The following is a 72,089-nucleotide window of genomic DNA, read 5'->3' as shown; positions in this document are numbered from 1 at the left end:
AACTGCCTGGATACTTAAACAGGACCCTACATTTTGCTGCTTACAGGAAACACACCTCAGGGTCAAAGACAAACACTACCTTAGAGTAAAAGGCTGGAAGACAATTTTACAAGCAAATGGTCTCAGGAAATAAGCTGGAGTAGCCATTTTAATATCAGATAAAATTGACTTTCAACCCAAAGTCATTAAAAGAGACTCTGAGGGACACTTCTTGCTGGTCAAAGGAAAAATACAACAAGAAGAACGCTCAATCCTGAACATCTATGCTCCAAATACAAGGGCACCCTCTTTCGTAAAAGAAACTTTATTAAAGCTCAAAGCACACATTGCACCTAACACAATAATTGTGGGTGACTTCAACACTGCACTTTCCTCAATGGACCGATCAGGAAAGCAGAAACTAAACAGGGACACAGTGAAAGTAATTGAAGGTTTGGACCAATTAGATTTAACAGATATATATATAGAACATTCTATCCTAAAGCAAAAGAATATACCTTTTCTCAGAACCTCATGGTACCTTCTCCAAAATCAACCATATAATTGGTCACAAGACAGACCTCAACAAATATAAGAAGATCGAACTAATCCCATGCCTCTTATCAGATCACTATGGAGTAAAATTGGTCTTCAATAGCAACAAAAACAACAGAAAACTCACATACATGTGGAAACTGAACAATATTCTACTCAATGATACCTTGGTCAAGGAAGAAATAAAGAAAGAAATTAAAGACTTTTTAGAACACAATGAAAATGAAGATACAACATACCCAAATCTATGGGACACAATGAAAGCAGTGCTAAGAGGAAAACTCATAGCCCTGAGTGCCTCCAAAAAGAAAATGGAGAGAGCATACATTACCAGCTTAATGACACACCTGAAAGCCCTGGAACAAAAAGAAGCTATTTCACCCAGGAGGAGTAGAAGGCAGGAAATCATCAAACTCAGGGCCGAAATCAATCAAGTAGAAACAAAGAGAACCATACAAAGAATCAACAAAACCAGGAGCTGGTTCTTTGAGAAAATCCACAAGATAGATAAACCCTTAGCCAGACTGACCAAAGGGCACAGAGAAAGTATCCAAATTAACAAACTTAGAAATGAAAAGGGGGATATAACAATGGAAACTGAGGAAATCCAAAAAATCATCAGATCCTACTACAAGAGCCTGTACTCAACACAACTGGAGAATCTGGAGGAAATGGACAATTTCCTTGACAGATACCAAATACCAAAATTAAATCAAGACCAAATAGATCATCTAAACAGTCCCATAATGCCTAAAGAAATAGAAGGAGTCATAGAAAGTCTTCAAACCAAAAGAAGCACAGGACCAGATGGTTTCAGTGCAGAATTCTATCAGACTTTCAAAGAAGAGTTAACACCAATACTATTCAAACTATTCCACAAAATAGAAACAGAAGGAACACTACCCAATTCCTTCTACGAAGCCACAATTACGCTGATACCAAAACCACACAATGATCCAACAAAGAAAGAGAACTTCAGACCAATTTCCCTTATGAACATCGATGCAAAAATACTCAATAAAATTCTTGCCAACCGAATTCAAGAACACATCAAACCGATCATCCACCATGATCAAGTAGGATTTATCCCGGGAATGCAGGGTTGGTTCAATATACGGAAATCCATCAATGCAATCCACTACATAAACAAACTCAAAGAAAAAAAACCACATGGTCATTTCATTGGATGCTGAAAAAGCATTTGACAAAATTTAGCATCCTTTCATGCTTAAAGTCTTGGAGAGAACAGGAATTCAAGGCCCATACCTAAACATAGTAAAAGCAATATACAGCAAACCGGTAGCCAGCATCAAACTAAATGGAGAGAAACTTGAAGCAATCCCACTAAAATCAGGGACTAGACAGGGCTGCCCCCTTTCTCCTTATCTTTTCAATATTGTACTTGAGGTACTAGCTCGGGCAATTCGACAACATAAGGAGGTCAAAGGGATACAAATTGGAAAGGAAGAAGTCAAACTATCACTATTTGCAGATGACATGATAGTCTACCTAAGTGACCCTAAAAACTCCACTAGAGAACTCCTACAGCTGATAAACAACTTCAGCAAATTGGCAGGTTATAAAATCAACTCAAGCAAATCAGTGGCCTTCCTATACTCAAAGGATAAGCAGGCTGAGAAAGAAATTAGGGAAATGACCCCCTTCACAATAGCCACAAACAGTATAAAGTATCTTGGGGTGACTCTTACCAAACATGTGAAAGATCTATATGACAAGAACTTCAAGACTCTGAAGAAGGAAATGGAAGAAGACCTCAAAAAATGGGAAAACCTCCCTTGCTCATGGGACGTGGGAAGTGGTGGGTGGGAGAACAGAGGGAGGGAAGGGGGCTTATGTGACTTCGGGGAGTGGGGGACCAGAAAAGGGGAAATCATTTGAAATGTAAATAAAAAATATATTGAATAAAATAAAAAAAGAAAAAGAATATAATTGTGTGTGTACCCAACTGAGAAAGAATAAGATGGATTGAGCTTTCTAGGTTTTAACCAAGCCTTGTTTAAATGAACGCAAATGAACTAAGGAGGGAGATGTGAGTCTTGAAATGTAACAAGATCACATGCTATATGGATCGCTGAGATTTCTGAAAAACATTTAGAATCAAAGGATTGTCCTTGCTTCAGTGTAATGTGATTTATACTGAAGATGTAAGAGCATCACTGATTAAAAGTGTTTGCATTTCAAAATGAATCAACATCAACCCTGAGATACTAGAATCCTGTGTGCTTTGTTACTCTACAACACAGAAAAAACACGTTCTATGTTTTCAGCAAATTGTACTGAGCAGTGTCCTTGATATAATGGTAAAATCTATTGATTAATTAAATTTCAACCACTGAGTTCATGCCTTCTTAGTTTTGGTGGGCTGAAATAGAATGTACAGAAAAGACACCTTTGCTGTTTTTTAATAAGTTAAAATGACATCTCAATAAAAATCACTGAAATATATTTTTAAATGCATCCAAAATCTTTTGTTATAAAATATTTTTACTGAAAAATAGTCGAAGGGTTCTAATTCAGGTGTAAAGGAGATATTTCCTCAAAATGAAGGAACTCATCCTATCTCTTTGTAAAAGCAACTAATAACATTTATCACCCGTGATATGATTTGAGTAAAGATTTTCAGAATGCATTGAATGACCAGATTTTCCAGGTGACTAATGTGTAATGTTAAAAACCAAATATGGAAAATTATCTATCTGCTGTCCCACACAGAATATTGAGTTTTAATGTAACCGAGTGAGAAAACCATAATGAATATGATTTTAGTGTCTATATTAAAGCTATGTATAACAAAATGTTATAAGTTAAGCTTTGTACAATATCATATTCATACATGTGAATATATTTTATTCTTCCTGAGAAGAAAGGACTAGTTATATTATCTTTAAAGCTATATATGTGACCAGAAATTTTTATATACTTTAACCACAGCCATAAAGCAATAGATTGGAAAAAAATAAAGAGATGGAAATTTAGCATTCTTCTATTAATGTAGACCATATAGAAGTTACAAAAATATGAAACAGTAACTTGCTTTTTATTACACTTTACTTAAAAAAAAAAGTAGTTGTACCTATCTTTCTGCATGTATGCCAGCTTATGTGGATACCCAGAAGTAAGTGTTAAGTACTCTGGAGTTTGCATTACAAGCAGCTGGGAGAAGCTAGACCTCAGATAATCTGAGGACCTCCAGAAGAGCAATAAGTGCTATTAACCATTGATCCATTATTAAGCCAACCTTGGCCTCTTGGTTGTGGCACTATAGATTAGAATTCAAGCATTCACCAATGTGAAGCATACACTCCATCACTGCGCCAAGATCACCAGTAAAATTTCATTTATATTGTTCATTTCCACTAAAATATGTTTGTAAAGAATGGGTTTATTTTAATGTTTAAACATATTTTTTTTTACATTTTAAACATAATGTTTAAACATCTCAATATTTTCTCATTCAGTTTCTAGTATAGCGAATGATGAAGACACAAAGCATACAGAAGGCTCTCTCACCTCTGAATATGTTATGACAATGACAAGGTCCTTTAAGAGCAAAGTTTTAAGAAATCATGCCAGATAAGAGAGAGTAGCTATCAGAATTCAAGAGGGTTTTGAGAGCAAAGCTGGACAAAGTAATGGGAGATAATAGAGATATCTGTACTACATTAGAAAGAGCTGTACTGAAAAACTAAAACCCTCAAATGTGAAACCCTCCTCTTATTTCTTAAGACTACTACATGTACTTATGTTCATATGGAGCTTTTTATGACATTTATTAGAAATTTCCAGTATATCCCGGTTGTATTGTAAAAAAATATTAACTATTACCATGAGTGATTTAATTGTGTAATATTATTAAACATCACTAAAAATGAATTTGTAGGCTTAAAATTGTAGATACTTTTAATTAAAAAATGCTGCTCTTTAGATTGGAAACAGACCCTCAATAAATTCAAGTAAGTGCCATTTTGTGACGTCAACCCAATTCTGTACAAAATAAAAGCTGCTAATTATAAACAATATTTTAATACAGTGCTTAATTTTAACTATTCTTATACTTTTACAAGTAATTAAAATTTTATTTTTATTTTGTTATTAGAGGTATCACACCACAATTTTTCATAAGATAAGCAAGTGATTTACTACTGACCTACTTTCCAAACTCAAAGACTATAAAAGAAAAATCACTATCTTCAAGTTTTAAGGCTGCTATTGGTAGAAGAGAATGAGGAGGATGGAGATGACAAGCCTGGACCGAGATTGGGCGACTTGATGGTCAAGGCAGGTGCTGTTGAGTGTGCTTCAAAGGCAAGGTTCAGCCTCCTGAAAAATCATTTCAAAGTAAGTACAACCCGCAACCCTTCTAGTAGATAAGCTTCTTTCAAAATGAAAGGGTATCTACCAAACCTGGACCTACATCTGTCAGATAGCAGTGAATTGGGATCCAGCTGTTGCTACCTCTCCATGATTGTGCAGGAAGCACTTAGTACTCAGCCTGCCTATCCACTCTCCACTGTGCCTTCAACACATCAGCTTATGAGGCGCTATTCTTGCTCATATGGTCCTTGTGTAGGCATGCGAGACAACTACACTTGTGGTGTCAATGGAATCTCAGCATCTAAACTTGTGTGATGTTTGTATGTCTGGATATTTAGTTCTCTTCACATTCAAAATGTTAGAAATACATGGGTGTACATTTGTCTCCCTGTCTGTCTCTGTAATTATCTGTCTTTGCTCTCTGTCTCTCTCTATCTGTCTCTCTCTGTGCGTGTGTCTCTCTCTCTGTCTCTCTCTCTTTCTGTCTCTCTCTCTCTGTCTCATGTGTGTCTCTGTGTGTATGTGCGTGTGTGAGAGAGAGTGACAGAGAGGGAGAGAGAGAGAGGGAGAGAGAGAGAGAGAGAGAGAGAGAGAGAGAGAGAGAGAGAGAGAGAATAAAAGAGATGGATAGAATCAGGGCTATCTACATATGTTCTTATTACTGCCTTTGGTTTTCAATATTGCCCTCTACTCTCAGTACCCTGTGAAGACAGATTAAGCAACATAACAAAAATCGCCACTCTAAATCTATATGTTTTAGTCTAGATTTGTAGTGAAGCCAGAGGTGCTCCTGATTCCTGGAGAAATCTCTCAATGACCTCTTTTGCTGGCACAGATATATATTTAAAAGATAAATAAAGGGCAAATTCTCTACATTACAACCCCTTTGGCTTTAGAAACCTGTTTGCTTTTGCTGTTGCCAAAGGTTATTGGGACACAGCAGAATGACAGATGTCTGGACACAGTCAGCCTTCTTGAGGCCCAAGGCGGTCCAGGTGGCACCAGGGAATAGCCTTCCACAGACTGCCAGGCCTTGTGCTCTTTAATCAGGACTGCTAAATGATCCAGGTGGCAGGGAGCTTGCACACCTTGGTACAACACAGGGAAAATAAGTGACCATCTCTTTCCCAACTGTTCTATTGGCTCAGGATATCGTTGAATAGAGATGTTCTCCAGAAAAGAGGGGGACTATCTTTAAGGTGAGATCATATATCCTTTTTATTTGAGTGAAGAGAACTAAAAATTAAAAAAAACAAACAGCCAAAACATACATACACATACATGCGCATCAGAATTCAAAAAGGGCAGAAACAGCCTCAAGGTAAAAATTGTTCAGAAACTTTACAGAGAATGTAGAGTCTTAACAGTTTATTTTCCTGAGAAATTGTCTTCACTAAGGTGTTGGTCAAGTTCAGAACTAAAATTAAATATGCTCTGAATATTTGTCTCTTGGGGTGTAAATCAGTGACCTTGAAGTTTTCTGTAATCTCTATAGAATCCTATTGTTTTAGATTAACAATTCTCTAATAGTGAACCTCTATTCCTTTGGGGATCAAATAACTCCTACACAGGAGTCTCCTAAGACCACTGGAAAGCACAGATATTTACTTTATGATTCATAGATGTAAGAAAATTATAGTTATGTAGTATCAATGAAACAATTTTATGGTTTGGGGTCAGAACAAGATAAAGAATTGTATTAAAGTGTTGAAGCAGTGAGAAAATTCAGAACCAGTGTTTTAGATTAATTTGTGATTATTCTGTCTTTTAATTGTAACTGTTTTTTCTTATTAATGTTATACATTTCACTAGAAATGGACTTCATTTACTCAGTTATGTATCTTCTGACTAACCAAGTGGTATCACTTTTACATCTACTACAACTCATTTGTTATAGGGAATACAGCCATTAATGCATTGTCTTGGTTAGAGTTTTAATGCTGTGAACACATACCATGACCAAGGCAACTCTTTTAAGGACAATATTTAATTGGGGATGACTTATAGGTTCAGAGGTTCAGTAAATTATCATGGTAGTAACTTGGCAACATCTAGGTACGCATGGTACAGGAGAAGCTGAGAGTTCTACATCTTCATCTGAAGGCTGCTAGCAGAATACTGTCTTCCAGTCAGCTACAATGAGGGTCCTAAAACCTACACCCACAGTGACACACCTCTCCAACAAGGCCATATCTTCTTCTTTTTTTTTATTCGATGTATGTTTTATTTACATTTCAAATGATTTCCCCTTTTCTAGCCCCCCACTCCCCGAAAGTCCCGTAAGCCCCCTTTTCTCCCCCTATCCTCCCACCCACCCCTTACCACTTCCCCGTTCTGGTTTTGCCTTGTACTGCTACACTGAGTCTTTCCAGAACCAGGGGCCACTCCTCCGTTCTTCTTGTACCTCATTTGATGTGTCGATTATGTTTTGGGTATTCCAGTTTTCCAGGCTAATATCCACTTATTTGTGAGTGCATACCATGATTGATCTTTTGAGACTGGGTTACCTCACTTAGTATGATGTTCTCCAGCTCCATCCATTTGCCTAAGAATTTCATGAATTCATTATTTCTAATGGCTCCATTGTGTATATATACCACATTTTTTGCATCCATTCTTCTGGTGAGGGATACCTGGGTTCTTTCCAGCTTCTGGCTATTATAAATGGGGCTGTTATGAGCATAGTGGAGCATATATCCTTATTACATGCTGGGGAATCCTCTGGGTGTATGCCCAGGAGTGGTATAGCAGGATTTTTTGGAAGTGACATGCCCAGTTTTCTGAGGAACTGCCAGACTAATTTCCAGAGTGGTTGTACCAATTTGCAACCCCACCAGCAGTGGAGGAGTGTTCCTCTTTCTCCACATCCTTGCCAACACCTGCTGTCTCCTGAGTTTTTAATCTTAGCCATTCTGACTGGTGTAAGGTGAAATCTCAGGGTTGTTTTGATTTGCATTTCCTGATGACTAGTGAAGTTGAGCATTTTTAAAGATGTTTCTCCACCATCCAAAGTTCTTCAGGTGAGAATTCTTTGTTTAACTCTGTACCCCATTTTTAATAGGGTTAATTTGGTTTTCTGGAGTCTAACTTCTTGAATTCTTTGTATATATTGGATATTAGCCCTCTATCTGATGTAGGGTTGGTGAAGATCTTTTCCCAATTTGTTGGTTGCTGATTTGTCCTTTTGATGGTGTCCTTTACTTTACAGAAACTTTGTAATTTTATGAGGTCCCATTTGTCAATTCTTGATCTTAGAGCATACGCTATTGGTGTTCTGTTCAGGAACTTTCCCCCTGTACCGATGTCCTCAAGGGTCTTCCCCAGTTTCTTTTCTATTAGCTTCAGAATGTCTGGCTTTATGTGGAGGTCCTTGATCCATTTGGAGTTGAGCTTAGTACAAGAAGACAAGGATGGATCAATTCGAGAAACTAGAATCAAGAACTGAACTGGTTATTCAAAGAGAAGTCACTACAAATACTTGTGCTGCTTTGATGAACCCTAGCAAGTAGATCTTAGTGAGTATATAATAAGGAAACCATCTAATTTATCTTATTTATGGAATAACAGATGCAAAGGTGAATATTTAGTAATATATAGATAAAATGATGTTTGTGATTATGTTAAAAAATAGAGCTATCAAGTGAGGGCTATTGATTACTTATCTTTCTTGGAAGGTGGTGTAACAACTACTGACACTATGAGAGTTGGCACTCAGAAGGGAGGCTCCCAGTTCAGTCCCAGAATCATCTGTGTGAAGCATGTGATAGCTTGAGCAATACAGCATTACCTTGAAGTTCCCAGAATTACATAATATGTCTATTGCTTAGGGTTGTCCCTTTCCCACCCAAGTACTGACTTGAATGGATATTTCCCTTGTCTTACACTGGGATTTTAGCTAGGTAGCATGGGTATCTTAGGGAGAGAAACATCACCGCAAAATGACTAGCTTCATTTAATATATGTATATTTGTATGTGTATGTGTATATGTATGCATTTATGGGAAACATGTACAAATAAGGTTTCCTGTGACTTTTTAAAATATCCTTAGCATTTTGTATCCTTCCTTCCCCCTTTCCCAAAGAGCTGTTCTCCCTCTGTGAACTACTAGGTTCAGCACAGCACCACATCCCCTGGGGTACTTAGATTTTTGGGGTAACCAACAGCTTTCTAATTGGATTTAAATTCTAACTTTCCTTGCTTCTCCAATATAACAAAAATTATTTTCTGTTGCCCAGAGAAGGTTCACCTTCATTTGACCAAAATTATATCTTGTCTAATGACTCACTCCCAAAGGCAATGGGGGCATCATAATGTAATATCTTTTGTGGAGAATGGAGCTTAATTCCAGCAAGATACATTTTAGATGGAGTAAAAAGTAAGGTGGGTGTAATTATGTGATGATTAAACATCTTTAAGCATTGTTTCAAAGTTCACCAAAATAACACTTCTACTCATATCCCTGCCAAAATTAATTTAAGATTTAAGCAGTGAATCTCTGAAGAATTTAATTTACTCTGCTCATTAGAATATCTTCTCTAATGAAGTGATATTTTTGAGACAAACAAATGAATGATAGCCCCTTGCATGTGTAGTACTGGTCAGGACTCTCTAGATTCACAGAACGTATGGAATGTCTCAATATATTAAGGGAAATTATTCGAATGACTTACAGTCTACAGTTCAACTTATTCAAGAATCTAGGAGTTGCTCAGTCCCATGAAGCTAAGTGCTTCAAATGGTGTCCTGTATAAACTAGAATCCTGAAGAAGTAGGTTCTAACAGATGTGCTGGCAATGAAAAACAAGGTGACAAAGAATGAACACTTCTTTTTTTCCTTGTCCTTAGGCCTCCAGCAGAAGGTAAGGTCCAGATTAAAGGTATTGTTTTAGGAATTCTTATAGAAACATCATTAAGAATTAAGATAATCTATTTGTTTATATAACATTGGTAAAATACACTACATCTTCAATGTTCTGCAGAAATTCTCTCAAAAGGGGTGGCTAATACCTAGTGAACACGCACACACACATACACACACACACACACACATATACACACATACACACACACATACACATAAGAGTCTTTTCTTAAATGCTATCCCTTTGACCTTGTCTAAAAATGAGCATCAATCACGGCTTTACAGTAGACAGTGAAACCATCATGTGCTAGTGTTTAGCTTTTCCTAGATGGCTCCTGGCATGTGATCATTGTAGATTTGGTCATTAAGAATGTTGTTTTGTCTACACTGCCCATTATAACTATGATTACTTTGCTTATGGTGATTCAGTGCTGCCACTTGGCCCTTGCTACCTTGGGGGGGGGGCAATTAAATCCATTGCATTTAATCCAGTTGAGTAGCAGTATCTCCAACTTCAAGGTCTGGCACAAGGAAAAGGGCAACAACAAAACTCATTAAATGTGCTTGTGACGCCCCCCCCCACCATTTTGTGTCTTATAGGGTTCATTAAGAGTAGATCTCCTGAACCTTCCTATTGTGAAAGATACTAACATTGCAATTTCCCTGAGCTTTAAAATCCTATCATCAACATTAAGCCAAGGACTACCAGGCATCTCCAACTCCTTTTTAGTAGGTCATCTTTTGATAAACACTTCAGTCGACTATTCAAACGAACTTTTGACACTTTATTTTTAACTGTGTGAGCTTCCATATTAAATCTAGAATTGCCATTCAGAGGGCCCATATCAATAAACTCAGCCTAATCTAGTTTTATGTTCCTTCAACAATAATCCTGCACCCTTAAAATCTATTCCCACACATATTTCCCAGACTTCTGCTGGAATAAATTAGCATACTTATTAAGCTCCTTAGTAATGTAGTGCATTTCCTCATGGACTACACTTTCTACCTCCCCTCTAGAACCTGCTTTGCCATGGGTCTGGTGATAGGCCTTGAGGAACATCAGTATAGTCTTTCCTAGTATTTCTTCAGAGAAAGTCACTGCTGGTTTATCAGACATTGAAAGATTAATTTCCTCAAGTGAAAAGAGCAATATTTCAAAGGGTGGAGCTGAGGATACTACTTCCTCAAGTGAGATAAATGCTAGAGAATATGAGGATTCAAAATTCTCAGCTTCAATGGGGTCCTCATACACATCCCCATCCCAAGTTATAGCATCCCATTCTTTGTCAGTTCATGCCCTTACTTTAACTGCTGACCCCTTTTAAGGCTGAGACTCGAATTTTCACTATAATTCAGCAAATCTTATAAGGAGGGTCTCAGTTTGATTTTCTGTAGCTTGGGCTCTATGACTGCTGGAGAGAAGATTCACTTCACTCCTTAGGCACACTTAGAAACTTTTAGATTATTTATTTGCAACTGGAGCCAGTTAATTTTATCATGCAGCTCATTCCTTTCCTTTATCAATTTTTACAGAGATGCTAAGAGCAATGAGCCAGCAAAATAAGTTTTCCTCATTTTCCCTTAAACTTAAAAAAAAAATTCATGTACTGGGTCACATAATCCATTGCCAGTCACAATCGATGAATCAAGATACTCAAAGGCATTTACTTCTTTAAGTTTGAAATATATTTTCCACCATGGGCCTTCAATATTCTCCAAGCTCCCAGGACAGAGAATTTCTGGAGAGGTTTCAGTAGTTGAAGGTACTGACAAATTAGAAAGTGCTGGCAAATTATTAAGCCAATTCCATATACTTAAAAGATTCATCCTTATATTTCTGCTGCTCTAGAACTTCTCTGGGTACCAATTTCTGTCTTAGTTATGGTTTCCATTGCTGTGAGGAGACAGCATGACCATGGCACTCTTATAAAAGACAATCTTTGATTGGGGCTAGCTTACAGGTTCAGTTGTTCAGTCTATTATCATCAATGCGGGAAGTATGGCACCATCTAGGCAGAATTGCACTGGAGGAGCTGAGAGGCCTAGATCTTGTTTCAAAGGCAAATCAGAGAAGACTGAATTCTAGGCAAGTTGGAGGAGGGTCTTAAAGCCCACAGTGACACACTTCTTCCAAAAAAGCCACACCTACATCAGCGATGCAAAAATCTCCTAATAGCACCACTCTCTGGGCCAAGCATATTCAGACCACCACACTGGTACTTGAAAAAGTTGGTTTACAATGTTTTATGTTATGAGAAACGTGTCTTTCACTTTGTTAGAATTTATAAAAGAGTTGTAAATCTCTAATTTAATAACATGCTAATTCAGTATGGTTCTAATGTTATCCATTACAAAAGTCTGTGTCTTGTGGCATCATATCTTTTTCAGGCAACGTTTCAGTTAATGAAATATAACTGTTGTGCATCTATGAACATTAAATATAATTTGGATTACTCTTTGCATGATTATGTGACATTTATGGATGTTCTTAAAAAAGAAGAATGATCAGTACCTTCCGCCCTCAAATTCAATGTCTACAATTATCTTCATTTTTCTTAGTAACTTCGATATCAGTGCTCTGTTTACATAAAGATGTGAGAGTTAAGCTGGTCAAGCAACAGCGGCTAGTGGGCAGGGATCGCATTGAAGTAACACCTTTATCATAAACTGTGCAAACTAAGTAAATCACAGCTCCGGTGTTCTGACCTCTATGAAATGAGGCAGCTGCCCTGGTTATTCCTTTGCAATTCCATGACCTAAATTTCATTCCTGAAATAAGTGGTTCTAGTTCTTTGTGTATAAATGTTTAAGTACAATCAATTAGGACATATTTGTGCTCCTGTCTTTCTCACAAGTAAACAGTAGTTCTCTATGTTGTTATGTTTATTCTAACATATATATGACTCAGGATTTTTTTGAGGATGAAGGATGAGAAGAAGATCAATTTAGACCAAAGATCCCATCTCATCCCAGGAAAAATCCAGCTTTAATTACATACACACACACACACACACACACACACACACACACACACACACCATACATTCATAAATGCATCTGTAACAAAACCAAACACAACACTGCTTTCCATCTTTGTTAGAAGTTTAAAGTTATAAATAATATTTGCTTGTTCATTTTTTATTCGTGCTAATTACCTGGTTAAAAATAGTGGCGTGCTGATACTAAATAACATCTATATGCTACTGAGCCTTCAGTTATTACTGTGATGAAATCTTAATGATGCAAGTACTTCACAATAACAAGATTGAAGAGAGGAATTTCTATTAGTGAACAAAATGAATAATATATTTATTCTTAATTTTTTAAAAATAATTATATTCATGCAGTGTGTGTGTTTGTGAGTGGAGGGATATATATGTACATGAGGTGGCACAAGTATGTAGATCAGAGGACAACTTTCAGAGTGTATTTTCTCTTTCCACCATTTGGTTCAGGAATTTAACTCAAGACTTCAGGCTTGGGGGAAAATGCCTTTATTTGCTGAATATCTCATTAGCATAGTAGAAATTTTTGAAGTGAAGCTTTAGCTAATAGCTGTCTGGTATAAAGAAGGCTTATGTATATTGGTATTCATAATACAAGGGTGTTTAACAATAGATTTATTGTAAAGAGACAGAGACAGAGAGATAGACAGACAGACAGACAGACAGACAGAGAACATTCTTTTATCCAGAACTAAATGTTTCTGCATGAATTTCTTAGGGTTGTAACAAATTAGTAAAATCTAGTTGATTGTATTCAGCAGAATTCTTTTCTCAACATTCTAGAGGTGTGCTTCTCTACCTTTCTAATCCTGAGACCATTTAGTACCTTTCCTTTTGTTGTGGTGAACCCCCGACACAGACCCAAAAATTATTTCATTGATACTTCATAACTGTAATTTTACCATTTTTATGAATCATAATATGAATATCTGATATGTAGGATACATGATATATATCACCTGTTATCCACAGCTTGAGACCCACCATTCTAGATACTTCAAAATATGTCAGTTCTTTCTATTAGACTGTAGGGAAATACTTTATGGTTTCTTGAATCAGGTCTACTAGCATCAGAACATTCTGCATACAACTCCAATCAGGTCTTCGTCTTCACATGCCTTCCTGTGTGATTACCCCAGCCGCTGTCAAGCCTCCCTGTACCATTATAACATAATGAAATATAGGTCATTATTATTAAATTTAGGACACATATTTGAGAATTATATTCTCTTGAGATTGTTAATTACATTTGCAGACACCACCACACACAACAGAAATTAAACCAAAAGTTTGAGCAATGTAGTTATTTATGTTTGAATCACTATCATCCAAGTAATCTAAATTGTATATAAATGTGCTCTCTAAAACCATTTGTTTATTACTGTAAATGACACCTATGGCTGATGAGAGGAAGAGAAATATCCAAAGAGAAAGTGGCTAAAATATATATTTTTCTATGCCCAAGGTTAAGCCTGTTTTCTGACAGACACTTATTCACAACACAAATCTTCTCATTTAGGTGTTTTAATATCCACAACCTAAAAGGTGAATCTTCCTTTTTATTAAAAAGGGATTTTGGATGCCATCTGGCTCAAATGTTTTTCTTACTCATAACATGGAAGAGTGGAATGGTATCATGGTGCTGTGGGAAGTGCCATATTAAAGAGTCAAGTTTTCATTTTATTTTTGAAAGAATTTGGGAAATGAGGATGGTAAATCTCTAATATATGGTTACTGAAGGGCATGTTCAATATAAGTAACTCATTGGATTTAATTTATATAATAAAGCAGAATTTATAAAGATAATTGGCTTATAGAACCCCCCCCCCACACACACACACAGTGGTAGTCGAAAAATGTGACTATGGAGCTAGCAGCCGTGAATTTCAATATAAAAACCTAATGCCATCACACTTTCCTGCCTTAATATCTGTATTCTGAAGAGAAACATAGAGCAATATCATAAGGGGAATGCTTTTGCCCAAGTACTATGATGTAGTAGACATCTAGAAATTCAAATTATATGCTGTACATTATATGCTTACACTGTAAGTTATACACTGCATATTTGATACAGTGTTTTCACAAACTCTTCTAGGCAGTGCTACATATTTGCACACTTTTCAGTCTCTAGAATTAGATCTTTGTCATCTCCATCCACAATTCGTTTGTCAACATGTGGAAGCAGATAGTTGTGAAAATATCCCCAAATCTTTCCCTGTACTTAAATCGGCTCAAACTTGGAGAATCGGGAAAAGTAGACAGAGCCACAGGCAAAGGGTGCTAATTATGTCTAATGGGTTACCTACAAGAAGCTGAACTATAATACAGTAAGTAGAAATCTTTCACTTATGGTATGTGAAATTGACCAAAACAATATTCCTTTCAACAATATTTGAGTCTCCTTATGTGAGAAATATTACCTTCCAATTTAGCAGGCTCATTGAATTGTATTACTTCCTTTTGTTTTTATGTAAAATTCCACTTGTGGTACAGTTTGACACATACTAGTATTATGTTGAGCGAGATAGAAAGCACTAAGATTTGTTTTAATAAACCTTTGAATTCTCTGTCATTAACAGTAAAATGTATATGCCTTCCCCCACAAATCCTCTCCCCTTTCCTCATTCACGTGCTTTAAGTTCTAAAATAAAGCCAATGAATGCCTAACACAAACATAGGTGATGTTGATCTCATCTGTGAATTGTGCAGTATACCATTAGCCAATAGTGTCTGGGATAATAAAAATTTATTAGCTCCATCCAGAGTTATTGATTGGGAAGCTAAGTTATATCAGGCCATCAGTTCTAAGAAGCACTTCTGGGTGACGGCAAAGTGGGCTTGACTGCGATGGCCACTGGGAGAGTGTCTTCAAGAATAAGGAACTGTGGGAGGGAAGAATGGGAGGGGGTAAAGGCTAGAATGTAAATAAATAAAATAACAAAATAATGCCTTAAATAAATAAAAGAATATTCAGGCTGAACGATACTCTTCTGTCAGAGAATTCCTTCAAGTGTAGGAATATGAGCACTGCACATGGAGAAAAGGGATCAGTGTTTCCGATAGATTGCTAGCTTCTGTATATGGATATATACATCATTTGTATACATTGGTTTATACTCTCCTTCACAATATACAGATTTAAATTCTTTCTACTTTATTTGGTTTCTAAGGTATAGATTGTCCACTGATAAAGTTTTCTCTCTACATAGTTTTAACTATCTGTTCCCTCATGGCACTGTCTTTCAAAAGAAGAAAATTTTGTCAGAGACACTGGTAGATACAGTCTACCAGATTCTCTTAAACACACAATATCAGTGATACTTCATATCATTTCTTCCCTTTAACTATGAGTATTTTTATAGATATATTACAATACAACTTAAAATATAATAGTTAACTATCAAAAATATAGAGTTCTACAAATTTTAGTATATTGTTAATGAATAGCAATAATAAAAGCACAATTTTAACACTCCCACTGTATCAAAATTACCCCTTATAAACAGATCTCTATTCAGTTCCATATCCAAGAGCAGATGCCATAGTCTAATTTTCCTTCACAAGATATTTCATATAAATAGAAGCTTTTAATGAGGGATACTTTGTCTCTTCTTTTTCTTTCCATGTTTTTCAGTTCATCCATATATCTTAATTTGCCTAGTATCTTCTCTCCTCTTAGAGCTCTTCTTTCTCATTCTCATTTCTCATGGATAAAATTTTGGTATGTGTCTGTCTTTTCTTGTTGTTGTTTGTTTGCTTTTGTTTTTGTTGTTGTTGTTGTTTAGTATTTATAAAGTTTTCAAGCTTGGGTGATTACAAATTTTGTGCCTATTAGTACTAGCACATAATTCTATAGAAATATATGTTTTAATAATTTTTAGACAGAAATGAATGGAAATTTGATATCAAACATTTAAAAATGAAAATAAACCTTTTCCCACAGTATTCATACTGTTTTATATTTTCATCAGATTTATGAGATTTTAAATTTTCCATATTCTCCTCAGTACGTTTCATGACCTACATTATAATACATTCCTTTGGGGAGTAGAAATGATTATACATTGTGCTTTTACTTTGTCTTCTTCTAGTAACTAATGATATTAGTTATTAAATATCATTGAATATACAGCTGATTACATTTTAATATCCATGTATGCAGTATATTTAAAATGTATTATCAGTCATTTCATGGGTCTCTATAAGTTTTTATATATTCTGATTATCTATTAACAGTTAAAATTCTTATAAAATTTCACTAAGTTAATGATTTCAGTTTTTATATTTTTTCATTGATTTGATTTTGTCTTTAAAGCACAAATGTTTTGATATTTAATGAAATATAATTTTATTGTGACTTTTCTTTTAATATATGAAGTTTTATAAGAACTGTTGAGTTAGCCAAATCATAAAAACTTCAATATGTCTCTTTCCTAGATATGCTACAGTTTCAGCTCTTTTACTTTGACTAAATTTGATAAAATAAAAAAATAGATATTTTGATATATGCCTCTTTTATCTTTGTGGATAAAAGAATTAATTTTAATCTGACTAACCTTTTTACCTTCTTGAGTTGAAGCTTTAACATTTCAAACTATATTCATTAACAATTTTTACTCAGCTGCTTAAGATACACATTTTACTATAGCACATAATTTGAAATGTGTACTTTCTAGAATGGTGAAATTGAGCTTTTTATCACCTTCATTTCCAAATGTATTTACCATTTTTGTGATATGAGTTAAAATATAATGCATTATAAGCTTTGAATAAGTAACGTTATATAGACTGAGTAATTATATTTAGGAAAGATATAGATATGTATGCATGTATATACATAGATGTATATATATTATATATACACATATATAATGCAATGTAATACACATATATATGCATGTAATAGCAATTAGTGAAAAAAGGTTATTTTAATGAGAGCTGTAAGGGATTTATGGAAGGAATTTTGGGGAGGAAATGAAAGGGGGAAATACTGTAATTATATGATAATATCGATAGAAGAATATTTTTATTAGAGATAATTACTATTTTGGGTAACATATATGTAAATTATGTATCATCAAGATAATATCTCTTTATTCCCAATTCTCATCAGTATATTCTCAATTTTATGAGTTTAGTTGTGTTTAACTTTGACATATGAATAAAATCCTGTACATTTTGTCTTTCTGTGCCTGAATGTTTCATTTAATATTAAATGTCTTACAATACTACCCATGTCATCACAAGTGGCAGATGGTATCTTTTTATAGACTGAATAGTATTCCACCACTATCTCTTAATTGTTTAATTAATTATTTTAAATGAAAAATAGATTTTTATTAGCCTTCACTACTCCTCCAAATGCTGACTAATTATCTTTCATAATGAAACATAGATAAGAAATTAATATAATTCTCCAAGTATGAATTATATATCCCTTTAGAGAAATTAATTAAAATTGTTTTAGGAAGTATAAAAACTTCATATTCACTTTACTTCATGTTGTAACTGAGAGTAAATGGTCAGCTAAGAGAGGAAAAGGACATGGGATATTTATCCCCTCGCCATAATTAGTGTAGGAAAAGGAGCCTCAGAAAATGTTAGAACAAGGTCTTGTGAAGAACTAAATCAACATCGAAACTTAATTGGCATGAATAAATCATGTTGAAGTGGAAAAGTCAGATATTTGTTTTGGTTAGCTAAAAATGCTATACACATGAAAATAACTCCAGTTAAACACTTTGGGGAACTTTAAATATACAATTGGCAATGATACAAAACCTTTCTCTTGAAAATTCTGAAGATCTTTAACATGGACTTAATTTCTTAGCCATAGGAATTTCCTAGGAATGCTCAGAAACTAATGAACCCGAGAGTTACATAGTTTCATTGGCTGTTTCATTTTGACCAAGTGATGCATATTGTTTAGTTTACTTTTGATTATTTATTTATTTATTTATTTAGGTTTAAAGAGATTTTTTTCCTTTTGTTGTAATCGGATCTAACTTGTTATGGTCCTGTCACCAATTAACAGATCACCTGATGTTATTTCATCTATCATACATGAATATAATTTTTGTCTACATTCAGTTTGATCTCTCTCCTGTTATGTTTCACAAATGCCGAAGTGTTACTAGCAATATCAAACATCACACTTTTTGATAAATTCTAGTCCTTACACAAGTCTTTGAAAGCAATAATTTAAGATCAGACTATTGACAAATCTTCAAAACTTCTGACTGGCTATATTGCTGCTAATACTTGATACTTGCAGGTATCTCTAGCCCTAAATTGTGTTAAACAGGGCAATAGATGGACCTGTGGATGATGTGTAAACAGAATCAAGTATTCCAGTTTATTATTGAATAATGTAAGCTTTATTATCATAATAGAATACAGTGAGACATAAGATTAAAAGGTTTTGCTAAACGCCGTAAAGCGGGACATGCAGCTGCCATGAGCAATCTTGACTCAGTGTGGGTTTTATTGCCACTTCACTGCACTACAGTGCATAAACATTCAGTGTCATCTTAAAAAAAATTCCTGGGAGTCAACAGGAACGGTCCTCTATAAGAGTGTATCTTTATTTTTTTTCCAGGAAGACTTAACTAGTATTACATGATTTAGCAAAGCACTGCTGTAAAACTACATAGAATAATTTCTCTTTGATAGGTTTGCAATCAATTTACACAATAGAATATTACTCACATGTACTAACAAACTAAGAAATGATGGCAATACGATCATTGCAAGGCATTAAGCAGACTAATAAGAGATATTCACATCTAATGAGCGAAATACAGACAGAAACCTAGGCGTGAGGAGTTTGGAAGATAAAATACTTGCACTAAACATGTTAGGCTAACGCCGGAAAATAACAAGATAAACGGCAACACGGATGTTAGAGCCATAATTTATTTTATTTTCTATACATATCTATACATGAAATGTCCTTGGTTCAGCCAGTTTTTGGCATAGCTCGTGAAATTTAGCAGGACCAAATCAAACAATGAAGCACATTTAAGATGAAACCAGAGATTTGTCGTTTTAGGGAAACACAGGCAGTGTGTTTTCCAATATCATTGGATAGCAGCTTTTTTGAGAAAAACATTGCTCAAAACTCAGGTATGGATTCTAATTGTCTTATTTGGCAATTAGGCTAAAAGGCTTATGTCATGGCCTTATAAATGTGATTAGACCATGATATGTGGACTCTGAACTAATGTTAAACATCTGTGAAAATCTATCAGACAAAAGGAGACTTCAAAAATACCATCTTCATAAATATTTACTTCTAAAACATCTGGGCAGTAATGAAAGGCTATAATTTTTGATTAGGAATATTAATGGACCTCTTTTATTTAAAGCCCTTACATAGTATACCTACAAATATATTGCTGCAGTATAAATGAAATGTAATAATATTTCTCAATAAAAGCTAGTTCCTGTACATTCTTTCATGTATTTTATATTGGATGCTACATATGGTACAGCACTTATTGAAATAGTTGGTATCAGCAAATAGAGAAGTAATATACAGTTGGTTTTCTAGCTCCAACTACTCTTCGCTATTTTTTTCTCTTTATCACAATAGCCTAAAATAGGAAAATATGGTATGACATAATTCGAGCAGATAGCAACTGATCTACTATTGAACACTGGGCAATAGTGAAGTTATGAGAGTTCTCGGTATAATTGGATTTCATACTCAATATGTTTTAAGTGGCATCTGTCTCATACAGGCTGTTATGTTCTTAAATGCACACTCTAAATGTATTTCCATAGCATTTAACAACATTCTAACAGCTAAAAGTGGAGATCCCTCATGATATTTAAAGAATATAACTTAAAAAAATTAAATGTACAATCTCATGCTGAATATTTACATATATAATTTATATATTCTACTTTTTGTTGGCTAGTCATAAATTTCAGTCTAAAGCTTTTGATGTAGTTATATAAAAGAATACATTCAACAATTCTAAAGCTTGCAAAATAGATTTGCCCCTCTGAAAGCATCTTCATCATAAGAATAGAGAATTCTTGGGTGAATGGGCTATCTGGGAATAAGAGTAAAAAGGATAGTTTTTAAATTATTCAATTCATCTACTGATTTCAGCTTCTATCAAGTAAACATCTGTGTTAGGCTGGCTGATCTCTATAGAGTCTACTGGTAAAAGTTCAGATGACAGCAGTGTAGCCCATTGAAAGGGGATTTTCCCCCATTGGATTCAGAATGCTACAATGATAGCCCCACCTTACCCTATTTATTAGGCTTTCGTACATTCTAAAATAGCATTGAACAACAAAATATTACATAGTGAAATTTAAAAAGAGAAAGCCTAGGGACTTTTTAATTTCACAAACAAAACATTAAATCTATATATCAGCTTAAACATTGACAAATAAAAACATAAGCACACTTTGTAATTTGTGCAAGAAAGACATAGGTTTAAAGTTCATTAAACAGTTGTTATTTGCCCTTTTAAACACCTTCACACAAAAATATTTTTGACGTATATATTTTTTGAGAATATTTGGAAATATATATCTACAAATGACTCTGTGGTTATAGTTAAGCTCTTTTTTTTTCTACTTTTCCTTCTGTCTTTGGACCTTCTTATCCTCTCTCTCTCTCTTCCTCTTGTCTGTCTCCTTCTGACATGATTTTGCTTCCTGGCTTCCTCTCAGAATCCTGTCCCTGAGCTGAATACTCTGCTCTGCTCTGGACTGTCAGACAGGGGTCTCTTGTTCTTATATGAAATATGGAAATAAGGAAACCTTCGAATTCTTTAGGACAGAGGCAGTAAAGCAGATAGGAATCACTGCGTTGAGAACAGAAAGCGATTCTCGGTGCAGAGGACTGAACAACAGAATACGACTAAAAGAACCTATTGATGGGGTGTGGGGGCTTTTAGCTGAGGCTCTCTGTTTAAATACGTGGCCCAATAGACTAAGTTAAAGATTCCAAATAGCAGCGGGAAGGCTATTCTTGACAGTCGGTCGATTTTGCTGACACTGTTAAAGGTTTTCTTGGATTCTGGCGGTTTTGTCTCAGGCTTGACTTCTTTCGGTTCTATGGTCGCACTTTTAGCAATAGTTGCCAAGCCGGGGTCACCCCTGGCTAAGTTAGGGGTATAGCTGGTTGCCGTAGGAGCATATGTGTTGTTTTTCTTAATGAGAGGATCCTTCACTTTCTTTGGCTGGAGAAGAAAAAACAATAACTTATTTAGAATACAGTGAGAAACAAAATGATGTTTCTGAGCAAAACAGTACTTGCTGCAAAAATCTAAAGTCTGTAATTTATGACTAATGCACTGTGATCATTTGAAAAGCCAGATGATGTTTTGTAACCTTTCAGATCAAGAGGTGGAATCTGTTTCTGCACTGGTTGAATGCAAAACAGACTCTGAGTTACAGCGACATTATGTAAGCTTAGGATACTGAACTCAAAACACTTCAGCCTCAGATTTTGCCTTCTGGAAACAATATTCTGGACAAGGGACTTGACTAGGGAATGGCTTGAGACTGGGTACACTGTCAGACTTCCTGGTAGCCAGTCAAGGTTTACGATATGTGTGAGACCACCAAAACTTTCCCAGCTTTTATGCAAACTCCAGTTAAGCATGTGAACAAGGTCAGTCTACATGAAAGGAACACTCCAGGTTGTTCCCAGTCACAAATCAGAATCACCAACCAGTATTCAGGCCCATTTGCAAGCTGTCCACCAGTAGATTTTCCTAAATAATTGTTCTTTTTCACATTTATGTAGTCTCACACATTTGCCATTATCCATGTTTGGTTACTGAGTACTTTAAATGTAGACTAACTGAAGGTGTACTATAAGAAAAAAATATGCATGGAATTTTGATGATTTATATATAGAGAGAGTATAGTGTCACTCCTTGATGGGTTATAATTATTAAACTGGTATTTTTTCTGTATTGCATATATTAAAATGAAGAATAGTCATCATTATGATTAAGGTTTATTTATACTTTGTTCATGGATTATTATTATTGTTGATGTTATTATTATTATTTATTGTTGTTGTTGTTGTTGTTATTGCATTTCTGAGGTAGGGTATACCCTTGGTTAGTCTCCAACTCGTAGAGATAAGCCTGCTTCTGCCACTCGTGTGCTAGAATTGAAGACGTGTGCCAATGCACCTGGTTGTTCATATTTTTAAAATAAGGCTACTAGAAATTGCTAGGTTATCTGTGTCATTCACGTCTGTGCAGTACAACATTCTCATAAGGCAGCAGCTATAGGATAGTGGTTCCCATTGCTTTGTACATAACATATCAAGGCGATGTCTGTTTCAGGACTTGGAAAGCATGCTTATTCTTGACTAGAGTAAAAGCTAGGGGTAGGTAATTTTTCAAATATAACCCAACTAAAACATGAAAATAATTAAGTTTGGGAAACCAGCTGAAGGTTTTTTATGCTATTTTTGCTACAGAAACTATACCAGAATAGGAAAATTATAGCTTTCGTATGCATCTAATATCAGGTACTTAAAACAAACAGAGAAGGCATGTTTGAAAAGAAATTTTCACCTTTCAATGTCTCTCCTTCTTTCTTCTATTCTCTACCTGCAAATCAAATTACCCAAACAACCTCCACTATAAACAAAAACAAAACAGTCCACTGTACATTATCATTTACAGTCTAAGAGAATAGGAAAGAAGTCCCCATCACTCCTCTCTTGCATCTAATTCCACAAACCAACTTATTCCATCTAAAAAGCTTAAGGTCTCAGAATCCTCGCATAACAAAGAGCCTTTATGGTGTTTACCTTTTCTGGAACCACGCTTTTGCCATCCCATGCATACCCTCTCTTGGTGAAATAGTTTACTGTGGCAAACTCAATCAGAGCTGAGAAAACAAAGGCGTAGCATACTGCAATAAACCAGTCCATGGCTGTAGCATAAGCCACCTTCGGGAGGGAGTTTCTGGCACTGATACTCAAGGTTGTCATGGTCAGAACAGTTGTCACTCCTGAAAGGAGACGGAAATTAAGTAAATATGTTTGTACACCATAGAAAGTGTTATTAAAATAGACCTGGGCTTGTTCCCTTGATCAAAGGGGAACCAAAATCATCACATTCACATCTTAATTCACCCTATTTTGACTGTGGCAGTAGAGTCAGGATATGGCCTCAATATAGTTTGCGCAGCAGTATTTAGGGTCATTCAGAAGAGGCAGACTGCTCTGCTAATTCAGAATCTGTTAATAAAACAATTAACGTCATTAAATTGTCATCTCATATGCATATCATATATAGGATATGGAATGATACTGTTAAGTGCACCCAACTCTTGACATATATATCTTAGATATTTAATATCTGTGGTACTCTAGAAATATTTATAGTGCTGTTTAATAGTCTTTGTCCCTCATGTAGAAATATGAAATTCAATTAGTCCTTGGTATCAGATAGGTAAGTAACAACTTGGGGAATGATAATTTACCACATTTATAGCTTTTTTTCATGTACTACTTCTCGTTCAAAAGAGTTCACCCATTTCCTGGAAGCAGCATGCGTATGAAATGCATAGCAAGTTACATAAAACTTACTGTGCAAAATAGCATGCACATATACTTGCATATAGAATTTGCATATTTTGCTTAAAATCAAATGGCTGGGGGACAAAACTTGTCTGATTCAAGTGTCCATGAGCTTCTCTTTGTTCTTTGCTGCCTCGTTTTCCCTATTCTGTAGGGATTTAAGTGACCTATATTCACAGTAAAAACAGTTTGTAAGTTGGTCCTATTTTATTTAGCTATTTTATGAGATCGAGTGTGGATAATGATATCTTTCCTGTTGTTTGAACTACCATATGAGACTCACTATATTGGTACTATATACTGAGTTTAATGCTGTGAGATTTCCTTAGGAAAAAAATTGCAAACGTTTAAAAATAGTTCAAAGCAATTCTGCCAGGAGGAGTGAGAGATCACCTCATAGCAGCCTTGTGCTATTCCAAAGACTGGACACACATTTAGCACTCTGGTAAGTGAATTCACAGACCTCAGCCACTGTATCTGCAAAATGGCTGATTCCCTCATGGTCCATGCCATCAGTGAAATTCTCAGAAAGGACAACCTTTGCACAGGCACTCAAACATTGTGAAGGATTGTAATGTGAGGATTACATTTAATAACATGAAGATGAGAACTAATTCAGTCCTGAGAAAGGAGCTGCCAATCTGTAAATTCTGAAGCGAGGATTAATTCCTCCTGTTGATAGTTTTAGAAAATCAGCTGGACTATGCAGCTGTTGGGAAATTTTTTAAGCTGCTTTAAACCAACCAATGTTTTTAGGTCTTCCAGGAATATCAAAGTAGATAAGTCTTTTAACTATACTAGATAATGAAATGATTAAGAAGAAATACAGTAGAATACTTATTAAATGGTATTCATGGCACATGCTCAGGACTATAAGAAATGTTTATTTTGAGGTTTGGATGGCACTGGGTTCAGAAAACACTGGAGCAAGTTCCTTATTACACAACCAACCTAAAGAATATTTACTGGTGAACTGGCCCCAGATTTACATATCAATATCAAGTAGAGCAGATAGCAAGGTAATTAAAAGTCAGTAATTGGGGAACAGAGCAGCCCAATTCCAAATCCCAGCTCTATAATTGCTGAACTATATCTTGGGACATGACCTTGGAAAAAATTTCCCCACAATCTTAGGCTTTCCTATTGTTGCTTTTAATTTTGCACTTACAAATTGATTTTATTAACCCTAACACACAAGTTTATAGAGAGTATTAAATAAGATAATATAATACAAATACTTATTTCTCAGTCTAATGGTTAATGTCAATTTAATGATTAAGAAGAAAAATGCCTGTGTTCTTTATTATGTATTACTGCTACCATAAACTCCAGTTTTCTGAGTTTCAGTTTATGTATGTAAGCAAATATCAAGAGTAATCCGGAAACAAGTGATCTTACCTCAAAACTCTGTAAACTAAGATTAATACAGAGTAGCTTAAGGTATTTGTATATGTATATATGTGTATATGTGTATCTATGTTTTAAATAAAACATATCATATTTAAATAATATAAGTAACATAAATAAACCAATAAAAAATCAGAAAGGAACAAAAATGTGTTGTATGACTATTAAACTCCAAGGGCTGTATGTGATAATTTACATATTTATGTTTTCTGTATGATCAGATTAATCATTGGTTTTCCTTCCTTGTACTTCAATTTGACTGGAAATAGGAGCTCAGACAAATTAATTAACTAGACCACGGTTATATAGCTGTTACTGGGTAAAATTAAAAGCTAAAGCTTGAACCTTGTTTTTCTTTTTTTCTTTTTTTTAGCAGAAAAATTACATGACATTGCCTACAAATAAGTGAGAACAGGAGAAGAGAAAAAGAAGATATTTTCAAGTCATAGAGTAGACTACAGCATTCCTACATTCTACATTGCTATTATCAAACTGTTATAGATCTAGTGGTGCTGTTTTTCTCCTCTGATATTTCTTTACATCCTAGTGAACTGCTTAGGCAGTCACGGCACTCATAGGAATGTGTTAAGGTCAGGCTAAAAAGAATAGAATCATGTAATGAATAAATGTTAAAAGGCTAAAGGGCTAGAAAGAATGTATTTGTGATTTTTGTCGAATTCAAACACTATAAATATATTACTTTGTACACAAAATGCTTGCTGTAGCTAAGGTTACAGTAATACAGTTATGTTCTCCAAAAGGTCTTTGGTCGATTGTGGTATAAGATCATTGAACATGTTACAAGCAATGTTTTTGGACTCATAAAATACTCGAAACACTTTGGCAAATTTCCAAATAGAAAGGAGAGACTTGGCTGGACTGAGAAGAAAAAGTAGTCATGAGACAAAATGCTTTTTAATATAGTACTGGTACATTCTTTTAAAATAAAACAAAACACAAAACCTGAACCTACATCATGAATTTATTTAGTTCAATCTTTATTTCCCGATATGATAAGGGCTCAGACAAGATGCCCAGGCAGAGGCTAGCATCTCTCAAGAGGTCTGTCTTTAGTGGATTGAATGGTTGTTAACGTTTGACAAATGGAGCTCATGCCTTATCTTGATTGCTCAACCCCTCACCTAGTAGCTCCTAACCTAAGATGAATAATTAAAATAATTTTCTTTGTGTTCCTTTGGTTTCAAGTCAATATGATGTTCATAATATTACTGTCTAAATTTTAGGTTAAAATGATATAATACAGTGAATCAAATTGAAAATAACTGGTATAAAACCACAAAACAACTGTTCTGTATAGTTATTTTATAATTTTATGATCATTAAAATTTCAAGTTCAGCCATACATGTATGTCATGGAGGGAAGGATGTGCAATCAGGTTACTACTTCATTTTAGTTCCAGAACACAGCCACAGCTCAGTGGATTTCAAATAGAAACATCACTGGCTATATGAACTGATAAGTTTGCAGTTGCAAATCTTGCTTTCATTAGTTTAAAAAGTACAACCATGGTGGTACCCCTGAGATTCCATCAGCAAACACTCCTTTCTATTGGATGTGAGCTCTGAAATAATGAATTAGTAGGTTTATTTTCAGAATAGACAACATGTTCACTGTTCAAATAACTTCCCATTACATAGCTTTAACTTAGAATACTGAGAATGCATAGAGATTCTAATAGGAATAAAAATCTACTTCTAACTCTTTAGGAGTACAATTGAGAGGTAAAAGGAGATATCTGTCTATGGCTAGGATCACGGATGATCCCCTTTTAAGAAAATTTTCATTTCCCCAATATAAGAAAGTAGTCTATTGCTATTTTTAAAGATTCTTTAAAAAACATATACTATGTCTCATTACCTTTTATGCCAAAATTTAAAATTAAATTTTTATTAAGCCATCTATTTTTACTAACAAAACAGTTTTCTAAATAAAACATTAGTTTTAAAATCATATCATAGTGAAAATTATAGTTCTCCAAACATTTTTCTTAAACTAAATTCAGATTTAAGACACATTTAACTTCTTTTCTATCCTCCTTGCAATGACAGAGTCATGAAATAAGTACTATCTACAGCTCTCCACATACATATTGATTAGCACTTACCAAAGACAGTTCTTGCTGGTACTGACTCTCTGTTGAGCCAGAAGGAGACTTGGGAGAGAATAACGGTCATTATGCACGGCAGATATGTTTGAATAACAAAGTAGCCGATTTTTCTCTTCAAGTGAAAGTGAGTCGTCATAACCACATATTCTCCTAGAGAGTGAAATGCACCATAAAGTTGAATAATGTGCCCTTTAAAAGTAATTATTCCTTAGGTTATCAAAGGAAGCTAAGTTCTAGAGGTTAGACACATCTTGTTTCCACATGACTTCTATAACCTGGAGGGAAATGTCTTTGTCCAGAGAGAAAAGCAACATTTTTTCATTCCTTTTTTATTAAATATTTTCTTTATTTATATTTCAAATGTTACCCCCTTTCTTGGTTTCCCCTCTGAAAACTCCCTGTCCAATTCCCCTCCTCCTGCTCACCAACCCCCCACTCCCTCTTCTCTGTCCTGGCATTCACCTATACTGGGGCATTGAACCTTCTCAGGACCAATGGCTTTTCCTCCCTTTGATGTCCAACAAGGCCACATATGCAGCTGGAGCCATGGCTGCATCCAGGTACACTCTTTGGTTGATGGTTTAGTACTTGGGAGCTCTGGGAATACTGATTGGTTCATATTGTTGTTCATCCTATGGGACTGAAAGTTCCTTCAGCTCCTTCAGTCCTTTTTCTAGCTCCTCCATTAGGAACCTTGTGCTCAGTCCAAAAAGCAATATTTTTAAATACACATCAACTTGTCTCTAGGATGACATGGAGGTATTAAAACCTTCTAATTCTTCCTTCCTTCTTCCATTGTTCTATCATATATATAAGAGAAAAAGCTGACCTTATATTTCCAGATTGAATCTAAAAGTGATGTGATAGATTCAATGAGCCCAACAAACAAAGCTAAAATTTGTTTCCAGCGTAACTTGAGTGGATTGGTAGAGCACACTTCTAGATGTCTCAGCAAGGGTATTTCTAGAGATGGGAAATGACTCAGGGAGCTAAGGGGTAACGTTGTTCAAGCTGCACTGAATGTAGATGGACTGACCCAGTGGCAAAGAAGGTGGAAGCGCAAGTGTAGGAGTACTTACAACTACAACTCTGTCAGAGTCATTTTGCTGCTGTCTTGGCTCATAGACACTAGACTGCTACTTTTGCAGTCCTTGAAGATGGACTTACACTGGCTTCTGAGAGTTCCAAATCTTTTGCCTTGGACTGGCATTTAACCATAGTACATCTTGTTTGAAGAATCCTGGCTTCTTAATATGAGAAGATTTGGTCTGCCACAGGCTGAGTGCCTTATCTTCTTTTATGAGACATATCCCTAAACCCATGAAATCATCCAACCATGGACTTGGATATGAAAAATCCTGGGTCAAAGCATACCTTTTTCCTGATTAAATGGTTTCCTCACGTACTTGTCCCTTTATAGAAGTAGAGAGCTAACATACACGCCCATTATACCAAAGTCTCTCACATGTACAATTGACATTTGGACCCCACAATTTTTCATGGTTAAAGTCTGTCTTGTGAATTGTTTATTATTCAGCTATATCTCCCGACGTAACTTGGAACAGGGACCCTAAAGCAAGAGCCCTAGGAATTAAATTTCTTCAATACTTCTATACCAGAGGAGAGAAGAGCAAACTATGACTCTGGTTTTAAGGAGGAGGGACTTGCCTCCCAGAAGGAAATCATACACTGTTGTGACAACTTCTCTCTGATTATCATTAGCAAATTAGCATGTAAATATTTCCATTTCATTCTCTCTATAAAATTGTTGTCATGCCAAAGGAGAAACAGACTCTAAGAACCTTTTGCTTCCCAGTTCTAGCCACATCAGTTCTTTCTGTTACCAACTTGTGTTTCCAAATTTCTTTGGAATATTTGAAAAAAAGCTGCTGAGTTTATACAGCTAAGAACCTAGTAACATAACTGCCAGATTAACAACATAAGGTCATCTTTCCTTCTCTGAGATGAGGATGAAAATGGTCTGCATTGCACTCAGTAGAGAACAGATTCTTCCCTGTAAGCAAGGCTTTCTATAACACAGATTTAACTTTCAATACAGGCACATGTTCTTCTATTCATCAGCTTAGTACCTTGGCCAAACAAACACTATATGATTTCTGTGCTAAACATTTTGTTCATGAATGAATTGAGAACAGCCCAAATGCCAGGTCCTGAGCAGGGTAGCATGAAATGTCCTAAGGGGAAATTTTATTAGCCTCTGAAGAAAATGTGTTTATTTGAGTTTAATACTCAGATCTATTTTCTTGTTGTATAGCCTTGGGCACCTCATGTAGACATTTTTCCTCTGAGTTTTCTTGTCTGTACAATAGTAAAAACATGATGTGGATGAAGGAAGGATAATTTCTATAACAGGACATTCAATAAAAATGCTAAAACATATTTGCAAAAGAAATACAATCAGTATTACAAAAGAAAACCATGTCTGCTTTCATCATTATTTGGTATTAATTGCAACTTCTATTTATTGAATATGGACAAGTACTTTGTACTTTAATCAGAGCTGATCTTTATACTCATTAATAAAATTATGCTTCATTTTAAAATCTCTAAAATATGTTATTGTATATTGATGGTAATGACTTCGAAGTCCATAGAAAGAAAAGAAGTGATCCTAATAGGATAAAAACTCAATTTTCTGAGACTTTTTGCTAAAATATAGCCAATGTGTCATGTTATGTTTCACCATCCCAGAGGTATGCTTTATTATTCTTCACAACCTATTCTATTGTGATCTTCAAAATGTCATCCATTTAAAGGAAAAAAAAAACCCTTCATCCATAAAATGTCAGGAAGATGAGTATCTACATATATTCCACCATCTTTTGTTATTTGCACTGTGACATTTTTGTGAAGAGTGTATAAAGAATATGGATCTGGGAGTTATTATTTAACATTATACATATTATAAACAATATTTTTCTAAGAGATTGGGAAAGACCAGGAGGACTTCTACTCTTTTGAAAGCATGCTAGATTTAGTAAAATCTACAGAGCATTGGCATAAAACTTTTAAATAAGTGACAGAACTGTCAGCAATATCGATATCAAATTGTAATAATTTGAAAATGAAAGAATAATAAAAAAGAAAAGCCCATATTTTAATATGCATTGAAAGTCTAGACACCAAGTGCATATGTGCTAAGCATATCAAATTGAAGTATAGAAGAATTTTGATATCCTTAGAGATTATATAACCCTATGGAAGCTTATAAATTAAAAATGACAATATTCCTAATATATTTAAGAGAAATAGTTAGAAGAATGTAAAAAAAAGGAAGGGAATATAATTTCACAAATTAGCATTTCAAGTCATTTTAGAAGTGGCTTTCTCAAATGTTTGTTAAACATCTTGGTTGGTTTCCTTGAGCTTTGCTCTCCCATTTTCTGAGATGATATGAAGCTAAAATTTAACAGCATATGTAACCATACTTATTATCCTAATTCTTATTCGGATGTATAATGTAGAGATAGAGGGATAGATATCTAATCTCACTGACTAGGGAAATCAACCTTCAGTCAACTTGTAACATGTTTGAACATATAGTCTAAGCGAAGTTTTTTTCCACATACCATGGAAATAAGAAAACACAACTGAGCACTAGAACTTCTTAGCTTAACTATTTCTTTTCCCTCACTTTAAATATGAGTTATTGGATGAGAAAACTACAGAAGTCTTCCCTAGAGATCATGTGCTAGCTGTTATGGGCAATCCATTATGATCCACTAACAGATAAGATAATTCGTGATGATGCTGATCTTGAAAGGTCATTGTTCAGACACTATCTAGAAAAGCCTCCATATCTAAACAAGATGATCCTATCATTTTTTTTCTTGTCATTTTTCTAAGTACAAAAGACAGTGATTCAGAAGAAACAACTTACTTTCCAAACTTATCAACGTGTCCTGTGATAAAATTTGCTTTGGAAAAAAGGGCAATGTCAAGTCCTACTTGAACACATTAAAACCACTGGATGAATGGCTTTCTCATTCCTTTCTGGAGACTGATGTGATTCTTATCCTAATGGGCAATGTGATTACTTCAAGTTCCCTAACCGACCTGCAATCATGGACTTAAAATCGCACATATTATGGTAGTATCTCTACCATTCTCTTTCTCCCATTATCTAAGTGATGCAGAGGTTTTTACACCTGAAGCATGTCAATGGGACTGTATGATGTGTGTTTATAGATAAGGAGGATATCACCTTCCAAGCCTGTATGTAACAACCTATCTGAATTAACTGGACTCCTGCCAAAGATATTAAGGTGGACAAAATTGTTTAGATAGATAGATAGATAGATAGATAGATAGATAGATAGATAGATACTGTTGTTCTGTGTTCTAGTGCCATCATTCTCTGTTTTCCTAGCAGGACCATGTAGATAATTCTATTCAGTGTCATCTATCTTATGGTTTCAGTGCTCCACAATGAAGCATGAAATATCACATTGTCAACCTTTCACAGGATCTCTGTTGCTTTCCACTGAACCTACAGTGAATCTTGATGGGCTAAAATGGGACCAGAGAAACCAGTAATTTGATTTCTATAGAAGTGTTGAAGATGTACATCACACTTAACTACTATGTTTGAGAATCTACTGTCATTCTATCGGTTTCCAAATATTTACTAATAAGGGGTCTCCTACTGTGTGCAGCTATACTTATTTTTCAATTATAGAATGGTTATTTAAAGTAAGCCTACATATTCACAAACTCAGTAACCTGTCTTGATTTTCATCCTCTTGGCTCAGTCTCCTTTCTTTTTGAATATGTTACTTTTTTATGGACAATTTGAATATTAGTGACATGACTGTTTAGTGACTAAAAAGCCATTTGACAAAAGAATTAATTTTAAAGGCATGGGATCTGGTCCTACAGAGGGCTATCATGGCATGCTCACAATCATTAGAGACAGATCTATAAAAGAGTCCTTTTTTTCTCTCCACACCATCTTCCAGACATGTGCATTACTTCAGCGGAATTGTCTCCTTGATATCACCAACCACTGTTATGAAAAAATACATGTGTCTGTATATATGATCCTAAATGTACATAGTATCATGGCTACTTTTTTCCAACAGAAATATAACTTTAATAATATAAAAAGATACCTCCTGCAGTAATCCTTTATCAATTAGCCTAAGCTACAGTTTTTCTTATTTGCTCAAAATATTTATTCAATGCCTTCGTTGGCACAGCAGCTATAGAAAATAATAGGGATAAAGAAAACAGACATGATCTTTGCCCTCACAAAAGCATTCACACAGCACTTAGTACCCATTTTGATAATTACAGTTTATATTTTCATCCACTCTGGACTTCACCTTTCATGAGAGCAAGGTCTGTGCCGTGGCATCATTGAAACTCCAGTGACTGTCATGATACCTAGATTATCATAACACTCATTTTAAAGAAGTAAACACAGCATATTTGGGTATCTTTTTCAGCATGTGTTATTAGATTAAAAAAAATAAGAGTTTAGGACTAGAGTGACACTAATTGTGCAATAATTTGAGCAACAATTGTGTATTATTCCTCAGCATTTTAACTAGAGCTTCACCCCTATTTCTAGGTATCATTTTAGGTATAATAATAGACCCAGACATTTATTCGTGCTATGCAAAGGCTCTCGTATTGAGTCTCATCTTCAGCTACTATCTTGCCTTTAATGAAAAGTTTGCTATTTCTGTCTCCGTAGATGAAGGAAAGATTTCTGTCTGGATAAAGAACTGGTCCAAGATCCCCAGACTTGTAAGTAACAAGACCAGGATATTTATCCACATCTTTCTCACTGTAAAGTGACAGGCTTTCAACTCTGCCTGCAAAGGCAAAGCTGAGGACAGATCTTCTCCAACTTACAGAACAAGAAGCATGACTATTCATGCTCCTAAAAGTGGTATGGGTGTTTTTAAACAAGAAAAAGAGACGTAGTATGTAAAACTTGAGTGGCTGATCGATTACTTGAAAATGGTAATGTTCTTAAGGTCCCAAGATAAAATCTAAAAACAGAGCTTTGCTGTTATTGTTGTTGCCTGTTTGTTTGTTTTCTGAGAAAATTAGCATCACTATTCTAGTACGTGAGTATGTCACTGTCTTTAAAAATCATAAATAAAGAGTATTAAATAACTTTAGATTCTATAAGATATGCTAAGACTTAATTATTAGCTCTCAACAAGTATTTTAGGAATTGTGCACATTTAACATGCAGAGTTTTGAAGTGAAGCATAAGCTTTCTAATTTGTTGTGTCTCAGATTTCATTCATAATTATTTTGTTTCCATTATCAGATTTCAAATAATACAAGACAGTCCCTTGTATAATTTGGGGGCCTTTCTATAACCCTTTGCCACAACCTCAGAGCCTTCATATACAGTTTAGCAGTAGTACCTCATGTAATTTGAAAATACAACTAGTGTTGGTTTCAAAACTAAAAAGAAGCACACATTATCTATTTTTAATTAAAGAGTGGAATGCTAAGTAGTGTATATGCATCCTTTGGCTTCAGCTGTGGGATAGTATTAGATACAGGAAACAAGGAAATTGGTTTGTTTGTGTGTTTGTCTCTCTCTCTCTCTCTCTCTCTCTCTCTCTCTCTCTGTGTGTGTGTGTGTGTGTGTGTGTGTGTTTGTGTTCTATGGGTAGTGATCAATGTGTAAATTTATATATTATCTGTTGATGTGTGGCAATAAGTGGGACCTAGAGGCTACAAAATGGCTAGAATTTTTGTAATGATATTGCCTGCAAAGACTTGCATGCTTTTGATTAATTGTTCCTGACACACTACACAGTTACTACATTCAATTGGCAAATTGAAGACATAATGAATTAATACAAACATTCCTCCCTCAGTTTATATCCCTATTTCCTGTTTATATCCCAGGATTCTGTGATCTTATAGAACCAGATTCTTACTGTGCAAATAAAGAGAAGCCAGAAGCCAGTGAATGACAGGTATCGACAGGTGTATATGACTGTGGGCCCAGAGTTTATATTCTGCAACTCTTTGACATTCAGCTTTGGTCAATTTTCTCATTCCCTTTTTTGACTTCTCTGTCACTAAGGGAATCACAGAGTTCTTAAATTCTAACAACACGTTTCCTTCTTTCTTCCATTATTTCCAGAACAATCAAATGAAACTTACCTGTACTGGACTGAACAATTCCAGAGTCAACTGTTTGTCCAAGAAGGTCATACTGGTTTAAACGTGACCCATCTTCTGCCACAACCACTGAGCGGGCTGGCTCTCTAGTCCACTCATAGACAACTTCTGCTCTTGTATAAGCATCTGAAATTAAAAAGAGAAAAGAGTATACTTATGCATCTGCCTCTATGATTCTCCTAACGAGCTGATTGTTCAATTGGCTTCATGTTTCTTTCCACATTGTTGCACACAGCAAGCTAGAAATGAAAGCACTTATTCAGTTGCTTGGTAATATAGATATACATTTTTCTGAAGTTTTCTTTAAGTCATTTCTTCACTTTTAGCATGTTAAGCTCATACTAAGGATACAGCACTGTGCTGGTAATGCAATAAGAGACATATACAAGGTGGGTGACTTTATGTGACTTACACTCTTTATGAGAAGGCAGGCAAATAAAGATATAATTCTACAGAGGGAGATAAAGTGTACTGTACTGGGTGATGAGACAGAGAGAGGGCTGAATTTTAGATTTGGAGAAGGACCTGAAAAGGCTCAAAACCAACACTTTTATTAAAAAAAAAAAAACTAACAAAAAGAGAAGGTGAACTGAAGTCATGAGAAAGAGCTTGTTCAATAGAAACATTTTTGTTGTTGATTATTTATTCGTCTTTATTTCATGCAAAGGTGTGTCTCAATTTAAGAAGATTAGTGTGGCCATAATAGGAAACATGAGAGCTAATGTAAGATTAGAGAAGACAACCCGGGATCCACATGAACTTGAGCCATGGAATGCTTACTTTAAAGGAAAACTAGCACCAGAAATATTGCTGCACAATACTTGGAGAAGAGGCTTAGATTGGCAACCTTTTAAACTGATTATATTTCTAGATATTGGTGTGAGAAGTTATTTTATTGACCCTTTGCTCTCTCATTTTCCTTAGCCAAGTCACTCTTAGTCAGGAAATCTTTCATGTGAGGTTCTGGCTCATGAATCCCTAATCCATTGATATTAGAGACAAGCAGATAGAAAGGAAGGAATGCAGGAAGGAATGCAGGAATGCAGGAATGCAGGAAGGAATGCAGGAAGGAAGGAAGGAATGCAGGAAGGAAGGAAGGAAGGAAGAAATGCAGGAAGGAAGGAAGAGCAGGATAGATGGAAGGAAGAAAAGAAGAGGGCAGAAGGAAAGAGAAGATTTCACAGCATTTCTCTTTTCCAGTACCAGAAAACCCACCTCACATGGGCTGAGTTGCTGTCCCCTGTTTAGATGCAAAATGATTTTAATAATTTAAGGAATATCAGATGAGGAAAAGTTAGCTGCTTTAGATTATTTGACGGGCAGGCATGGTAGCAAAGGTTGGCCTTATGATAGAAGCTTGATTCACTGGCCAGTGGCCAACTTGTCCATTAGTTACATTTGGCACACTGCCCAGGGACCAAAACACTTTCAGAAGGCCATGAAAATGTTTTAATTTATTTAAAATCTAAGATCAATATAACCTAACCTGGCCTGTAGTCATCTTAATACCAACAGTCATAAAGTATAATTTCAATTATGTTTTGAAGAAACCTCTAAAAATGACAAAATTCTTTAGAGTTTATTGAATTCTTAACACTAGTCTGTTCAATATAACTCTCAACCCAGGCTTGGGAATAGTGTACAAATATGTATTTGGCCAAGCTAAAGCATTTTAAGATTTTAAATTATGATTGCCTTTTACCTGAAAAAGATGCTCCTTACATAAACAAATACTGCCTTTGAATCAAAACTTCGAAGGTCACTTTACTCTGAACTGAGTGAAGCAGAAAAACTGAGATCTTGCTCCCTATAATGTAGGCACGCTGTCTGCCCCAGCATTCTTTGTAAGTCCATTCATACAACTGTTTATTGAAGAAATGTGTATGGGTAAATTAGAGAAAATAATTTAATGTATTCTGAAACAAATTTAAGTGGCAAATGGTTAATCTAGATTCATTCTTGTGACCTTTAAAACATTTCCTTCTTTTCTTGTATATGTGTGTGTGTGTGTGTGTGTGTGTGTGTGTGTGTGTGTAAGTGGTATACAGGAGTTGGAGGCCACGGATATGTATTTGAACAACACAATTTTTTTCTGGTCACAGCAAATCTTCATTTTCTTGCTGAAATGAGACTGTGAATGGACTGAGTGTGTTTCTTGGAAAAGCCTCAGTGGCCATGTGCTTTCATCATATTATATAGAGAACAAACTGGGCATAGAACTAAGGGAGAAAGCAGCTTACAATGCTGTTCATTCTCCTCCATCTTGTTCGAAGTGCGTTTTGTTTTGCTTTTTTTTTTTCCTAGAAAAATGTCCACTCTGAGCACAAAAGCCAAGGAGGTATACTGGTTCTGAAAATGTCAGGGAAGCTAATTCTAGAGATCAGGTCATGTTGGGAACAAACTAAATCTCCTGCTACTGAATTGTACATTTGTTGGCAACAGTGGCTAGGCGGTATCATTTTATATCTTGAGTTGTCTCTGGAATGCTACTATGGTTGGAGTGGGCTATTTGGTGTGCTGTCTTTGCTGTCTTGTGCTTCATTTCATTTCTTAGAAGTCCCATGGCATATGGAGATAGACAGGCCTCTGCTACAGTACAATGAAGTCTCACATCACTCAGCATTCATAGCTTCTGATAAAATCCCCCTAAATGAGGAATGCACTCCTGTGATGCAAGCTGGTGCTTGGTGGAAGACAGAAGGAAGGTACCTCAGTAGCTTATTTGCATTGCTAATTCTCAAGTGTAAGAAAAGTGACATGTATCTTCCATTGCCTAGTCAAAGATTTGAGGACATGGTTTCAAAAAAATTCACATCACCTAGGAAGTAATTGTAAAAACAAAAGGTACTAATGGAGGTTATGAAATGGCTGTGCGGTAGTACTACAGTCAACCCTGGATTTAAGGTCAAAAGGAAAGCTGTCAAATGAAGCTGTGGTGCTTGTTATCAGCTCCAGTGCCCGAGTCTTCAGGTTTTCCCTTCATTCCTCACTCCTCTTCCAGCCCTTCAGAATTTTAAATGTGGAAAAGCAAAAGGGCACTTAAAGCTTGTTAGTACAATTTTTCTTTATTCCATAAATATTTATTGAATTGTGTTATGCTGTGTACTAGAAAATGCTAAATAAAATATACCCGACTCTTATAAAAGTAGTAATCTGTGTACAGTAAAAAGCATTCATAGCACAAATTATAATGAACACAGATACGGGGACAAATGTTATAAAATAAGTTGGAAAGAGAATCAAGAGATTGTGCTGTTTACAAATTACTACAGAATCAGTTGAAAAGAGCTTAAGAGGTGCTCTCTGTGCTAAGATGTGAGAGTTGGGACAGGAAGCTGCATAGATGTGACAGAGGGGCAATGCACAGCCAAAAAAAAAAAAAAAAAGATCAGAAGCCAAACACTCTGCTCATATATTTTCCTTTAACTTCATCCTTTTTGTATGATTTCTTGATTTCTCCTCACAATCTACTTCCTGTTAAAATACCTCCCAAATCCTTCAATTGAAAATGTTTCTATATGAAAATATTTTCTACCAAAACTTTTCTTACAGCATGGACAAAGTAAAGCATATTTCATATTTAAATGTAAATAGATGATTATTAGGACTTTAGGAAAACTTTGATCTTTGTGAAAAACAGCCACTGGTTTGTTTCTTTCTTCTTCTTTTTTTTTAATCTTTACTAATGATTCCTGAAAACAGATACAAGTACTAGAGATGCCGTTTTGTGATGAGGAACTTCATCTAAAGACATTCCGTTGTTGAGATTCAGTACTAAGCACACATCAACCAATAGTGAGCTCTACATATCTGATATGAAAATGCATGGCCCCTGTGTTTTAGCTGTCCACACTTAATACAAATAAAAAGCAAAATACCCAAACAAACCTGTAACTTATTGAACAAATAAGAACATATTTGAAGCCTAATTAAAGCTGGGAAAAATATTTTTATCTTGGCATATTATTATAATGATATTGTGCTATTGCTAATGAATTAATATTGGCTCAGGAAAAATATAATGGGTCATCTTCTCCCATCTAAGGTTACTTTGTGGGCTAGAAGAACTTATAAAGCCTGATATATTTGATGCACTATTTGATTTCCATGTTACAGATAATGGCATGTAACTGCCACTCAGGAGAAAACCCAAGAGCCCACGATATAAAGAGTACATTAAAATAAGAAAAGGATGGGAAAAGGTAGTCCTCTCTAACGTCCTGTTTAGGTTTGGCGGTTCAGAGGATATTATTCCCGTGTCTTCAGCATAGAATGTGATCTATAAATAGAGAACAATGACTCCCCATGACTAGAACTGTTAGGCACATGAAGGCTCCTTGCTATTTTCTTTGCTTGCTCTCATCCTACACGATCACTATTTTTCCTCTATGAATCATATTTTACCAAAATAGTTGCTCAGTCTGCTTGTCTAGTGGGAACAGTAAGCCAGTTAGGTAAACTGGAGTTGACTCAGTCCCTGTCTGAAACCCCTCTGCCGGAGACCAGAAATACATTATTCCTCATTTTAAGTATGCATGATAGTCAGGAATAGAAGGGAAAAGAAAAGCTCAGAAGGGCCAGCTGTACAGCTCAAAGTTCCTTTGTCTACACAAAGGTACTCCTTGATGATATCAAACTGTACATATCCAGAATGTTAACACTATGGAGGTATGTCTGTGATACAATCAAATGGGAACAAAAACATAAATAAATTAGTGAAGACCTTGGGACAATCCTACTGACCTGGAAAATATTTGACCTGATAATGATAATAAATTATTTTCTACATATCTCCTTAACATTCTGCCTCCATTAAGATAAAGTCTTTGGCCATATGTGAATATTTCCTTAAAACCATGTCAGAAAATCACAAAGTAAATATTGTAATCCCCTTCAACGGGGATGAAAAAGTATCTATGACATGCAAGAATTGTTTCCCTTTCCCACAAATACCACTAGATACTATTTTCCTACTACATGGTTTAACCTGTGGTTTCTTCTCTTAGTAAATAAAAATACCATGGGAGCTGGAACGAAGACTCAGTGGTTAAGAGTCTGCACTGCTCTTCTGGGGGTCCTGAGTTTGGGTCCCTGCTCACAAATCAGGTAGTTCATGACCTCTTCTCACTCTAGCTGCCTTCTTCTGGCTTCCACAAGTGTTCACACATGCATGATGTACACTCACATAGGATCCTAGCTACAGTTACTGTTGCTGTGATGAGATGTGTCAGGATCACCAGATCAGGAATGGAATCACCCACAATGGGCTGGGCCCTTCCTATCCATCACTCATTTAAAAAAAAAAAAAAAAAAGGCCTTGCAGCCAGATCACAGGAAACCATTTTCTCAATTCTAGCTCTCTCCTTTCAGATAAGTCTAGCTTGTATAAGTTTACAGAAAATTACTTAGCACATATAGACAGACAGACATAAATATAAACATGTTTTAAAAAGTAAAAATTTAAGAAAACACCTAAGGCCTACTACTTGTAGGCAACTCTTGTAATATATTGATGTCTATATATTTGTGGCTCTCCAATAGACCTTAACTAATTGGAAATCTCTTGCTTGAGTTGCTAGATCTCTCATGAAAATAAGACAGGAGCCTGGCATAATTTTCCTCTGAGAGTCTCCAACCAGTAGCTGACAGATGCAGAGACCCACAGTCAAACATTGGACAGAGCTCAGAGAGTCTTATGGAAGATGTGAGGGAAGAATTGAAGGACCCAGAGGGGATAGGAACTCCACAAGACCAACAGAGTCATATAACTTGGGCCCCCAAGGGATCCTAGAGACAGAACCATTAACCAAAAAGAATACATGGCCTGGACCTAGAGCCCCCTCACATATGTAAAGAATGTGCAGAGGCTCTTCATGTGGGTTCCCCAATAACTGGGGCGGTGCTCACCCTGGCTCTGTCACCTGCCTGTGGGTCTTCTATCCTAACTGGGCTGCCTTGTTTGCCTCAATGGGGAGTCCTAGAGTGGGGGGGAGACTGGGAGGGGGATAGCAACCTGGATGTAAAGTGAATAAATAAACTAGTAGCCAAAAGGTAACAATAATTTGAAGTAAATTTACTTACAGCTTCCAAATTTTAGTGGGCAGGCATGGGCATCCATAGGGAAATCTTCCAAGTGCATTGGGCATTCAGCTCTCACGGTCAACCTTATTAATTAAGGGAACAAAGAACACAAACAAAAGCTCTACAGATTAGATACTGACAATTAAAGTAGGATGGTATTAACCTTAGCAAACAAAGAGATGGAAGGAAAATGCACACCTATGCCATATTCCCAATAACCAAATGAACTAGAAAGAGCTACCCTGACTGATTTCTATAATTTTGTGTTTGCTCAGTAAAAATGGACAAAATTGGATTTTGAAGATGAAGAAAGAGTTGCTGGTGCTTCTTATAACAGAGAGCACCCACTAGTCCACCTGGCTATAAGAATTGTTCTGATTAATTAAAGCAGACAGAGTTGAATAAAAAAATTTCATAACAACATGTAGAAATGTATCATACAGGGTGCCCATTTTTCTGATCTTTGTCACTTTATCTCCTCAAAACAAAACGCAATTTAGGCCTTGGCAGGAATTTCTCTGTTGTCTTCTCACTAGGTGGACCTGACTCTTTTATCCAACCAGGTCTTCCTGATTCTTTTATCCAGCCAATTTCCCTAGTGTAATGTGGATGTATCTCTGCACATTACCTCTATCATTTGGAATGGAAAGAACACTTTTCTTTTGTTCTTACTCTCAGATTCAACACAGAAAACCCCTCAGGTTACAAATGTCCTGCTCCTGCTGGCTTCTCCAGGAAAAAGGAAAAATAAAAATAAAACGAGTCTAGGGTCTTCTGCTTGACATGGTTCTATTGAAACTCATTTTGCAAATACTCTATTTTGAAACAGGTGCTTAGGTTGTAGTACTTGTGAATTTTTCCCCTTTGCTCTTTTCAGGGAGATTTCTCCAGTTTGGATGCTATTGTGACCAGCACAGTTAAAGCTGCAGCACCTTAAAAATAAACATTTTAATTTGAAATGCGAGGGGCTAAAAGGTTACATACATTAAGTTAATAGTAGGCTCACCCTGGGTGATAGATATACTTGACAACAATGGAACGTTCTCAAAGTCAAGGGGTCATGAGTGATCCTATATATGAAAGAAATTGCCCCAGTTGATGCAGATGCTTTCTTTCCATATTTTAATGAAAGGAGAATATTTATCTATCATCTATCTATCTATCTATCTGTCTGTCTGTCTGTCTGTCTGTCTATCTGTCTATCTATGAGAAGAAAGCTGTTGATGACATCTTCAGAAAACTTTGGACAATTTGATATTTTTAATAGATTTTAATGCTTCTAAAGATGGCCTAGCCAGCCCTGCCAATGTGTGTTTGCAGTTAGCTGAAGGCAGTGATGGAATTTGCATTGCTTGCCTTGTTATCTTAGGTGCTTTATATTAAAAGTCAGGACTTTATAAAAGTAATAAACCTTTGCTTTCAATGATTTGTGCATAGAGAAGGAACTTTACATTTGTTAGGTGAAATTAGGGACAGGTACTGTTGTACATCTCAGTTTAATTAAATGGTTGGAGCATAGGTTCTGTGAGGTTATGGACAGAAGGCAGACTTGCCAACATATTTGAATGAAACAAATTACCAAACATAGGAAGCACTGAGTATTTCAATTAATACTCATATTGGACAGCTAAATTTTATTCACACAAAAAGTATTTTTATAAAATGATCAAAGAACAAGTCATAGACCATTCAAAATATCCAAATTAAGACTATATAAAAATACATGTTTCTATAAAAAAATTTTTAGCATTTTTGTTTTTGTGATTCATGCTTCCTTTATTTTATCCCTAAAACACTGTATACTTATGCTTTGCAGTCATTTCAAACAGGGAACATTTTATATCATATATACATGCACATACGCATCACATACATTGTCTTCAAAGGAAGCCTAATTAATTTTCTCCAGCTAAGAATACTATTTAAGAAATTGTGCATTTCTTCACATAAATACTTACATGTGAATTTTTAACAAAACTTTGTATGGCCAAACTTTTCATTTTGTCTTCCTTAGTTGTAGAAATACCTTTAAATATCTACCATTAGACAGTTCCTAGAATTTTGACTTGCACCTTACTAGAATGCAAGGGAATATGAAATTCATAACATGGACTTCATGAAGGTCCTCATGCTGAATTAAACCAGGTTGGAATTACAGTCTCTGCAACATTGTATTATTTAATCTAGTCTTCATTTGCATTTTATTTAACATTGCATGCATGCATTATATTTTAGAGCATCATTATTGCTTAGCAGAATAAACTTGATGCTTAAAAGTAGGAAAGCCAAAAACCCAATTATGGCACATCACCCTGATGAGTTCCTTCTTGTGACAGAACACAAAGCATGGAGAGTTTCCTGCAGGAATCATGGCTATCCTTACCTCATGGTGTACAGCAGGGTGCCATCCTCTGTGATACGCAGGAGTTTATTAGGCATGGTCATGTTGTGGGCCACAGACTTCTTTCCATTGTGGAAAAATGTATCTGGAGTCCAGATTTTACTTGCCATGAGGTTGTTTAGCCGGAGCACTGTCATGGGTCCTTTGAATTTTAATCTTTCATCTTTCCAACTTTGCCGGAAAAACACATCTATTGTATATTCCTGTATAAGGAAAAGAGCAGAGCTTACAGTTTTACATATTTGCCATACAAATATCTTACAAATAAGATATTGGAATCTCAATGTGGCTTAGGTGGTGTTTTTGGAAGCAAACTTGTGGTGGAAATTAAATGTTAGAGAATAAATGATGGCATTTGTAATAATTTTTATGCATGTATAATACATACATTCATAAATGCACATATGAAGATAGATAGGTAGATAGATAGCTAGAAATATAGATAGAAAGATAGATAGATAGATAGATAGATAGATAGATGATAGAGAGATAGAAATTTGTTTTATAAATGAAAAGCAAATTTATAGAAAGAAAATTGTTCTCAAACAAAAAATCCCTTTGACTCAAATAAAACAATAAACTACAATTTAAAAAAAACCTCATATTTTCAGGTTTTCTATAAAGGGAGTATATTTAAATTAAGGAATTTCAGCCATAAGAATAAATCATAATATTTACTGGCCCCTGTGTGTTTCCTGAAGACTTCTTATTCAAACTCAAGCCACAATGGCACTGTTGCAGATGTAAAAATTCTTTGGCTAAAGAAATGGCTTTTTGGTTCTTGTTTTTACACAGATAATATATGTAGCTATCCAATTTTCTCACATGGTGAACAAGACCAGGAAAATGTGGAATGAGATAATCAGTTTCCACTGTTAATTTGGAGGGTTTTTTTCCAAGAGTGGAGAGAGAGAGAAGAATGAAAAATGTGGAGGTGTGTGTGTGTTAGTGATGGCACGAGTGTGTATATCACATGAGAGATGTGGGAACCTCATCACTATTCACAGCCAGGGAATCTATTTATTGGAATAAGCCGAGCTTTCCTTATGGCATTACCCAGAGACAAACATCTGCTCATCTAAAAACAAGCCATGTGACTTCCCAGCTCCTGAAACTGAAAAGGATAGTATTCATCTTCCTTGGGCAGGACTCGCTACATTGGCACTAAATTTAGAACTCAATGGTTCGAAATAAAGATTACCACATTCTCCATTAATCTTCGCATCCTCAAAACCAGAAGGGGGGCTCGTTGCAAAACATTATGCCATGTTTTCCTAATCTTCTGAAGCCTGGTGCCTCTGAAAACAGCTGCTTTTAAATCCTATCCATGTCATCCTTAGGACATACCGAATAAATGATGTCTGTCTTTAAGCCTTTTGTGCATGGTTTTAAATACCTGTCTCTTTCCTATAATTTAAACTATGCTTATTAAAGTCTGAATTTATACTTGCCCTTCTAGCATAGGTGTGATATTGACCAACCATTACTGATCTATGAAGTTATATCATTAGTGAATGTCTTCTAATGCACCATGTAGCTAATTGATGAATAACATATAATCAAGGAAGTAAACACAATAATGCTATTGTGTTGTCACAGGCCAAACAAGTTATCATGCTTGTTGCTTAGATTTTTCTATGTCAGGAAGTGTCAGGCGAAAGTGACTGTGATACATGATAGTAATTCATTCACAGCAAACATTTGCTAAGCATACATTAAACTCAGCAGAGGGAGAAATTATTAAACCTTGAGTGTTATCAGAAGAACACATAAAAGGGGGATTATGGATTGGCTGATGAGACAATAGTACATGAGAGCAGTCGCTTATCATTCAAAGTATATCTAGTTTGTTTGGGTATACATGTCATATCTGCATAACAAACAGGCTTCTGGGACATGGATATGATATGTGATGACTGTTCTATTTTTCTCTGTCTAGCTACAGTGAGCTATTCTCCATACAACTGGATGAGCTTACATTGGTCTGTACTAAAGAGAATGTTTAATGGTAAATCAACATACCAAGCATGCTTAAGTAAACCATGTTCCCCTAAATCAAAATGCTTCTTTCGTTTGCTAGCTATAAGGAAGATTTTGTTTGTTTTTATTAGATTTGGTTTGATTCAGAAAACATAGTAAGTGTTACCTGCAAATTAAACTTAAAATTTTAGTTGACATTTTCAACAAGGCAGGTCCAAAGGCAATGACTCCAAAAATTATGTCAAAATTTCCCATGTCCTAACATTTATGTGCTTCTTATATTTCCATTAGGCTTTTTTGTCTGTGCTAATGGCTGACAAAGATACCCCCATTCATTTGGTCTGAGACAATTCTTGGTCAAATATAAACTTACACACACACACATGCACGTGCATAAACAGAGAGACAGACAGACAGACATTAGTAAGGGTAAAATATATCCCTCCTTTTCTCTGAGTAGAAATAAAACCTAACAAAAGCAGTTGATTGCAATCAAATCCTGCCCAACCACAAACAAAAATACTCTCCTGTTTCTGAACCTGTCCATATTGTAGAAATAGGCAGCTTCCATAGTTTCCTTATATGGTATGTTCTGGCCTCCATGACCACAATGTTTTGTTTGGATGAATATGAGCCATGATTCCCTCTTCAGGGATTGGGAACATGGTGTGGGGAAGTGTTAGCGATGTGGATGTAGAATCAATACCTATCTTTTGCTTTCTTAATTTTATCCACACAATTTTAAACTAGGATTCTTTATGGCTTGGGATCAAGTGGTATTTGGAAATGGCGACTTTGGAAAAGTTATAGAATGGGAACCTTAAGACAGTGAGAAAGAAGTCTCTGTCAAGCCAGACAAAAGGAGAATACAGAAGATGGGATTCTAAAGGAAAAAAGAAACCTGAATAAATGTGAAGGTTTGCTGTAGGATTTATTCAAGTTTCAGAGCTACAGCTCCTACTTCAACAAGAAAAAAATTCTCCCAAAGGTTTGCTCCTTAATAGAGTAGGACCCCAGAGAATATGAGTCTTATTCTCAAGATCTGGGACAAAACATTCACTGTGTACCTAAATAAACATTGTATTGAAGTGTTCCATACCATTTTTTTTTTTACCATCTGTGTGTGCCTTGACTTAATACCTTTTCCATACTATGGAAAGCAAGGCTGTGTGATTGTGCAGCCTGGATATTTCTGTCAGAGCCTAGTGCCTTGGGGATGTGCTGTTTGAGGGCCAATTAATGGTTTTTAAAATAAGCTTAGGGAGTTGACCTCAATTTGTTTTTTATTCTAGATGAAGTTGGATGCCTTGGGAGCTCAGCGGTCTTCAGGGATGGGCTGCCCAGGTTTCAGGTGCTACTGTTAGCTAGTGGGTCAGTTTCCTTTCCTGAAAGCATGCAGATAAGAATACCATTGAGCTGAAAGGAACGAAATGAGGATAAGATAAAGTAAGATTCAAAAAATTTTAAGACCTTGAAAACACTCAGTAATGATGAATGCAAATATGGCTATTATTAATTAGGTATTTTATTTGTTTCTACTTTAAAAATAGGCAAAGGTTTTCCTGTTTTGAAAAGTAACCTTAAGATGATATTTTCCAGATCAAACCATTTGCCTAAAAATTTTGTGAATTCATTGTTTCTAATTGCTGAGTAGTATTCCATTGTGTAAATATACCACATTTTCTGTATCCATAAGCGAGGTAACCCAATCACAAAGGAATACACATGGAATGCAATCTCTGATAAGTGGATATTAATTAGCCCAGAAGCCCTGAATACCCAAGGCACAAATTGCATAACAAATGACTCCCATGAAGAAGTATGGAGAGGGTCCTGATCCTGGAAAGGATTGATCTAGCATTGGAAGGGAATATAAGGACAGAGAAAAAGGAGGGAGGTGATTGGAGAAGGGATGGAGAAAAGAAGGTTTATGGAACATATGGGGAGGGGGGATCCGGGAAAGGGAAAATCATTTGGAATGTAAACAAAGAATATAGAAAATAAAAATATTTAAAAAAGAAAAGTAACCTTATTTGGAAAGAAAGAAAGAAAGAAAGAAAGAAAGAAAGAAAGAAAGAAAGAAAGAAAGAAAGAAAGAAAGAAAGAAAGAAAGAAAATTAACCTTTCCATTCTGCTGTCAAAAATTCCTTTTTATACTCAATTTCCCCTAATACTATTTAACTAATTAATCTTCTGTTACAAGAGGTCAGGTACAAGTTAGTTCCAGGGCCCACTTTGCAAATCACTTGCAAAACCTAACAGGATCATAAAACTAAACAAGTCAAATACTGTTTCATAAATTATAGGCAATGAGAAAGATCATTGTGTGAAATGCAGTTTTGACTGCTTTAGGAATAATGATAACTAAAAATATCTATTATGTACTTTTATTCTAAGCCAAAACTATAACCTCATTGGTTCTTTGAATCTCAGTTAAACTAAGCCAATAACTCAAAAGCAAAATCCAGTCAATCAAAATCCAGCATGGAGGGAGTCCTAGCCCTCTAGCTGAAGAGCTATTAGCAACTGATGTTCCTGGGGGGATGGGGAAAACAGTTTTCATTTGAAATCTGACCCCTGCTTGGCTGTCTGTGCTCTGGTGGATGACCCTCCAAACATATTGGCAGTACAAATTGGACCCGGGGTTCAAAATGATTGTGCATGAAGTTGAAATTGAGACACTGTTGTGTGAGTTTGGTAATAGTTAAAAGGGAAAGACAGAAACAGGAGTGTATTTTATCAAAATGCATTGTGTACATGAATGAAATTCTTAAAATATATAGCTATATTTTAAGATACAATATAATTAAGGCCTATTAAATATCTGAAGGTAATTTATTTTTCAGATTTAGCTCCCTTCGGCATTGTTCCTTAGCCCCACCTCTTAAACTGCATTTCATAATAGGCGTTCTTCTGGATAGAATAGACAGAGACAGAATTACCATAAAAAACAAGTTAAAAGGGATACATAAGAATAAAGAATATGTTATTCTAATCCCATGCCCTGTACTCCTTTATCTTCCTCAAAATATTCAGAACTCTAGAAGGACCATTTTGCTTTCTCTGGCCCATAAGATTCATGTTTTTTAGTAGGCATATAGACTTCCAGCTCTATCTTAAAGCAACTAGTAATTCATTGCTCCATTTAAACAAGGCAATGAACACATGCGATGATATCAGTAAGACAGATTTGTCCTTGAAATTTTTGACATCATTTTAAGATAAAAATACATTCATTGCAATTTTAAAAAAAATCACTAAACAGTACAATACCTGTGGCCAAAAGCTATGTTGAATTTTATGTCAAGGAATTTGATTGAAATTCAAGTTGGGGGAGCAAATTTGGTGTGGTGTCAATGATAAATGGCTTTCTTAAGCCTCTTTCTCAATTTGGTTCCCTATAAAATTATAGGGTTTAGATGAATGTAGAAATGAAAACATCCAACTGAAGTGTGTGTGTGTGTGTGTGTGTGTGTGTGTGTGTGTGTGAATACTCTTACATGAATGGGTGCCTGTAAAAACAGAGATCTGAGAGACATTGAGCATTTTTTTTCTTTTTTAAGAATGCCTAACATTCTGTTTCATATGGATGTGTTTTTTATGTTGACTTTCAAGGTCAGACTGCTAGTGGTGGCAAAACTTTAACTCAGCCAGGGTTAATGCTAGAACAAGGCTTGATAACTCACAGTCTGTATCGCCTTGCAGTAATCAGTTCTCACCATGAGAACATGCAAATAGTTAACCCTGTGACTACGTGGGGGAGAGTAGCAAGATTGAGTATGCATTATATAGAGTACAGGCGGAATAATTTGAGTTTTCTTTTAAACAAGAAAAAAACCTGCAACTATTATTTGATTTCTCTGTGAGCTATTGAGCAATCGAAACACATCTGGCATTAAGTACTATTAAAATGGCATTTGAAAATAGAAATACATATTTAAAGTATTCATAGTGGTATGTTTTAATGGCCTCATTGCAATAGTTTGGTTATACTGATGTCAACTCATGTTTTCAAAGATGTTCTGTAAATGTAGGAAGGATGAACACCCACAGTTCCACTGTTGGAAATAATTTGATAAGCATTTTGCAACAAAGCACATTTCTCTCTCCTGTATTTTTTCCTCTCAATTATTCTTTTCTTTCCAATCAAGGTAAATAATTCACTCAATTTTGGGATCCATTTTTCATATATAGCCAAAAAGCACTCAACCATGTCACAGTACAAATGGTTGCTTGCTCTGTAGCAGTAGTGTTTACTATCTGAAAGCATGACCTCCCAGAATCAACCTGTGCTCACAACTATAGTGGAAAGCTTTAGCCTTGTTGAGCTTGTTGAGTCCTCTGGATACAAGTCAAGCAGATCAGTTCTTTAAGGGGTGAAAAGCAGAACACTGCAATGGTTGAATGATAAACAAAAACTCCCTCTCCCTCTCCTCTTCTCTCTGTGTATTATGTGATATGAATATATATATGCAGTCAATACATATAAATATATAAATATGTTGTAATCACACAAAGACACAAAGACACCAAGATGTGACCAGCAAAGGAATTTCAAGTTGTTTCTCAAATATTTTTCTTTTAAACCACACATTTTAAAAATACTAAAAATGGCAATACTAGAAATGACAGGCAATCATAACTCATAAAACCTCAACAATGTATCTGCCTAAACAAGACCCGCAGAAGTACAATACCAATAGTCATACTAATATGGAAGGGAATAAGTCTCACACAGCCTTAACCATTTAGAAAAAACTACAGGTAACTTAACAATACTGAAAGAGAGGGAATTAGTCTTCTCTAGCGATGAGTCCCTAATTTTTATCCAATAGTAAGCGGTGCGTCCTAAAATCACACACACACACACACACACACACGCGCGCACGCACACACACATGCACACTCACGCACACGCACATGCACATGCACATGCCCACACACATGTAACACTAAATGGCCTAAGCACTATATTTATGTCCTTAGACATATATAATAGTATGAAAGAAAAGGAAACCACAATTTCAAGTAGTAACAAGGAAGTAGAGGGTATTTAAGAGGGATTGGAAGGAAGAAAGTGAAGGGGAAATGATAGAATTATATCTTAGTTTAAATACCTAAACAAAACCTAAGAAATTAAACACATAGTGTCACTTACCATATCGTGGTCTGAAACTGGTCCGAAACTGGTGACGAAGATGTCAGTCTTCACTTCAGTTACACGCTCTAATGAAGCAGGAAATTACATTAGTGTCTATCAATAGCCACTATTACAGCTCACTATCACAAACTCACACCCAAATGGGAAATTTATTGACTTTGATTAGTCATTTTTGAAATAGGTCTACTGTGTAGTTTTGATAATTGACTATTTGCACATGGAGTTTCACAGGTAATATTTTTAATGGAGAAAAGATCCTAAATATGCCACCTTGAGAGGCTGACTTTTGGGAGAATCAGTTGCTTCTTAATGAATTCTTAAGGAATGGGCACACTTGCCTATGTGATGCTGAACCACTTCACATTATAATAAAAAATGGGTTACCATATTATAATAAGTAATATGTCTGAAGTTTAAATATTTTTACATAGTCAGACAAACCTTTCAGGTACATTGTTTACTCTTGGGATGTATAGAAGAAGGCATAGCAGACATTATGGACTCTTTAAGGTCTCAAGGGTATGCTTTACAAATGATTGCTTTCATTACTAGATCATAACTGAATTATCCAAATTACTCCCTAGGAAAAAATATGACAAATATGGAAGCATTTTCAGTTTTGATGAAAAGGTACATATTGTGGCATGGAAAAAATAATTTAGTATGCTGTTTCACGTTGAGTAGGATTTTATTACAGTGGCCTCTGACGGCCTATATATAAAGCAATAAAACATATATCTTGCAGTTTCATGACAACTCAACACAGATATTTTAAAAGGAACACAGTTACTATTAAGAACAAAAAAACATGACGGTGAAATGAAATGATTTGTTGAGGAGTGAGAATGGAAAAGAGGGTTATATAATTTTCATCTACTCTGGAAAATGACAGTGTGCTCTCTTAAGGGTGCCTATGATGTGTGCTTTCATTTCTATCTCTGTCAGAGGAGACTGAAAACATCACCCCGTCTCTACAGCAGTAAATTCTCTTGTTGATCAAGAGTTACCCTGTCTCCTCCTGCAATTCATTCATGGAGAGTTGAGAGTCCAGGATAACTGTATTGCAAAGGTGTTACTCTCACTCAACAGAAACAATTAGAGGAAGAAATCTTGTATCGGTTAACTATTTCAATTCTCTTGTCTGAGCAAAATAATTCTTCGATATTGAAATAATCCAGTAAGTTTCTTCAGGTGGGTATAGTCTCTGCTTCACTCTTAAAGCAGTTTTAAGTTTTTCATAGCTTGAAACAAGAAAACCTAGAGTTGTGTGTTAAGATCACACTTCTACATCAAGCTTCATCATGCTGTGGTGGAAGAAGCACCAGTGCCTAGTCATGCATCTCAGCTCTGCTGTCTTGTCTCTGCATCCTCTAGCATCCACCCTCATAGACCTCTGCACATCCATCATAGATGCTTCTCTCCATATATTTTTAACTATGATTGTTTTCTAATTTAAAACATCTCATTATTTTATATGATAACTAAAACTTAATTTTACATAGTGTACATCACTAAAACACTTTCATGCATGTGAATTCTGTTCTCATCAAGATTATATCACTTAGTCACACTTTATTACAACACCATGACCAATTTTCAAAAAACAATAACAAAGGGAAAATCAATGTCACATATTTAGAAAAGCAAGAGCATATCATACCATGTAGTGTCTCTTTTAATTCTTATCTTTTATATCTACAGTATATATTTTATTTGACACAATAAAATAGACATATCATGAAAAAGAACAGAAAGAAAGATAATAGATTTTAGAGCCTTGGGAAAATTTACACTTGGAAAATTTACCTTTATTTTTTCACTCTTGAGATGTATGCACATTTAAGGAACTCAAGGCTGACTTATTTGTCTGCACTTTGGCATGAATTTGCCATTGTGGGTACTCTTACAAATCCATGTCACTAGTATCTGTTTCTTGTGTGTAAAGGCAACTTAGCTTCTATTATAGAAATTCCAAAAGATAGCTAGTTAAGGAAATTGGACTGGCAGATTTTTTAACTATCACCCAATTTGGATCACCATGCCCAGGGAAGTAGCTTGAAAGAGTGAAATGAGGATTTACAGTATACCTTTTGCCCTTTGTTATTTTAAAATTGATGGTTAATAGGTGACCAGCTATGTAATCAACAATTTTGAAGGTCTGAAGTCATATTTGTAAAGATCATTGTACCAAACAAATAAAATCTGATATGTGGTTAGATTTAGGTTCATCAATTGCCAGGCATAATTATACCCATGCCTTACAGAAAATAGGCAAAAATGTAAAGTAATTTGCATGGATGACTAAAATTACATTTTAAAAATCTATTTCATCATCTCTTCTTCATTTATGGCCTGAAACTTATTTACTATATTAGTTCATCAACTTCAGGTACTTCACTTTATTGTTTAACAGCCACCTGCCTCTGAGATTTGTTCATTTTCACTGTATCCCAAAACAAGAAATCTGACCTTAAATCCCTGTGTCCTAACAATCTGAAATGACTTTCTTAAGATATTCTGTAATCAATTGCTTATCTTTAAAAAGTTTACAACTACTAGTTGCTGGCATTTTCCTTTGTATCCTCCAAATAGGCAAGAAGGAAGGAAAAAGGAGAAAGAAAGGAAGACAAATAGAGGGAGAAGAGAGGCAGAAAGAATGGAAGGGGTAAAGAAGGAAGGAGAGGAGAAGAGGAGGGGGAGGGGAACGAGAAACAAAGTGGGAAGGGAAATGAATGAGAGGGCAAGGGAGGAATGAGAACCTAGACAAAGGGAAGAGGGAGGGGATAGAAAGAAGGGGAAGGAATAGAAGTGAACAGAGGGGAGGGAAACAGAAGCTGCATACCTGAAGTATGCCGATGAGGGATTGCAGAGATTAGCAGGGAAGGATGAATGATGTAATAAGAGAAGGAAGATGCACAGTCAAATGACACACAGCTCTTGAGAGGCACAAAGCAATTCCAGCAAGAAAATGAACTCTTTCTCTGCCTTTTCCCATCTTAATGTCCATAAGACATGGTGTTCTAAGTAAATGAGTCAGTCCTACTGGCCTGTTTGTTTCCAAAGTTTTATGTTGAGTCTGAAGCTCGCAGAATAGATGACATTTGGGGCTAAATTTAAACCAGGTTAAAAATCTCAAGAAAATAGCAAAAATGTCAACATTTAAATTACATTTTCATTCATCTGTGACTATCCTTATACCATACATCTTTCATCTCAGCCAAATTTCAGAGTAAAAAGGAAAACTTTTTGACCAAAATGGACTTTTCACAAGTAGCATACCAGGAATGCCCTGAGAGGTCTGTGAGTCACTCTTTTTTATAATCCCAATCAGCAAGTCTCAGGCAAATCTCAGCAAAACTCAGTGGCATGGCTACCTCCCTATGTAGGATAAGCGGTGAGTTGAAACTAATATCACTTTAGGTCCAGCACCAAGGGTAAATAGAAATACCCAATTCTCTATGTTCTCTAGTTGAGATCTTTAAGCATTGCTATGCAAGCTTATTTTGCCCTCAGGCTTAGAAAATATATTCCTCTCAGTCCTTCTCCTCAATGTAAGTCACAAGTAATATCAATCTATCTATCTATCTGTCTATCTGTCTATCAATCTACTTGTCTATAGATCATTTATCTTGCTACCTACCTACCTATTTCAATTAAGGAAGATTAAAATTAAATCATATACTCTAAAACTAGAATTCACTTATTTAATATCATACTAACATGTCCTTGGTCATATATGGATGATACCAGCATCTTTCTAGAGATCACATGAAAAGAAAACAACATATTTTATGTTTCAATATGTTCTTCTTAGCATATATCAGCAGTCAGGAGCCTTAAATAAGATAGGTAAAAATAGGTATAACCAAGTCCAAACCAAATATGACTGAAACCCTTATGTAACTAAAGACTTGGCTGAAAAATATAAATCAATTAAAATAACTTGAGTGGAAGAACTGTTCAAAGATAAAAATATTCAAAGAATTTCACCAAAGGTGTTTTCCTTATAAAGACCTTACCACTGTCAATGTAATTGAAATTCAATGATTTTAAGTATAAATATATGCATATATTCATGTTGTCAAGGAAATAATATATAATTACTTAATAGAAATGGAGTCACATGCTGGGCAGTGGTGGCACACACCTTTAATCACAGCACTTAGGAGGCAGAGGCAGGCAGATTTCTGGGTTTGAGCCTGGTCTACAGAGTGAGTTCCAGGACAACCAGGACTATATAGAGAAACCCTGTCTTGGAAAACCAAAAAAAGGAAGAAGAAGAAAGAAAGGAAGAAAGGAAGAAAGGAAGAAAGGAAGAAAGGAAGAAAGGAAGAAAGGAAGAAAGAAAGAAAGAAAGAAAGAAAGAAAGAAAGAAAGAAAGAAAGAAAGAAAGAAAGAAAGAAAGAAAGAAAGAAAGAAAGAAAATGGAGTCACAATGATGAATATTTTTGCCTATTTAGAGAACATAATGATAAATCAAAATAAGAAATTTAATATAAAATATAAGTTCTTAAGCAAGCCTACCTTTCAGTGGTGTGTCTAAACATACAATGGTTACATCAGCTAAATGCCAGGGAACAAATCTCTTTTAATCTGGACTTTCCAACAATGCCAAAACCCAGAGAAAGGATTGAAATAATAAAGGCTTTCAAGTGATATTTCAAAAGGCCAATCAGTGCCAGAGGCATAAGGGAAAAAAGTATAGTAAAATTAAGATGACTGGATTCAATTGATCATATAAGGTGTCCAATTTAACTCTGATTTTCTACTAGGAAAGCTATGTGATTTTTAGGTACCCTCCTTGCATCTTTGTAAAATTTATTTTTGTTTCAGTTTATAAGTGAATAAATGAAAGCTAAAATGAAAATTAATGTGATTTACATCTGTTACATGTATGAATTGAAATTACTTGTCATTTTGAGTGTGCTAAATAGATATAATTCTATATAACAGTAATAAAATCATGAGAAAAACCACTAATATTTCTGTTCTGTAGCACATCTCTTAGCTTTATAAATGAAAATTTATTTAAGTAAGACTTGATAGATAGGTGTAAGATAGACAGGTGGGAAGATTACTATGGAATGGATAGAAGAAAATGATCAAGATGTCTGGAGCCTGGAGATGCTAATGATACCAATAGGAGATAATGCTTGGAAGTAAGGAGACTGCATTGGAGTCGATGGCAGAAAGCAGCCGACCTTTGGACTGATGCCCCAGAAAGCCTTTGGGTGCAGAAGTAGCAATATGCTACTCGAACCTCCGGAAAACAACTGATGCTCTGTAAATAGTGAGGTGTAAGATGACTGTAATAAAAAGAATATGAAGACCGGAGAGTTGCGGGCAACGTGTTAGCAATACTCATCACAACATCTTGTTTAATGGGGCATTAGCCACATGTTCTAAGAAATGCTGTCAACTGAGCAATTCAGAAATATTCATTGGGAAATTTTTTATGCATTCTTAATTTATGAAATCTGATATCAAGACCAAATGAATAACATTACTCAGCATCATAAAATTAATGCAAAAATCTTAGTTTAAAATGGTTCTTTTGAAAAGCTGACACTATTCTGGGTTCCCACACAAATACCAATGTATTGCACTGAAACCACATTTGTCCCCAGTCTTTCTATTCTCCTAATGCCATAAAAAAAAAAAAGAAATAAATTCTTCCCTGGTTGATTTGTAAATCAACCTAATTTGTGTTTACCAACTAAAACTGGACATAAGGTAAAGAGTTATGTCTTAAGACATCTAGCAAGTCCTTGACCATTTAGTGGTTTGGGATTTAAGTTTCTCAAATAATACAAGCATCTTTGTGAAATAAAGATTGATTTTTCTATCGGGCATGATTTACACCTCATTTCTACTGAGAATTTTCTTCTTTCTATGATCATAGGAATGGTATCTTTTGAGAGAGTGCTCACTTGAAGAAAAGTTTTGGAAACAAATTATTTTTATATGTATATGTATATTTAAAGGTTTAGTTTGGATATCCCATGTAGTATTTGAGATCTATGTTAACAGCAAAGTAATATTGAATAATATCCCATTACAAAGAAACTAGCTTTCTGTTAAATTCAAAGTAGTTCTCTGTGATTCAGATTCTTCTCTCAGAAAAAAATGTATAAATTTATAGAGTTCACATTCTACCATCAAGTGAAATAATACACAGAAAATATTTAAGGGACTCCACCATGGAACTGGAATAAAGATGAGAAATGCAAAGGATAGGAAAAGGTTAATTATAGGGGGAGAAGAAATTACCCATTCCCATTTTCTAGGACTGGCCTCTGTGACCTGAGTCTAGTCTCGGTGGTTTCCTTTTATCACAGAGGAAACTCTTGGGCATTGGTCATGAAGATGACTGACATACAACAGGAAAGACTAGAATAGAATGTTTATAAATATGTGATAACAGTCCTTAGTTAGCTTAGAGAACCGTTACGTAAGTTGGATTCTTGAGCCAACTGGAGATCTCAGCTAGTAAAGAGTCAGAGGGATTCTCTGTTCATTGAACCATGTCTCCTGGGGCTTTGGTCGGCTGTCTTTCTCTACAAATACAACTATGTCACAGACTGTCTCAGTCTACTATTCCTGTGGAAGGGTGTTGCATTTCCAAATATCTGAACATCTGTTCCACGGTTTGCATTCCAGTTCCATAAAAAGTATAATAAATTTTAAGGGAAGGATTCGAAGTATAGAAATGTTAAATCCTCTATTCAAGATCATTTTCTTATAAAATATATATAACACCAATGAGAAGAGATTAAATAAGCAGTACCCTTTAAATTGCCTTTTTTGATATTTTTTAATAAATACAACCTTTTTAATTTTATCTAACACTATTACATTGTAAAAGATATATAAGCTGTTTAAAATTCTTCCAAACACAAATAAGTAATCAGTGCTTTAATGTTAGTTAAACATGAATATTATATTTCTCTCTGATCTCAATACTACCCAGGAAGCCAAAAAGTAATGGAAGTTATTTTTTTAATACCAGCTATCTTATAAATTAGCCAATTAAATTAGATTTTTAAAGAGAATTAAAATAGTCATTCTGAGGCTGTGGCATTTCACATTGGATTCTACTTCTTCACTATCAAATCTATTTTTATGTCCTTATCCATCAACAGTAATGAAATATCTCTGACAGTATTATCATTTGAAAAACAATCTCCTTTAAGACCTTCTGCACAACTCAGGCCCAAAACCTAACTGCACAGTTCATTGGTGTGTATGGTCTTTGGGTCTAGTTAATTTAGGGTGCTGATACTTATTTTATTTGCAAATCATCTTTGAAATAATGAAGTTCATAAATTAAATTTTTAATGTAAAATAAAAGTAAATTTTAAAATGAGTAATTTTTAATATTTTCCTCAATTCTAGCGACTTAAACTTTTAACAATTACACAAAATATGCAACAGTCTACTCACGTTTGCTTTCCTTTAGTTTGCTATTTTTCAAATATTTGATAAAAATAACAAAATGCAAGTATATTTCCTAATTAACAAATACAATTTTTTTTCAGTGATAAAGAACTTCAGCCCAGTTGACTCTTTCGAACTGATTTTTCTTGTAATCATTGTGTTAACAATTAGTCTAAAAGATTTTGTATGGGTTTGACTAACTGAAGACTGGGAAATTATTTATTTAATCTTCTTTGTTCATTTTGAAGCAGTGTGTCTTGTAGCAAAGCTTGCCTAAATTTATTTTGATACACATGATGACTTTGAACTCCTGGTTCTCCTTCCTCCATGATAAAGATAAATTGTACTGTTTTAGTTAGATTTTTCTCTTGCTGTGATAACCACCATGATCAAACACAGCTTGGCAAAGAAGCAGTTTACTTCAGCATACATTTCCACATCACACATCCTCACCAAGAGAAATCAAAGTCAGAACTCAGTTCTGGCCTACCTAGAAGAAATAGCTGATTCACAAGACATGGAACAATGCTTTTTAATGTCATGTTTCCTTATGTATTGCTCTAAATATTTTCTTGCAACATGCAAGATCACCTGTTTAGAATGGAAGCACCTGGAAGCTTCCACCTGGATCGTCAATTAAGAAGAGGCACCACACATAGGGTACATGCCAATCTAATGGGGGACAGTATTTCAATTGAGTTTCCTGCTTCCAAATGACTTCATATTGCATTAGGTTGATATAAAAGTAGCCAGTACATGTACCAAGAAACATAGATTAATTCTTTAACATGAGACTTCTAAAAGACTTTGAGTATCTAGGGTTGCCAATGGCTCAAGGAGTTACTTAGATCCTTATTAACCATTGTTTTTCCTCTAGCAATAAAATAAAGATCAAAACCAAGGAATTGAAATAAATTAATACTGAAAACACAAAGAAAATATTTAATTACAGTCTGTTAATACTGTCTGTCTAAAAACATTATGAACTACTTTTCTACTCAACCACCTATGCTTGTAATGTTAGAAATATTCACTTCTATCTCTTTCATTGGCTTTCCTTATCTGTGTGGTTTGGTGAGGAAATCTTGGAGAGCTGTCTGTCTGTCCATGCATTCTTTGTTGCAATTAAATTTAAAAATAAATCTAGAAATTGTTAACAACATTTCCAAGAAACACCAGAAAGAAAAAGAGAATGGGAACTGTCTTTGAATGCTGTTCAGTTGTGTCTTCACCAAGATTTTATCCCTTGTTCTCTCCCTCATTCATATTCTACTTAAACATGGATTTAGAGGAAATTGTTTTTGAGATGAATTTGTTTTTAGATGAAAGCTTATTTTAAAAGGCAGCTGCCTGAAACACGAGGAAGAAGACAACTTTAGGCTAGTGAGGAGACCTGTGCAGTACAGAACATTCCCTGTATGCCAGCCTGATTTACAGAGAGACTGAAGCATATCATAAAAGGGAAGTGGTCTCCTCCATTTTTATGAAAGAATCAAAAGAGAAACGATATATCTAGAAGGGTATTGCTTGTAGTGTTTGTTCTTAGAGCCCCTGAAGAGTCTCTTCAGCAGCAAGCATTTTGTCTCTGTCTGTGGCTTATTGTTTTATGATTCCAGAAATTTGAATGGAGCCTATATAAAGAAACATCAAATTTTGCCCAAGTCTATTCAGTTGTTAAGTTGGGGGAAAGTCACAAACATCCAGCCATCCATAGTTCATTTTAACACATGGAATAAAAAATTAGAAATTGGATTCGTTGAAGACTTTCCATTTGTTCCTGTTTATGGACAAATATAAGAAGCTTCCTGTCTCTACGTCTGCCCAGCCCGCCTTCTCTGCTTCAGAATGGTCTCTAGTCCTGTCTGTCACAGAGGTGCTGCTGAGAGCCTTTTGTTCCCACTCCTCATCTCCTAGCCTTTGTTTGCTTCTACTTGAAGTTATCTTTTCTTATCTTCCCATTCTTTCTGATCTTCAGTCTTTACTTCTCTATGTCAAACTTTTAGACTTGAACTTGGTTTATTTAAACACTCTTTGAATTACCTGGTGGAAGAAGATTCTCTTGTTTTCTTACCATGAAAGCAAGAGATTATATATTAGAAAAAAATCTGGTAGTTGTTGATGATTCTATAAATTTTCTAGCTATTCATAGTTTGAATTCTAATTTTCTTATCAAATACAATTACGTTGTGTTTTATGTATGCATTTTAGTGGCTCCTTAATTTCTTTTTGTTCTTTGTAGATTAGAGACTTGATGTTGTACTTGTTCTAATCTATTTAAGTTCAACTATGCACAACAGAAAACCACAATCCCTGTCAGAATATTTCTATTCATGTTATAATTCCATTTCCTCTTCCTCTGGTTGACTCTTGGTCCTAGCCTTTTAAAATAGTATTATTAATATCCTCAAGTTAATTTCCAATACGTGGATCTATGAAGTAATGAATTTCATTCCTACTTCCATCCTGGTATACACTCTCAAATAATAAAACTAAATAAATCATGGAGGATCTGCATATGGAGGGATTGTTTACATAATGTTAAGTTTCAATATCATTCTGTGTGGATATTCAGAACAAAACTCCCTGTCTTTTTCACAGTTTTACCATAATAAAGAAGACAGCAGGGCCCTTTTCTAAGAGAACAACATCTCAGATATAGCCATGTACAAGCTACAGGAAAACCTTTGCTGCATTTTCACATAAGATAAAGATTCTGCTTGAGACTTGATGTGCCAGTGGAAAGGGAGGGAAGGGGGATACTCAGGGGAGGCTTCCCCCCTCTCAGAGGAGAAGGAGAGGGGATATGGGGGAAGGAGGGGACCCACAGGAGGTGGGGGACAGCAATCAGCATGTAAAGTGAATAAATAAACAAACAAACAAATGGAAGAAAAAAGATAAAGATTCTGCTCTTCCTTTCCATACTATTTTCTTCTGAGAATAAAAGAGTTATGTCAAAAAATAGTCATAATTCTAATTAGATATGGAGCCCATTTTGTTAAATGAATTCATAATTAACCATGCTATGCTTGAATTATTTGAAATTTATAGCAAACATAAAATTAAATGCTTTATACCCAAAGAAAATAAAAGTATTTTTATTTATCCAGTCAGTACCAAAGTTATCCATTTTCTATAAATTCATAGCTGCCTATGAATTTATAAAATCAATGTCTTGGAAGTATAGTTCATATTCTAACTACAATAAGCATCAAAATGTATATAAACTGTTTTAACCTTAAAAGAATCACATATTTGTGTCTTAAAATGAAGAATATCATCAAAATTTATAAAATAAGGTTATTTATATTCCAGGCCAATATTTAAAACAGAAACAGATGATTTCACCTGTGTTTTCCTTTGGTTTTTTATAGCTATCACATTCTTTAATTCAGCATTTTCGAGAATGAAAGACAGCAAAATTATTTCTAGAGATTAAAATACCTTATTTTAAAAATGTGTTTTTCTATATTCTGAATTTCAGTTATCTTGCAGGAGTATACATAGTCTTTATGGAATAAACCAGTATTTCTGTTCACAGAAATAAACCACAAGTCTGTTTTACTATTTTCAGAGATTAAGTGATTATATAATTTTAAAAAGTATTATTTTGATAAACTAATGTAGTCATTTGTTTAAAGAAGTCTCAGTGGGAGAGGATGAGCTTAATCCTGTGGACACTTGATGCCCAAGGGAAGAGGTGCTGGTGGGGGTGAGGTGGTGGTGGATGGGCAGATGGGGGAGCACTTTCTCAGAGGCAGCATGTCTTTGCTTGTCTGTGTGTGCGGGGGGGGGGGGGGCAAAGAACTTGAGGAAGGATGACCTGAAACAGGGGAGTAACTTTTAGAATGTAAATTAATAAAATAATACAATTAAAAATAAATCTCCTGATATAGTTCTCAATTTTTCACATTAAAATATATTTTAGGCTGTTTCTTCATTTGCCATACATATATATATATATATATATATATATATATATATATATATATATATATATATATATCCGAGGTTTAAGTGTATGTAGAGTACATTTGTAAAGAGTAAGTACATATGGTTAATAATAATATATATGAAAATCAGCAATAATGCTCTGTTATTTAGACTGTAATAAGAGTATAATCATGACTGATTATTAAAGCAAGTGTGTGTGTGTTTGTGTGTGTGTGTGTGTTTGTATAAAATTCTCAAACTGAAAGTCACATGCACACCTTTCAGAGGACATTTATAGACACAAATACGATTTCATAAACTAGAATGAATGAAGGTTTGGCATATGAGCTTCATTCTGCTGCTATTGTAAGGATCGACCTGGGACAGGATAGACATTCAGGAAAGGATTTATATAATTTATCAGCATTTTCAGAAGAGTTTACTTTTTTAATCTGTATCAACAAGCCAGTGAATGCTTGATCCTTTAGTTTTAGTCTTTGTAAATTTATTTAAACTGTATATAACAAGAGCAATTTTTCAATTCAGATGCTTAGACATACAATTATATAACTGCATTATGAACAGAGCCATACTGTCCATTTTATCATCACTCTGTCTCAAATTTAAAGTTTTTTTTTTTGACAATGAGTCTTCCTATGCTCCCTAGGTGCTTTCTGAAACACTAGACTCAATGTGTTTACCCTCTTTCCTCATATATCCTAGTATCTGAGTTTATATATACTATATGGTATACTCAGCAAATTTAGAATAATATTTTCTCCCCATGAGTTAAAGGAACAGAAGGTTGAGAACAAACCTAAAGAAATATCATGTCCAAAAATTAATGTTTGAACTTGATAAGAAAGTACACTTGATAAGAATATATAAAATAGTATATATATATATATATATATATATATACAAAATCTGAAACTTTGGCAATGGTGAGCCATTTTTCTCTTAACCAAATATCATTAGATGCTAATGATATTTGGGAACTTCAAAATAGAACAACAAATCCCTGACATGTGATCATAAAATACAAGCTATGTAATTTCAACGGGGATCTGGGAATATAATTCACTAGTAAAATATGTCTAGTATGTACCAAGTCTTTCATTCCAGTCCCATTTCTGAACAATGAATGAATGATTCTAAATCCATGATACCATTTTGTTTGAAAAGTAGTGTGTGAGTTCTTAAGATTAGCTTTCTTTACGTGTTCTGGCTAACCTAAACAGAGGCTTTTCATACTGCTAATTAAATATTACCATTGGATTCTGTTCCTTTGAAACAGGTGAGAAAGTGGCTGTAACTTAGAGTCATACAGTGGTATGTGGGTTTCCTGTGAGACTTAGACTTTCAATTTCTTTCCTTGCTTTCCTTGTTTTACTTTAAGGCAAATAGTTTTCTATGGCTTCAGTTGCCTTAATTCAAATACATGAAGTTGTGTGTTATTTTTCACTGATTATTGTGTGTGTATACATACATATGTGTGTATATCTATTATGTATATATAGTATTAATCATTATTTTTTCCCAAACAAATTCATTAGTCAATTAATCAATTATTTTTAAATAAGCATGAAAATTTACTAAAGAGAACTATAGAATAACATTCAAATACATGGTTTAAAAATAAAATATTACCATCTATTCTATTCACTTTTCATTATAGAGATAGAGAAATATAACACAAAGATATGATTGGCAACACAATATTCTAAAATAAGTATTTCTAGCATAGAATTATAGATACCTTTTGAATTCAGTACAGATATAACAGGTGAAGTTAATATAGCTTATACTGAAAAGGAAAACATTATCTTCATTTTTATTCAATCAATTTATTAAACAGAAAAAATTGTGCTTGCAAAAATATGTATCTCTTTCCTGTCATTGTGAGAATTTTGTGCCTGTCCATCACAATATATAGATAGCTATGTGCACAAAATGATCTTAGTAGATTGAAATAGCACTGAACTATTGAATATCATTAATTATCAACCAATATGCTAACATTTTTACTTACTGCTTAAAAAGAAATTAAAGGTAGATAAGTAAATATTCAATAATAACTAAACTTTCTAAAAGAAAAATGCAAGAATGTAACTCACCTCCCAAACCTGGTCTCAGACGATTATCATAACCGTCCAGCAGTCGGTCCAAAATCCTTGTGAAGACAGTGGTGTTGTCTTTAAGTTCATCTTGGGAGGGCTGCCCATAGCTGAGGGGAGAATATAGAAAATAATAGCATCAAATTTTCAATGAAACCTCTTACAATTCAATACCTTTCTTGGAGTTTCTTACTTTCCATGCTGTTGGGAGTTTGAACGTCATTATAACTCAGATTCTTGTCTCCTATGTGGCCTCATTGGTGACAGGTTTTAATTTTAATATGGAAAATGAGTTCTAACTCTAGGTTTTCAGTTCTCAGCACAGCAAGTTCTAGAAGAGACATATCTTCTCTGAGCAAACAAAACTGTTAAGTCATACTACAAGAAACATTTTGGAGGTCTTGATCTAAATGATTTACACTTATCTACATATGTGAGTTTCACAAGTAACTCAAAGGGTTTTATTTAATAGCACATTTTTCTGTATCAAAACTCCTTCCATTTCCTTTCCATACATTTGTGCTTTTGAAGTTCTCGATGTTCTTTTAAGATATTCAGAAAAGGAAGATATATAAGTCATTTATTATTTTCTTTATTTTTTTTTACTGTGGGTGTATTGATTCCCCTTAAGATGCATGAAAAAATGAAAATTCATTCAAACCTTTATTTTCTGTATCTTTCTCATTTCTGGGTTTAGACATAGTAGAACTGTTGAGAAAAGCAACACTCTTGATGTAAGGTGCACTCTAGATGTAGGGCAGCATCGTATTTAAGACACAACTACTTAAGAGCAAAGCAGGGGCTAGAAATGAGGTTTTCCACTTTCTGGAATAAGACTTTATTTCCAACCTTCTGTAGAGTAATGGCCATTCCTGTTCTTTATATTTGGGGATATAGTCTCTCAGCATTATTATTCTAGCTTTCAACCATATAGAGCTTCACTTCCCATATTTTGTGTTTCTTATACCACCCAATTTATTATCTATGCAGAATTAATCGTGTTTTACGTAATGACTAGCATGACACCTTCAAAATCCTTGGAGAGAAGTAGTTTCTATCTTAGAAAAAAATTCCACTTGATGACAAATTTCAGGGAAAACTCTGACCTTGAATGAAAAGCTCAAGTGGATATAAGGTGTAAAATTAAGGAAGGGTAACATATCTATACTTCATATTTAAATTTTAGTATTCTTTTTGTTTCACTTCTACATAGTTATATGGTTAATCAATAATGTGAGCAAAACAGTAGTGTTTTAAACCAGAATTCACTTATTTGACAGGGGACAACAAATATAATCTATTATCACCTCAGGAAAATAACGCTGTTTTGCAAGTAACTAACTTTGTATAAGCAAAATTCAGACCACTTCCCTTTTTCTTAATTTTATAAAATTTTATTTAAAACCTGCAGATATTTAAAACATCATACACCAAATAGAAGGGAATAAGGAAAGATTGAATGCAGATAACTACCACTTTAAAGATGTAAGTTAATTTGTTTTTCTAGTACTGATTCTTTCATGGATAAATGCATAAAAGATATTCAATACTAAAAGTATAAACTTTAATGTGACTCTTCACTGCTTCTGTTCTGGATGCCTATTATGACTGTACAGATGTTAATTGAGGTGTATATACTTCCAATAATTGCCTTTTCTGATAAAGTTTTAAATCAAAATTTATAAATAAAATTTCTCTATGGTACTAAATATATAGAATTTATTTCCACACGACCATTTTTCATTCCTTAAATTAAACATTAATCCATTCACGTCCCACAGATTGAGAGGTTACTCTCATTTAGCAAAATTAAACACCTTGCTGTCTCCTTTTGTGTTTTAAGTAAAGTTTTCAGTGAGCTTGTGACTTCTTGCACGTTTCATTACCAAATGACAGCAGCAAGGCAAAAAAGCAGGATCGGTTTTCTATAAGTGACTACTGGTAAAAATTCAATGTCACAAACCAAATGCCATCCATCACCTTTCAAGGACACTGGAAGGTTATCATGATAAAGATGAAGAGATGAGAACACACCTAGGGATTCACGAAACTCCCCACAGAGAAAGCTCTTAGGGACAAAGCAATGAATTTAGGAAGGAAAAGATGATGAGTTAGAAAATCATCAGAAGGTGGTTAGACTGCTAACACAACCCTCAGAATCCCTGGTATCTGTTACCTTTATCTGTGCGTGTGTTTCCACAGCTTATGTAAAACGCAAGCAATCTGTTCAGCTTGTGAATCTTGCTTTCAGCAATTGTTTGAATTGGAATGCAAAGAGATCAGCCCCTTCCACCCACCCACCCCCCTAAAAAAATTCATCCCTGCTATTCCATTGGGAATGGAAATCTTTCTTTATTGTGATTTTGTAATCAGGCTCATCTTCAACCTTACGTCTAATTTCCTATATAAAATTACAACTGCCACACAACTCTAGGAGAAGGACTAAGATGACTTTGGGGGAATATAAATATCAATAACAACACAGAGTGCCCTAAACTGAATACTCATTTTGAAGAGAAATGTCAGTTACTGAACCTGCTTTTGATTCCACATGAACAACTCTGTAATAAAACACTGTGCACTAACTCCATCTACAGGTCATTATAATAGTAACACTTCATATAATTTTTCAAAAATCACTGCTCACTTAACTCCTCAAATTAAGAGTATCAGACAGTAATGTGTGTCTTGTTCTTCCCATATTTGTTTATGTGGTAATACTAAAAAATAACACAGTCAACATCTCGTTTAAAACCAATCCTCAGAAATTTCTGCCTTTCCAGATGATTCCATATCTCTGATTTTTACTCATAAAGATTATACTTCAAGGAGTCCAGGATTTTATTATATGTTGAATACCTTTTAATGAGGCACAAGAATAAACTGAACAAAAAACTGCTAAAGTAGAGAACAATATAAAATATTTGATCATTTAGATAGTTGCTATTACAATATCTCATGTTCTTTATTGGATCATCAGAAAACATATTTATTAGTTCAACGTACTAAAATTTATTTACAACACTTCTTCCTCGTATTAATGCTAGATTAGCAAAATTTAATTTTTATCTAGTATTTTACAACAATCATCTGGAATATTCTATCTCTATAGATTTAACCATGGTTTAAAACACAATATGCATGTATTTATAACCATATGGCATTCAAATTATAAATATTATTTTAACTTTTTTATTTTAAAATATTACTTTACCTTCCATGCTTTTTGTAAGTTACTCTATGATTTTGCAAATGTTTAGAAAATTTCTTGTTGAAAATTAACTTATAACATACAGGGCATACAGAGATTAATCTGGTAACTTTTCCCATAAATTAGGAAAGTATATTTATTTTGCTCAGTTACAAATGAAAACTGAAAAGTTCAGCATCAGACTTAAAGGTTGAATCCATAATTTCCTAGTTTAAATTTCAAAATAAAGCTTGCTAAGTGTATTCTAGTGAGCATCCAAACAAGAAAGTTATTTTCATGTTCTATTCTTCTTTAGTCTTAGCTGAAATTTTATTGCAGTAAAGTTTCCTGAATTCCCTTAGTCATGAATTCATCCATGGACAATATTCTTCCCCCTGATGGAATAAATGAAAAATTACAGAAATTGTCATGCAGATTTTAAAGAAAATGCCCCCACCTTCTTCCCGACAGGGTGCTCAGAATAAGGGTCCAGGCCCAAAGATAGTCGGAGAGACCCCGACTTTTCTTCATCACGGGCTTGCACAGCTGAAAAGTAGAATAAGTAGGGATCAATGTGTCTTGCAAGAAACATCAGGTTATGACCACCAGAGCTGACGGAGGCAGTTCCAATGAATGCTTTGAAGTCAGGAAATGACCTCACTGGAATATGACACTCATTGGAAGCAATGGAAACCTGGACCATCCACTCTCCACCTTGAGTACAACCTCTCTGTTCAGGACTATCCCAGTATTTTAATTTACCCTGTAAAAGCTGAAATGCTTTCAGGTGACACAATTGCTCAATTAAAATAAAGCTGTGAGTTTGGTTTCTAGAGTAGCCTTTGCATTTCCATCACTTGCTGATTTTTTAATCCTTTTGTTGTTGTCGTTTCTGTTTATTGTCTGAAAAATACTGATCTTTCGGATTTGGGGTCCCAGTGGCAGAATCAGTACTGAAATGTTTAAACTTGGTGTCTCTAACAGGAGGGCATGTGGGTAATGTGGGTAGGTGGCATCTAGTAAGCTAACACCTCTGTTGACAGAATGCATCTCTGAATTCTGGAGGTACCTTGATTTCAGAAGCAACTGTAAAATACCATTTGAAACACACTGTTTACTCTTTGTAAAATACCATTGGAAACACACTGTTGAATGCCAAAGTCGTGTTTCTCCTCTGTGGTTGTTAAATATGCTCACTAATGTTTCTGTGAAGCTAAAGGATACACTTTAAAGTCAGGCCATGTGCTGTTTCTCTCTCTCTCTCTCTCTCTCTCTCTCTCTCTGTGTGTGTGTGTGTGTCTCTGTCTCCCTCTCTGTCTCTCTGTCTCTGTCTCTGTCTCTCCCTCTCTCTCTCTCTCTCTCTCTCTCTCTCTCTCACACACACACACACACACATACACACATACACACACACACACACACACACACACACACATCAATGCACACAAACATGCCCACACATATCTTGTAAGCATTCTTTAATTTCTTCCCAGGTTGCTGCTAGAAAACACTTCGTCTCAAACAGATGGAAGCTTAAGTGGTTTGCTTTGCATGAAAAGGAGGAGATATTTTATTCCCACTTAGGTAAAGTGCAATGAATCATTATCTGATTGCTGAACTTGGATATGGTAGGACGATACTGGAGGGATAAATGAGTATGAAATGGAAGAGTTATAGAAATTTCTATGTGTGTGTTATGCATTCATGTAATTATGTGTGTGTATCCATAATTATTAAGCCAAATTTTGAAATCCTGAGCACTACCTGGATAAAAAAGCAGATGTAGTTACTTAAATGCACTGCAATTAATCACGGTCCTACTATGAAAACTATTACATATATTTTATTTTCCCACTTTCTCCTTAGTACGGTCAACTATGAAAAGATGAAAGCTTTATAAACCCGTTTTTTTTTTTTTTACATTAAGCATTCACTTGTTCCATGTGGTATGTATGCCTTTAAATACATCAACAAAATGCTTTCCACAGTCTGCCGGATCATTCCAATCAGTAAGAACCATCATAGACAGTCATGTAAGCGAGGAAGCAGAATTCGTTTAGAGTGAAATGATGTAGAGATAAGAACTGTGAGCTTCCTCAGAGCGTTCTCTTAATTTAGTGACTGGATTTGACACACGGGAGTAGAATATGATAAGGATATCTTGGATAAATATCATTACATTAAAATATTGCATCCAAATGACACAATGATGATTCTTCATTTAAAGCATGTTTTAGCATCTGTTTTGAAGAGGAAAACAACTTCTCTTAGCCCTATTAATCTCCACTGATTCTAGAAAAAGAAAGAAAGTCTTGAATGGGTGAGAGAAAGAGATTCCCAAGCCCAGACACCATAGCTTTTGCACTCTTTTCATATTTGTAGAAAAACAAACCTGCCATGGCACTTCAGTTGTGGAGGAAGAAAGTTTCTTGCGAATACAAACATAATAGTTGAAAGGGAGCCCGAAGCTGCCTCTTGCCCCCATCAGCCTCCATCCTTCCCCTCCCTAGAAGCATGCTCCACTACCCACCTCCCCTGCCACCCAGATCAAGTAAGTTCAGCTTCTCATTTCCAGAATGGGAGAGACCCCTACACCAGAGGGCATTTCAGCTGCGGTGGCTGGAAAGGGGAGAAGAGACGTACTCAAACAGGGTGAGCCCAGTCTTCCCTAGAATGGAATAGGGTGACAGGTTTCCTGTCCTAACCTCTTAACTTTAGCTGATGGCAACCCCCAGCGCCCCTCCCCAACTCACCGCAGCTCCCCTTGGACAGAAAAAAAAAAAGAAGAAGAAGAAGAAGAAGAGGAAAAGAAAAAGAAGAGAGAGGGAGAAAGAAAAAAGAAGAAAGATCAAAACAACATGTCACCACCCACCCCTCAGGGTACATTATAATCTGCCTCAAAGAGGAGAGAAGGAAGAGAGAGAAATCTCCTCTAAGGCTGCAGTTTTCACCCTGAAAAAAGAAAACATTCCTTGTTTCTACCTGCTCCCAGCTTCAGCTCCTGTCCTGCTCCTGCTGTCTTCCCCACTAGAACACCTCTGCTTTCTCCAGCTAGGACAAAGGCAGGTTGCAAGCTCTGGGCGTTCATGGTCCGATGTCTCACTTACCTCGGGGCCCCCTCTGGGCACCGGATCGCTCCAGACCTGGGAGAAAAGTGTGGGAGAGAGGATCGCGGTGAGTCGGAGCTGCGCGGAGTGTGCGAGCGAGCGCGGGCGCGCCGGGCGGAGGGCGTCCTCGCGCCGCGCTCACTCACTCGGTCTGAGGCATCATGGACTCTGCGTGCTCCTGCACTGGAGATTTCGTACCCAAATTTGCTTCCCAATATCCAATCTGCAGCTATACAACAAAAGATTTCTCTATACCAAGACAGTAGTAATACGTCCCAGCGCAAACCGGATGTGAAATAGGCGGTGACTTCATGCCAGAGAGATTTTATTTTAGAAAGGAAGGTGGTACCAGCCACTGGATCTGGCCACCAATCCGCCCATTTTTTATATGCAGCGCAATTTAACTTGCACCACTCTGGCCCTAATCTCCATCTCTGTAGCTGCCGGCTCAAATCCTTCCTTTTTCAATCTACTGCAAGCATTCCTCTATTTTGGGGGGCAGGGGGGCTGAAAAATGGGGGAAGGGAAGGGTAGAAAGGGTTAGACATGGGGGCTACACTTAGGATCTTTTCTCTTTTGAGATTTATGGACACACTGTTCTAAGGTGTGCTCATTAAAGCACAACCGATCCCTGTAACTCTGCTACCTCTGATCAAATATTTAACCACTGCATTCATATGAATGAACACAGCTACGAAGCAGGGAGATGTAGGCTTACACGTGTGGGGAGCGCTCTGTCCTCTCGACTTGCTCTCCCTGCACGCACACTCCCACACATATGTCTAAATCCCTGCATGTTGCAGAGCCAGGACTAGTGAGGGACAGCAGAAAGAACCCTGTTTGTTAGGGAAGGGGCCCCTGGGCTTAGAGTCCTTCTTACTTTGTCAGATTCTGAGTGCTTTGCACCCCGCCTTTCATCTACAGTGTAGAGGACAGCCAGACAGGCTTCTAAACCGGGTTTTTAACCTTTGCGTGCCTTGTCCTGAAAAAGCACAGGCGCCCTTAACTCTGAATTTTGCAAGGTTTTCGAACGTGGAATATTTAACTTTACATAAATCATTTCTAGATTTGAAAGGCATATCTCCATTTCCGGAAAACATGCCTCTGCCCTGAACTCCACAGATTTCGGTTCAGAAAAATGGGAGGGAGGGAGGGGGAGGGATTTTTAGAAGTCAGTGTGTGTGTGTGGGGAGACTTCTACTTTTTCCCCCCTTCTTCTCTTCCCTCTTCCCTGGGAGTTCTCCACCCACAGATACATGCAGGGAGTGTGTGTGTGTGTGTGTGTGTGTGTGTGTGTGTGTGTGTGTTGGACATGTTCCTAACGGATTTTCAGGGACGGAGCAATGACTGGTTCCTTGCTCAGGTTTTGAGAATGGCTTCGAGCTCAGGTCATGAGCACTGTCTTCCTCAGGGTGCTGGTAGACAAAGACCAGCACCCCCAAGAGCTGCTTTTCAGCACTTTATAAAACATTTAAAAATGACGTGCTGAAAATATAAGGCATCCTCATGTCATTCTTCTGGTAGATGAAGTCCGAGTTTTGGTAAACCTGCTGACTATTTTCCTCTAGAGGACGTCTGGCTGAGGAGAAATTTGAAGGAGAAGCTGATGGTTGTCCAAAACATTAAAAAGGGGGGAAACTAATTAGCCAACCCCAA

At 35.4% G+C, this 72,089-nt stretch overlaps 1 protein-coding gene across 1 annotated transcript; it reads right to left on the bottom strand.

Moving 5' to 3' along the window:
• Nucleotides 1-21,633: 21,633 nt before the first annotated feature.
• On the bottom strand, nt 21,634-67,858 carry Gabra1 (gamma-aminobutyric acid type A receptor subunit alpha1). The gene is made up of 9 exons (XM_052195528.1): nt 67,784-67,858; nt 64,137-64,246; nt 50,650-50,717; nt 43,494-43,714; nt 41,111-41,193; nt 35,012-35,155; nt 27,848-28,000; nt 23,541-23,743; nt 21,634-21,945 (listed from the first exon to the last, which is right to left on the bottom strand). Exons 1-9 carry the CDS (start codon nt 67,855-67,857, stop codon nt 21,634-21,636), a joined length of 1,368 nt encoding a protein of 455 aa, XP_052051488.1. The 5' UTR covers nt 67,858.
• Between the last annotated feature and the right edge of the window lie 4,231 nt (nt 67,859-72,089).

This window comes from Apodemus sylvaticus, chromosome 10, assembly GCF_947179515.1.
Source record: "Apodemus sylvaticus chromosome 10, mApoSyl1.1, whole genome shotgun sequence".
Classification (NCBI taxonomy): Eukaryota; Metazoa; Chordata; class Mammalia; order Rodentia; family Muridae; genus Apodemus; species Apodemus sylvaticus.
The sequence above is the reverse complement of the archived record's forward strand: the minus strand, read 5'-3'. Positions and strand labels throughout refer to the sequence as shown.

Bases quoted from the DNA above. Each gene is read 5' to 3' on its own strand.
- Gabra1 (XM_052195528.1), bottom strand. From the start codon at position 67,857: ATGAAGAAAAGTCGGGGTCTCTCCGACTATCTTTGGGCCTGGACCCTT. The intron at 64,247-67,783 runs GTGGGGGCATTT...TTCTCCCCTCAG, and splicing joins AGCACCCTGTCGGGAAGAAG to CTATGGGCAGCCCTCCCAAG. The intron at 50,718-64,136 runs GTGAGTTACATT...CTGCTTCATTAG, and splicing joins TCTGAGACCAGGTTTGGGAG to AGCGTGTAACTGAAGTGAAG.